General features: G+C 33.5%; 4 protein-coding genes and 1 pseudogene across 6 annotated transcripts; 2 read left to right on the forward strand and 3 right to left on the reverse strand.

Moving 5' to 3' along the window:
• Window positions 1-6,803: 6,803 nt before the first annotated feature.
• On the reverse strand, window positions 6,804-11,047 carry LOC122600398 (protein usf). Its single transcript, XM_043773107.1, has 5 exons — window positions 10,876-11,047; window positions 9,665-9,801; window positions 9,435-9,564; window positions 8,423-8,614; window positions 6,804-7,192 (listed from the first exon to the last, which is right to left on the reverse strand). Exons 1-5 carry the CDS (start codon window positions 10,924-10,926, stop codon window positions 6,983-6,985), a joined length of 720 nt encoding a protein of 239 aa, XP_043629042.1. The 5' UTR covers window positions 10,927-11,047; the 3' UTR covers window positions 6,804-6,982.
• Window positions 11,048-28,551: 17,504 nt separating this feature from the next.
• On the forward strand, window positions 28,552-35,260 carry LOC122601505 (cell differentiation protein rcd1-like). Its single transcript, XM_043774261.1, has 9 exons — window positions 28,552-28,719; window positions 29,219-29,287; window positions 33,369-33,458; window positions 33,742-33,784; window positions 33,875-33,984; window positions 34,081-34,185; window positions 34,472-34,662; window positions 34,769-34,838; window positions 35,046-35,260. The coding sequence occupies exons 1-9, from the start codon at window positions 28,552-28,554 to the stop codon at window positions 35,115-35,117; spliced, it is 918 nt and encodes a 305-aa protein (XP_043630196.1). The 3' UTR covers window positions 35,118-35,260.
• Window positions 35,261-36,027: 767 nt separating this feature from the next.
• On the forward strand, window positions 36,028-40,203 carry LOC122601506 (annotated as a pseudogene).
• A 1,556-nt stretch (window positions 40,204-41,759) lies between these two features.
• LOC122601507 (flocculation protein FLO11-like) lies at window positions 41,760-45,869 on the reverse strand. Its single transcript, XM_043774262.1, has one exon. It carries the CDS (start codon window positions 45,867-45,869, stop codon window positions 41,760-41,762), a length of 4,110 nt encoding a protein of 1,369 aa, XP_043630197.1.
• An 8,611-nt stretch (window positions 45,870-54,480) lies between these two features.
• Window positions 54,481-57,940, reverse strand: LOC122600569 (cold-responsive protein kinase 1-like). 3 transcript variants are annotated; one of them, XM_043773308.1, is made up of 9 exons: window positions 57,538-57,940; window positions 56,583-56,767; window positions 56,376-56,480; window positions 56,064-56,186; window positions 55,819-55,937; window positions 55,495-55,705; window positions 55,171-55,402; window positions 54,937-55,090; window positions 54,481-54,850 (listed from the first exon to the last, which is right to left on the reverse strand). In XM_043773308.1, exons 1-9 carry the CDS (start codon window positions 57,924-57,926, stop codon window positions 54,596-54,598), a joined length of 1,773 nt encoding a protein of 590 aa, XP_043629243.1. In that variant the 5' UTR covers window positions 57,927-57,940; the 3' UTR covers window positions 54,481-54,595. The 3 variants fall into 3 exon arrangements, with proteins under 3 accessions (XP_043629243.1, XP_043629242.1, XP_043629241.1); XM_043773307.1 differs by having other exon boundaries at window positions 56,064-56,183; window positions 56,376-56,767; XM_043773306.1 differs by having other exon boundaries at window positions 56,376-56,767.
• Between the last annotated feature and the right edge of the window lie 3,008 nt (window positions 57,941-60,948).

A 60,948-nucleotide genomic window follows, 5' to 3' on the forward strand; every position in this document is an offset into this window, starting at 1 on the left:
GGGTTTACGATATTATAAAGATTAGATTATCATCAAAGTTTAAGTATATGCAAGCAAAAAAGTCTTATAAATTCAAATAAAAAATTTTAGCCGAAAAACAATCTTGGAAGTTTAGATAGTAAGAAGTTAATTCAAAATAAAGTCATTTAACAGTTTGAACATTAGAAGCATGTATCCTCCTTCACATTTTACGATACTTCTTTGTAGACGATATTTGTTATAGTGTTCTTTTTCTTCCTATCTTTGTCGCATATCAGCTCCTTTATATCCTTTCTCATGTTGGAATAGGATCGAATATGTAATTCTTTTAGAACTTTTGTTAAGATTTTTAATTAATATTAATTATGACATCATCTATGTTTAAAATTGAGCGTTTTGATTCATTAATTAATAAGCTATTAGGTCAGTTTTCTTTTAATATATATTAAGATCATCATAGAACAAGTGATTGAAAATAAACCTATTCGTGTTATGGGCCCGCATCACGATCAAATACATATACTTGAATGTGAAGTACACGATCATAAGTATGCTTATATTTTAATTTCTTAATTATCTTTCATAATAATATCATATAATGAGTACAATTGGTTTCAAAAAATTATATAATAGAGAAATTATTGTATCATGTGCCTTGTGAAATGACTACGGCAAACAATTACATCAATATGTCTCAGCTAATAATGACAGTGACGAACATGTAATTATTGTACTATAACTTGCAATTTATAACACTTAGAACCGTATATCTTTAAAATTATAAGCTTTAATGAGTTAAGTGTATGAATATCTAATATTGATCGTATTGTAAACCCCGTGTCCAGTATTGGACACGGATCTAAAATCTAGTACAATCTACTAAAAACAAATACCAAATAATTACACTCCAATGAAATAAACTTTAAACTTCACAAGCTTTAAACTTCGATCGTTGCATATGTATAGAGTTTGTAAAATCATATTTATTTCATGTGGGTCGCAAAAAGCATTCTAGCAAGTTAGGTGTTTCATGGTTTTTGCGTTTCATCAAACTATATAATTCAAGGCTATATAAAGATCGGGTAGGTATACATATAATCGTTATCATTTTGTATGTTAAATCTACATACATCTCACTTTCAATCATTTTCAGTTTCAAATTCAATTTCAATTTACGATAGATAGAACTCAGATAATATACCCAGTGCATGAGCCTGGTATATTATTTCAAGTCGAAATTAATTTGCATGCCTCAGCTTCAATTGGGCTCAAGACATAATTTCCTTTTTTCTTTCGATTATATCTCATCTCTTTTGTGTTTTTAGGTACCGTAAAATAATATCAAGATCATCATTACATTAAAACGGGAACTTTGTTGGAAAGTGATAATATCAAAAACAAAGTCAAAAGCTAGTCAGTTTAATTTCATAGCTGGATCAAAACCATTAATTTAGTTTAAACTAGAACCTTTTTTTTTTTTTTTTGAATCATAAACCTTAAGGCGAACAAACAGTCGTGAATTAATAGAGACTCTTGTAAATAGGCATATATTTTGATGGTAGGTATCTTACATGGTAGGATAATTTATAAATGAGCCATACATTTATATGGTAGGCATATATATAAAAGCCGTCAACCCGTTTTATATATATGCCTACCATATCTACACGATTACCTGCTAAATCGTGTAGGATAATAAAAGCCGTCCATATTGCCACAACATTATATATATAATCCATATAGCTAGCTAGGTATCTTACAGTTATTATTGCATTTGTTGTGTTCTGAATTCTGATTGATATTTCTCATTGGCAAGCTAGGCTCTCTCTTCTTTGGAAGCTTAAGGCCGGCATTTTACACCTGGAGGGTACGTGTAGATGTTACTTCTCGTAATCGTATATATACTTATCATTTATCAAAGGCGGGTGATTGTTGTGATAATGACTCATCTGATGGCGACTCATTTGATACCATTTCATCTGATAGTGCCTCACTTCAAAGCGTAGTTTGAGAGGAACCAGTGCTTGACGAGGTCAATTGATTCCAAATAGTTGTTATTAAGAATTTGGTTCCTTCTAATCTTCATGCATGGTTGGGATCATGAGACCATCTTCGATCTGAAATTCCAAATAGTTGTTATTAAGAATTGACACCCCTAATTCTAGGACGACCATTATTCCAAATGCATGTTGCGGATGCTATCATCCATATATGTCCTTGAACGAGAGATTTCTGTAGCTAATGGTCAAAGAAAACATACCTTGTATTGACCAATTACCACCTGTGATGATATGTTCCAAATTCGTTAGATGAATTAATATGAGAATGGTCACTGATGCTTACGAAGATCATCAGATATCAGAAGATGCAAAACCTGCAACCATACCAGCCGTTTCCAGAAGTCGGAGATATTTGCAGCAGAACCTGTGCATTTTGGCCACAGAAGAGGATGAATCAGTAAACACGCTAGCAAATTTCAATTGTACATTCCCCCTCAAGTTTATAGAACCCAAGTATGTTCAAATCTCAAAACTTACACTGCGGAAGCTCCAATCTTGATTTTGCTTTATATATACTATCTCTAGTCCGACCGGCCTTTGTAATGTTTTTGGATATCTACAAAGCTATTGAAGGCTACTTTATTTGGATTTGTGGCATATTTTTGTAAAGATTTTTACTTGCTTTCACTTTTTATGGCAAGTCCATATTGTTCTAATGAAAATGAAACACTTAAAAGAGGTTAACTATGCAGATCGATGAGATCAGTTTAGTTCATATTATAGAAGGTTCTTTGTTAAATTACATTGCAGAAAACTCATAAAAGGCACTATGAAAAAGTTCAAATAATTGAGGTACATTCTTTTGATATCACTTATCTAATAAAGGCAAATTATTGATCTTTAGGGTTAAAATCTGAATCTGCAGCATGTCAGTATGTATTTTGAGTGATCAGTAGATTGTTTCTTTACAGAAGGAAAAAAAAACAATAATCTGGCTTAACTAACTCACAAGTAATTAGATCAAAATTGCCGCCTCTATAATCAATTAAAAAGCAACTATCTTTCCATAATATTACAAGCTCTGAGAGTCAAAACCCACTGTTCACAGGGGTCTACTTCCAACACGGATTATTGAACAAATTTGGAAAGCTGATTAAGGGCGACTACAAGATTGCTAAGGCAATCAATAAGCCTATCACCATCACGTCTAGTTGAGTCATGAGTAGACTCATTGTTCATCGAATCCTGTTTCACAATAGCTTCAATTAGTTCTGCATTTTCTCTTAGTTTCTCAGCCAGTATTTGTTCTTGCATATCTCTGCTAATTTCTTCAGGTGTCATGCTTCCATTTGAAGTGTCGCGTTTTGGTTTTGAACTGCATTCCTCTACTGCAATATCTTCAGTTTTGTTGTGTCTTTTTGGCTTTGTAATGTTTTCTTTGCTTTTTTTTTTAGTTTTATCTTTGACCTTCTTTTCTTTGAACCTGCTGATACTTGAAAGGACCAAAGTAAGATCGTTAAGTGGTTTCTACTTTCTTTTGAAGCTTGAAAGAATATTAAGTACATTTCTACAAATCACAAATGTCTGAAGGGTTACTTGGGTCACAGCAAAATAAATTAGCAAAAAAGGAAATCGCGCTCAAATGTGTTGAATGGGTCAAAATTTATCAGGTGAAGTTATGGATAAGGATCCTCTAAAGTTGTATCAACTTTATAGGTGAAATTGGAAGAATCTCAACCTTTAGATTAAGATCAAAGGTCAAGATCTAAATTTGAGTTTTAAATTTTGACCTTTGATTTCAATCCAAAGGTCAAGAGTTGTCCAACTTCACCTATGAAGTTGGTACAACTTTAGAGAATCCTTATCCGTATTTATAAGACTTGCATCCTTACGAATAGGTTTTTGAGAATCCATATAATCATAAGTTATGCATCAACTATTTATAACCAATTACATGTTTTGACAACTTATATGACCCACCCACCCAGTACGCCACATCTACTACTTCCAGTGGAAGTTGGAACGTATTGATTATTGTAAGGAAATTTTTTAGTTAAATGACCAAGTAATCTAAATGGGTAATCTAAAGATTCTTATAGGAAGCCATCATCACCAGAAGTGATATTTTCAGAGATTTGAGGAGCTTCAAATCAGGCAGGTCTAGTGTAAGGAAAACAATACACAAAAGAAAGAAAATCTATAGTAAGGCTAACCACAAACTTCTACATCATGAAAATCTATATACAACTGGAACTATTTATATCCCGACAATAGATTCAGAGTGGATCAGTGGAATATTGTTGACATAAACAACAAACTGATGACGTTCGGTCACTTCTTAAATTAGAAAGAAACTTTTCCGGAGTATCAGTTCTATAAAGTTACAAAATTATTTGTTATCGTGAGTTCCACAACAAAAAAAAATATCATGGTCCCAAGTCACAACTATCATTTTCAAATATAATATATAACCGGAATGGCGGAATACACAAACATAATAGGCTATTTTATATTTTCTCTTGGTAAACAATAATCTGAGAATGGAATATACACACATATTATCCCTTTTATCTTTTCTCTGTTTATATTCATCTCTCACTTCTAAACATATGTTTGTTACAAACAAGAATATATATTGATTCCAAACGTATGCTATACAAACAAAGCTGGAAAATGTAGTATACTGTTACATGATTTATGAGTGTGAAGGATTTGAAGAACAAGTGAAAGTAGAACACATAGTCACATACCACCAACCATAAAAAACAAACAAATAAGTTTATTAGGATTATTTAAGATTGTTGAATCACTTGGAGGCTATTACATCCTATTTGGTAAGATTTGGGAGAAGCTTGTGCAAGAATTGGCTTATCGGAAGTGTATGGGAATGATTTAAATTTCCTCGATGTGATACTTTGTTATTACTAAACCACCGAAAGAACTGGCAAGGGAAGTGCAATCTTAGAAGCCAAGGCTTACAGTAGTAGCTAGTGAACCTACGATTAAAGATTCTGTTGGAACCGAGGAAAATTGTATTTTAGAAAGCACATCGGGTGCAAGTTGTGAGATTGGAAGAACAAATACAGCAACCCGAATGGAAAGTTTCAAGTTAGGACAGAATTCAAGCAAGGCAATCCTCAACAGAAGTTTTATCATTGTTATGAGTTTGGACATTATGCCTTGTGGATGTCGAAGAAAGCGAACAGATGAAAATGGGTTGATGAAAGACAAAAAGGAAGAAGGTGAATGCTATGTACGTTGCTGTGAAAAACAAAAGTGAAATAGCTCAAGACCGTAGGCAACGAAAGCATTCATTTGGACAAGAAACTGAGTATACCGAGTTTGACAAGATTTTGACCTGAGTCCGATTTTGTAGTCCGAATTGAGCCAATTCAACTCGCTATACCTCCGGGTGGCGAGTACTCCCTGAGAAATTGGTTGTCAATAGACTGTCATGACCTTGATATACATCAATCAATCGTCTAATATGTTTGGGAGAATAATCTCTTCTGTGTCATCCATGTATTCGTCATGTAAATCGCTACAATATCAAGAGTACAAGAGATGGGCCATGGGCCTATGTTACTATGGGCCTGACACATATAACAAACCCATGATATTTGTATCATTTTTCTTTTAATATATGTATCACAATGCACAAGTATTATTCTTTACAAGTATTAAATGCAAAGATGTGGTAAAATAATCAAAAATTGTTGTACTAATACAAGTAGGTATACAAAATCATATACACCATCATATATTCATATATAAGTAGTGTTATCAGAATGAAAAATCCATTCATTGTATGGAAGCAGGTATAAGGGGTAGATGGGCTCTTCATGAGAATATCAGCATATACTAAAAGATAAGATGTTGCTCACTCCAGGACCTCTAACAGACAATTCATTTTAAAACTTTGAAGAAGAAAACATTGATGATTGCGGAGACTAAATTCAAAACCTAGATAATCCACCACCCTAATTTAGAAAGTCGCATTACAATGTACAAACTCCCTTGGACGAAAAATGAAGAGAAGCGAAACAACACTTAACACGTAAAATATGTCTTGGAAACTTGTTCGTCATAACATGGTATGCAAACATATTCGTCCGAGAGCGGTAATCTATAGACTAAAAAAAATCCATCACATGAATTTGACATGTGGATGTGCACTTTAAAAGTGATTATGACACTGATATAATAATCACAACATCATTTACAAAATTTATGGGTTGCGGAAATTAATGTACACCAATGCTTGAATTTAAACTTGTAATATGGAGACATGTGTTTTGACAGTTTCTGATAAATTTAAGAAAATGAAAAAAAAAAAAAAAAGAAGCTAAAATGAATGTTCCTGAGAAACAAAAAGAATTGAAAGCTGTTGGTAAATGTAGATAAAATTCTATCAAACTAGGTTAAAAAAGGTAAATGAGTAATTATAATTTATTTTAAATAAAAAGGTGAAAGTCATAAGAATATGATTATCTGACGAAGGTAACCCCTAAATAATCAGATAATCACAACTCTTAAAGAAAAATTTTCAACTAAACATTAAAACTAATAATTGTGATTTCAACTCGTGATAATCAAGTAACTAGCTCTGGAAAGCACATTCAAAGACACTCTAAGATACATATAACTTACCATAGTTCCTAATCAAAACCATATCGACAGGTCCATAGACGATTTCTGACTAAAATTTTCAGACGTTAGAACCCTACCTGTGAATGACTTAAAAAACAGGAGCCACAAACAGACTAGTAAACTCTCACACATTAGAGAGATCAAACAAGAACTCAAATCAAATGGATCATATCCTTAGATTTTAAAACCAACTTAGCCATAGAACGATTAACATTTTTATACAAACAAGACCCACACCATTATAACATCAAATTTCACAAATCTTTGAGCATCTCTCAAGATTGTGATTCAGTTTATTATTACCTGGAAACTGGTAATTGTTTGATAGCTCATACATTGTTTATGCTTCAACTTCAGGCTGATAAATATTTATTCATCCAGGACTGGAAACGAGACCATGCCAACTGAGAAGCAGGTTCACAGTCTTCCGACTGTCCCGCGGCCTTTCTCCTCGCAATGCCTTCAGGAGAAGTGTTCATAAATGCATGTCCTACACCAGGGTACACATGTACTTCGCATGGTTTCCCTGCGGCCTTCAGTTTCTCTTCTAGAGCTTTAGCAGCCTGCAAAATAACCCCTAAACTTCAATCTCAGAAAGATATTGATCTTAACTAACTTACATTAAGCGGTGGCTATTTCGAGTCGATTTCTTATGAATTGGTCGAACCAGGTTATGTACTTATGTTTCTCTATTTGTGTTGGGCAAATGCCATGCTTCAAGCATTTTTTATTTTTTATTTTTTTAGAACGGCTGCTACTCCTAAATTACACGCATGTCTTGAATGAAATACAGGATTCTCGAAAAACCCCTATTAATCCATCCCCACAAATATGGGAAGCAAGACTCGAACCCAGGTGATTCTCTCAAGGTCAAAAACCTTACATATGGGCCACCAACCCCATTGGCGCTTCAAATATTTTTAATATGCATCATTGCATCAAGGATACTTATTATCCGAGAAAAAGTAAGATTCTGGCCTAGTCTTCTAATTTACTATCACAGACGAAGTCATGAATGGGTTTCGTAATTCACTCTTTTATATGGTGGTGTAACCATGTAAAACATGAAATAATTTGTATAAACTTTAGATATATGTCAAAAATATAGCAATTGATACATCTCAAGCTAAAAAATCAAGAAAGAGGCCTCATCCACAACCACGCAGAAGCCCAGTTTAGGTTATGAAATAAGGTATTTGATGGCATATGAGTATTGCTCTTCCTTAGGATTCATACGGGATATGCCTCGGAAGCAAATACTATATGCGTAAATTTTGCAATGCAATATTGTTAAATTTGATATATGTGTCAATGTGTCATACCTATGAGGCCCTGATCAGAGATGGTGATAATCTCATATTCTCAGTTGCTAAATAGATGGGTTGACCAGGATTATGTTTTTTTCATTAATGGGTTAAATGGATACATTATATGAAAAGTGCCTAAAATGGAAATTGGTAAAATGTTGTTTACAGCGTATTTTGATGCCTATAGCTTCCGAAAGGTTCTTCCAGAAACAAAATTAAAACTTTAAGTTAAATGCTTACATGTAGAGATACGTTTAGATGAAAATAAATCCAATTTAGGAGTAAACCAGTTCAGCCAAGCCAATAAGCATGAATCTGAGCTGGCTTGAAACAATCTGTGACCTATGGTTGGGCACTCAAATTTCAGCCTAAATACCTATTTTTGGTGTCATCTTGCTCATCAGTTTGAACTACACTATGCCCTAATGCAATAGAATGAATCAAAGAGCCAATAATTTCATATTTTTGATAACATGTTAGTCATACCTTGATATCTGAAAATCCAACAACATCATCAGCATCCCCAAAATGAGCTTGTATAGGTACTTTTGTGTTGGCTGGATCTGCAAGCACTGGAGGAGGTACTCCATAAAATGCTACAGCAGCCTCAATCCCGGGGACTAGAACAGCACTTGCAATAGTTAGCGCACCACCCATGCAATACCCAGTCACACCAACCTATATCAACACGTTAACATCAACTTAACACGCGGTGAGAAGTAGAAAGTCATGTCTAATACATCTTCTACTTTAAAGTTACATATAGAGCATTATTCATACTGTATACCGGCACACTTGTTTCATGATAAAAAAAAAAAAGGTGATAGTTAAAAACATATTACTCTTTTATCCATTTCCTACGTTAAAACTTTTCTTAAAATGGTAACATGGTTTTTCTCATACATTAATTTTTCTGATCAAGATCCTAGCAGACCACCATGAATTTAGTATCCTGTTTTTACTGTTGTGCGCACATGATTATTGATCCTAACTATTAGACCGTTCATCTTACACTAACACATGAGATAATAGCAGAAGATGATCCAAATTAGCAAAATGTGAGAGACCCAATTTAACACTCCATTCTTCATGTATAATCCTACTTTTCATTTTCTTCAGATCTAACATGAAGATACAACGTACTCAAACAACTGGGCAAAACGTCCTAGGTTAAACCGTTGCAGGTGGAGATAACTTCAACTCGGCTAGAGCACTTCTCAATAAAACTGTCAACAAGAGAAACAACAATTGCTTTTTCTTACATCTAGGAGTAGCTGTTCATTATGTAAAATGGGGGTATTACTTACATCACTTAGGCCCTTCAGTTTTCAAGTTGACCTGACAAGTTTTACAACCAAGTGGTTTTGGACACTATTCGCATCCAGGAATAAATGTTTGAATATGTGGTGATGTGTGTTAATTTTTGTCATTCAATGGAAATAAAAAATATTATAGTAGAATCCTGCCATTACAATGATTTTAGAAAACAATGTCTGACCTTCTGTGAGCCATTGGCCTTGAGCCAGTTAACTGAAGCCTCAATATCCTTCACTGCACCTTGCCAGTCAAGACCACTCATCAGATGATGTGCTTCTTCTGCATCAAGACCAACCTTTCCACGGTACAAACTACAATCACAACAGAAGATCACTAAAAAACAAAGACGAAATGGGGCACAGATAAGTTCTGATCATTCACGATATGCTTGAACAGAGCTAAATAGATTACTCTGGTATAAGTGCTTTGTAGCCAAGTTTTGCTATTTTAACAGCATTGTTCTTAATCTCAAAATCAACTCCCCACCACTCCTGAATCACAACAATTCCAGGAGCATCTTCTTTTCCAACCAAATAAGCATCAAAAGTCTGCAATGATAGATACATAACTTAAAGTCAGAATTAACGGAAACTGGTTTAAGCATTTATTAACCCCAATATAACAATTTTTAGTTATAATAATAAACCATATTGCACAAAAACCCCAAATAACATATCATCTCCTGATCTCCATCAACTCAAAAGTTGATAACTAAGGTTGTAAAGCAGTCAAGCTTTAGCGAGGCGAGCTTGACAAGCCTTCAAAATGCAGGCTCAGAGAAGATTAATCACATGGATCTAAAATTTATAAGAAAATGGTCTAGTTTTCAAAACCAAACTCTAAAGTATAACCTCGTCTCTATATGCAAACGCAAATAATCACTTTTTCAGACTGGGCTCTCAAAGCAAGTCAACTATGGGGATTCTGCTTACAAAGCAAGTAAGACTGACACCCATGATTACCCAAAAAATAAAATAAAAAACATTTTCAGCCAAAAACCTTTTTTTTTTTTGATAATTTGTGTCTTGCAAACGCAATAATCTAATAATCTTTCCAAAACGCAACTCCAAACACCCTTAAGTTAATAAGCTAAACCAATCACTACTCTTATACAGTGTTATAATAATAATAATAATAATAATAATAATAATAATAATAATAATAATAATAATAATAATAAAGGATAAGCTAAAAAAGCTAATAAACTAATAATCATAAGCACTTATAAAAAAACTAGGCCAACCACCAACTTGATCACATCCTAATTGACACCTAACTATCTTTTTTTGAAAGGTGTATTTCGACTCAGACGTGGCTGGAGGCAATTTTAACCAACTACTGTTGGACCTCGCGAGCTGCAGTCTCTCAGCCCCATCCTTGTGGAAAATTCCTAGATGGGAAACCCAAGGTGTCAGCCGAGACTCGAACCCAAAAACCCACCGGGGCCCCACATAGTGGGAAGGGTATCTTAAGTAAAAAATATATATAATCCATAAAATATATATCTACACATAACACACACACATATTGTATATATACCTTCTAAAAAACAAGAAATATATACATGGAAACATAGATAGTAAGTAAGAATTAGTAGTAATAAAAAGAATAGATAGTATTACAGTATCGTCTCTTTGAATCTGAATCTTTTTGAACTCATAATCAGTAGCCATGGATCCGACTTGAAACCCAGAAATATAACAAAAAAAAAAAACAAATATATAAGTGTGTGGTTTTTGTTTGTTTGTTTAAAGATTTTATTGAGGGGGTTTTATAGAAGACACTCGAACGAGTCACAGAATTGTAGTGAGTTGAGGGGGGTTTTATAGAATTAAGACGCTCAGCGAGTTACATAATAATTGTGTCGTAGGTAGTGACATTTGTTTTATGTTTTATTTTTTATTTTTTATTATTCTATAAAGCAAGACATTCACAAACCACTATTTTTTATTTTAACGGAATAATAATAGCGTAACGGATGGAGACTAATTTTTATTTATTTTAATAGCCATGTTGTGACTTTTATACATATTTATTGGTAGATGATATATATCTTATTATCTTTTCAAACGATATATATCTTTTCAAACGATATATATTTTTTCAAAATCTATATCTATATCTATATATATAATATAAAAGTTGAGTTTTGAAATCAATGTTAAATCAACACCATCTTTCTTAATAAATTCTATACTTAAAAGCTACTTATATTAAATTACTAGCAAAAGCTTATTATGTGTGTAAGAAATTAAATAACTTGCAAAAGCTAACTATGTGTGAGTTTTTATATATAAAAGTTGGGTTATATGAACCAAACTTGATGAATTTACTATGATGAATTAATGGTAGTTCATTGTGTTTGTATAATATGCATATATTTACTACATATATATGCATGATTCTTTTATATGATCAAAGTGGACCTTTCACATATCCATTTCGGTTGATAATTCAAAGGGTTACGCATGGAAATTAATTCAAAGGGAAAATTCTGTTTTGGAAAACCAAAAGTAAGAATCTTTCTTCCTAAGTTGTAAAAGTCAATTATGTGTAGAGAACTTAATTATCTACATGCATCGAAGTTAATTACTTACAATGCAAAGGAAAATTATGTGTGTAGGAAAGTTAATGACTTGCAAAAATGTTTTAGAAAACCATGAGTATTAATCTTTATTACTAAATCTTTCTTCTTAATTACACATATAAACAATTTATTTGTTAAACAAATGTCGATAATTAGTCCGTGTATAAATAGACAAATATAGAAGTTGAGTTTGAAATTAATTCTAAAATTACATCATTTCTCTTACTAAATTGTAATGTAAAAACTACTCATGTTAAAAGAGTCTTAAAACTCTAAGAAAATTAATTAGTTGCAATCTCTGATGTAACATGAGTTTCAAGAGTCAATTATGTGTGAAAGGAAGTTAACTAATTGCTATACACATGGAAGTTAATTCGAAGGGAAATTATGTGTGTAAGAAAGTTAATGACATGCAAAAGATGTTTTGGAAAACCAAGAGTATTAATCTTTAGCATATTGGGAAGTATTTTCCAATAAGGTGGGCATGAGAGTTTTCTTTAGCATTTAGCTGGTTTCTTCAAGAATGGTAGTGGGACTTCCATCGTCAGTCATGCCCTCAGATTGACTATGTTGGTGATGTGGTCGATCTCTACCGATAATGAAGATGCAATTTCGCTAAGTCTAATCACCACTGTTGTTCATAAATAAATCTTTATTCCAAAATCTTTCTTCCTAATTCCACATATACACAATTTATCTGTTAAACAAATTTTGTTAATTAGTCCATGTATAATGGGACTATAAATACCAAAAAATTAAATTAAATATATTTATAGTTATTTCATATTATCATGCATTTGTATCTATATCGATATATGAATATATATAAATTGTTATATAATTCTTTTTTATTTTCTGGATTCGGTAGGTCATGTTATTCTGTACTTTATTTATTATCAGATATATTATAATGTGTGTATGCATATTATATTTTTAATTAGTTGAAAATCATTAATAGAGAAAGTGTTTAGGTTGCTTAATCATTGGAAGGAATGTGAGTGGATTATTGATGATATAAAATAACTTATTAATGAAAACTGATGATCATGGTAGTTTTGAGATGCTTTCAGTTGTACATCCTAAGGTTTGCATATTTGATGGAGTCTATAAATAGGCCAACGCACCAAATCTTTCACCACCACGACCTTGCAATTTTTATAGCATCTTACTCTTGAAAAAACTAACCTCATCAATGAGAAAGGTAACAAAATCTGAGGGAAGCATAGTGAAACTGTGTTTTTGGACGACCATCTCTTGTTAGTAGACAAACTAAACATATACTCGGTATAATTTAACTCTTTAACAAAACCAAATAATTCTATCATGAAAATAACTTTGCTTCATCCCCGCCGTCCAACGGACGGGTTTTAAGCCCTCGTTTAATGTAAAATTAGGACATGTGGCATTTATTCATTTTTTTTTGTAGTAATCTTACTTATTGATTTTGTTTACATATTTTCATCTAATAATTTAAAGAATTTTCAGAGTATTATTTTAAAAGAATTTATTTTGTCCATATTTATTATTATTTATATATATACCAAGACTCACTGCATAATATAATATAATAACATCTACTTCTAATATATATATATATATATATACCAATATATATATATAACAAGGTCCTAAATTCATTCCTAAACAAATGAGGAACCCATAGATAAGTTTCAATTTTGATTTACAACCATTAGATCAAATTTAATTATTTCATCTTTATAAAATAACAATATTAATACTTTTACTTTATATGATTAGACAAAATAACCCCTTTATGTCATTAACTGTAAATAGTTATAATAGTATACGTACACCTAAACATTCCATACTAAATCATGTACCATAAATAATAATTATAATTATAATAATATATGTACACTTAAAATTTTCAAACTAAATCGTCAATAGTGTACCATAAAAAACAATAATAATATAATAATAATTATTTAGTTACTTATTTTAATTATAATAATATGACTATAGTTCGTTCGTTTTACTTAAGCTACATTTGCTAACATTCGTATCTCAGTTAATACTCATTAATTGATTTTCTTATTTTGCATATTCCATTAATTGATGATGATATGCATTATAAAAGTTTTAGAGACATGATTTTCATAATCACATGTACACGAATATATAGATATATGTGCAGGTTGAACATATGTATGCAAAGATTTTGTTAAAGCTATCTCCAATGGGGGTGCCCTTAGGCGCCCTTAACTGCTCTTGGATATCCTTTGCCGTTGAAGCTTGTCCAAAACTAAGGATTTTTTGAAGGATGCCCTTACCAAAGGGCATGCCCTTACTTGTCCTTAGCTAATATATTTTTGTTTTTATTTGGTGGTAAGGATATGTAAGGATGTTTGTATGGTTGGAGATAAAGTTATAGGATTTGAAAGATTTATAAGGATGTATAAGGATTTGTAAGGATAAGGGCGTCCTTAGCATTGAAGATAACCTAATTAATGTTTTTCATGAGATTGATGATGATCAAATGTATATATAGATAGTTATATGAACATTTGTAAGCAATTATATAGTCATATAAACATGTGCAAACAGTTATATAATAAATAAATTTAATTTTAAAAAAGGTTCCTAAAAGTTATTGTAATTTTCGAAGGGTCTAATATAACTTTTCCCTATAGGATGCCTTATTCCGATAACCGTGAAAACTTTAAAATATGTATTGGATCGGATCACATATTTTTAAAGTTTATTCACATGTGAAATGTTATAAAAAAAATTACAATACACAAATTAGTTTTATGTCTTTATAAAATATATGATTAAAAGTTATTTTTTATAGCTAATTAAGCAACACTAATAAATATACAATTTTTATTAGAGAAGTATATTACCCTATCCATTCGAAGATAATTGTTTGATTTGTATTTTAGTTTGTTGTAAATTAAGATAATTGAGATAAACCTGAGAGAATTCCGAGAATGATTATATTTGGCAAGTTACTATTCGTCCATGTTATAAAATGATTCATGATGAGTTAAAACAATTACAAGGTCAGTCTACATACAATTAACTGATGACAAACTATACCGTACAATATATATAATACAAATATAACTTTACACAAAAAATATATTCACATTTGACAATAATATGTTAAATTAACTATGCTATCACATCTTTACATTTTCTAAACTATAATGGCCTTATACGTTTTTTCTAAGAATACAATTATATTGTGAGTTGAGAGTGTGAGTTTGATCCTTAAAAATGTCAAGTCATGTGAGTATTAAACGAATATATTTAACTGAATCAAAAAACTTACCAGGAGGTCATGTTGGGGATTTTATGTGGTTCCAAAAGAATATGATGTCTTTCTTTACCTTTTTTTGTTTTTTCAAATAAAAAGATAGTATATTTTTATTGTATAATTATATTATTCACTCTAAAATAAACCTGTTATATTTATGTTTGGTCTTATATCGTCATTATATACAGGTTTAGCAAATATATCCCACGAATCATATACAATTAAAACCCTTTTTAAATAATAGTATTATTGTTCTTTAGCAGGTAATATTTATATTTTACTTTATATTGTCATTATATAATGATATAACATACATATCCAACTAACATTTTCGATACAAAATATTTTTGAATTGTAATATCATAATATTTCAATATGTCTTATCTATACCTACAAATTATATTTTCTTAGGTAAAATTAATATAATTATCTCGCGTATTACGCGGGAAAATAATCTAGTATATATATAAAACAAGGTCCTAAATTTTTTTATGAAGAAATAAAGACTGTTAGATGAGTTCAAACTTTTAACTACAACCCTAAGATCAAAATAATCATATCATTACCAAATTTATTATTAAATAACACAATATTAGTTCTTCTAATTTATATAATCGATTAAATATAACCTTATGTATTTAAATAATATTAATGTATTGTAATAATATTTTTTTTCTCTAAACTTAAAGAAACTTGTTAACTTTGTCGAGATGTATACTAAAACGTTTTTTTAAAATTTATGTCATACCATTCGAAATCTTTATTAGTTTTTTTTAGCTTAATGATTATTATTTATGTAATTATGCACATGAAAATGGAAGCCTTAGTTGAGTTGCACCATCTTCTAAAAATTAATATTTAATTGATATTAATACTTTTACTTTTGAATGAAACAAACTATTCTTATCAACTTTCGAACTTTAAAATACCTAAATTACCATTATTTTTTATTTATTAATTTAAATATCTTCATTAAATATACCTATAAAATACTCTTAATAAAGTTATTTACGACATACATTTCCTCAACCCTTAAAAAGAACTACACTGCCCTCATTTATGAAGAGACATGTTGTTAAGCCTAAATTTGCCGTTAAAAAAATTATAATAGCATTGAACCTTTATAATAATATTTATCTATCAATAATTTAATCGGCTAAAATAAATAAATTAACTATTTATTTATTTATTTTGTAAAGTTAGTTCGATTCAGACGTGTTGGAGACAATATTTGTAACACCCGTCATTTAAAAATATGAATTTCCAAAAACTTTCGCCTAACGGTGTCAAAAGAAAGCGGAAGTAAACTTTAAAAGTTTAAACCAGCAAAATATGTTTGGTTTATTAATTAAATGGTGTTACTAGCCATATCATCAAAATAAGTTCAAATGGAAACTCATCGGTTTCCCAACATTAAACAATCGACCACATTATCAATACAAGTCATTATTATCTAAACATAAAGCAAATGTCTAAAGCGAGCAACCACTATGGGTAAACTATAGCCAGTTTCAAGATCATCTACCCATGCCTCACATCTTCTCATATCAACCTGCCCACTAATGTTGGACCTGAAGGAACAACACATTTTAAAAAAGCAAGTGTTAGCTAACAAATTAGCTAAGTAAGATAACACAAAGTTTATAAAACGTTTGTCCATTTAAAACATTATATAAAAGTCATAATTACATCGTCAAGACACATATCACATCAATGCATTACATCATCCATAACATATCATCGCATCAAACATCATCATAATAGGTTGAATCACCTAACTGTGCCTAATCATCTTTTACTTTACATATAACATATAAGCATCATCATATAGCGTGACATAAGTCACTCATCACATATATCGTATACATCTTTATAAGTGTGACATAAGTCACACCCGACTAGATGGACAAACCTTACGGTTGTACATCAATGTCGTTAAGGAATGGCAAGCCAATCCCGGAGTAATCTCTATGTTCAAGACAAGTGGGTTGGTAAGACCTCCCGTATTACTCTTCACGTTGTACCTCATTGCAAGGAGCCACCCAAGCAACCACATCAAACGTACTACCCCAGCAAAGGCATGTACGGGTTAAGCTTAACACTTCCCACATTTACGAGCTTGATTTACATCACATATAGTTTAGGTGTCCACATTACCTAAACATCATTACATATTCATCTTTTACGTTTGGGCCCTTAAATGTGCACGTGTCATGGCAACTTAATAAGTCTATTTAACTAGATGAACAAGCTATGTAGTCATGCACATTTCACATATCATCAACACATATCACATTTCATTTCATATCAAGACATTACATAGCATTTCATAGCATATCATTACATCTCATACATTGTTACATCCACGTACATCATCATATGTCAATGCATATCGTATATCATTACATATCATCTTTTATTGCATAACATAGTTCATTAGATATCGTATTTCATAACAACTCAAAGCATTTCATATTATTTAACATCATATCATAATGTCACATATCTTTGGGGTAGCATTTCAAGCTTCAATATGCACAAACATAGCCCATATCACCTCCCGTATAATCCCGAATACCCATAAGCAAACAAGATACCATTTGGAGAAGTTATTATATGAAAACTATATTTTTGTTGAACCCTCAGCGTGTCAAAGTAGTGTATCTTATCTCGTAGAAGCGTACAACAAATGATAACGTAAGTTACCGAGCTTTGCAAGTATTCCTGACTACCTATAATCAACATAGGACCGATTTATGTGTATAACGAGACTAAACTGACCTACAGTCTTGTAACACCCCAAAGATTTTAAGGTAAAAGAAATTAACCCCTTTTCATAGCTTTGACATTTAATTAATTTTCTAGTATTTTATTTTTAGATTTGGGGTTAATTTAGTTGAAACTTTAACGGATAGCGGCTAAAAATACCCACAAAAATAGAAGGGGCGTGGCACTCATAGGAAGTGCCAGCCATTTTCCCATTATATTATTCACACTTTCATTTTTGTTCTTCATCATTTCTCCATGCAATCTTCTTCCCATTTCTTTTAAAATCAAAGTTGAATTCCTTCAAGTTCAAGGATAAGAACATCCATAATAATCATCACCATCAATTAATCTTCATTCAAGAATTGAAAAGCTAGGGTTTGTGGGTTTTGTGGTGGTGGCCGAATTCAAAGAGAAAAGAAAGGAAGAAGAATTTTCAACTTAAGTCTTGCATTAACTTATTGTTTGTTGAGGTATTGAATTCCCCTAATTTAGTTTTCATCTCTCTTTTGAAATTAGGGTTCATGGAGTGAACCAATTTGGGGGTTTTTGCTAGAATATGAATTATGGTTAATTTTCCCCAATTCCTTAGTTAACCTAGTTGTCATTGAGTTATGTGATGTGCTTGATTATAAAATTGACAAGTTCATGTGAAAATTTTAGTTAATGAGAAAAGATGAATTTTACTGGTTATTGAAATATGGATGAAAATGGTAGGTTAAACTACCTAATGTTATTGTTAAAGATGAAAGTAACTCAATGACAAATGGGTTGAGTTTTGGGTTTAGAAAAGGCTAGTGATTGAGAATAGCCAGGTTGAGCTAGTCAAGTTGTGAATGTAAGCTTATGCATTTTATGATATGATCATAGGTTGAAGCTTGTTATGCATTATCGTTTTAGCTTTATTTTCCAAGTTGTGGAGGAGGTGAGTATATTTGCATACCTTTATATATATGTTGGATCAATTGACCACATCATGTTGAAGTCTTTTGTCCATGTGTGGTATTTGACCACATCATGTTGAAGTTTGTTTATCCATGTGTGGTAATTGATGCGGCATAAGCCCATGTGGGGCATTGTGATTATGAGGCCTAAGAACCTCCGGGGCCTAAAAATCCCGATAGTTGATATGATATGAGGCCTAAGAACCTCCGGGGCCTAAGAATTCCGATAGATGTGATTGAAATGATTGTTTAGCTTATATGGATCCATGTATAGCATGTTAGTGTGCAAGGTGAGCATGTAAATGTGGCATGACGGTGTCATAGGTTACATGTGAAAGTCCTTGCACTTTGCCCTCCTTCGTATTCATAAATGTATGCAAGTATATTCACTAAGCCTTTGCTTATATTTTAGTTGTTTGCCATTTTATAGGTAGTTCCGGAAAAAGGAACTAGTGTGGTTGAATTGAAAGAGTGATTTAGAGCTTGAAGTTGATTTTTGCAAGACTTGAAGGTAATAGGTCATTCTTAGATGAATGACAAACTTTTGGTTTAGAGGCCTAGAAATCCCTCTCCTCATGGCTTTTGGTACATTTTGATTTAATGGTCATACTTTTGTTAAAATTATGTAAATGATTAGGTGTAAAGCTTTCAGAAAGTTGTGAAGTTGCATTTTGGACGAAAATAGTGTCAAAATGGGTAAACGACCCATTGATGGTGTTCATGGGATTTGAAACAAGTTGATGTTGTAATTATGTTTAAAATGTGTCTATGTTGTTGTTGTCAATCTCTGGAATGTGTTTTTAAGATGTTGTTTGAAATTTGAAGGTTACAAGTTTGGTAAAGTGTTGGAATGGTTTTAGGTTTGCTGAACTGAGGCTCACTGTGGCGTAGTGGGTGGTTTTGCTCACTGCGGCGCAGTGGAATTCCACGTCTGAAGTGAACTTTTCTCCCACTGCGGCGCAGTGGGGGTGTGTCAAACCCACTGCGGCGCAGTGGGCTTCTTCTCTTTCTGTGCCGAGACTTTCCACTGCGGCGCAGTGGGGAGTGCTCAACCCACTGCGGCGCAATGGGGTATATTAAAAATAAAATAAAAAATGTGTCGTGTTTTTCGGCTATCGAATCTAGTCCTTTCAAGTCTAAATACGTGTCGCATACCCGTTAGTTACCATCATTTCAAATAATAGTCGCTTTTGACTATTACCCTAGGAATTAGTCTCTTTTGGTCTATTCTTAACTTTTGTCTATTTCTAGACTATTACACCAGGAATTAGTCTCCTTTTTGACTATTACTCCAGAAATTAGTCTACTTTTTGACTATTACTCCAGAAACGGGTTTTACATCAGAAAAGGACTCTTTTAAGACCTAATTGATGATTTGGCACCAACAATTGCCCCATGAGCGAGTTGTTAACAAAAAGGATCATTAGGTCACATTAAACAACCAATCCTAATATCGAAACTCAATCAATTTACCACAAATGATTATTAACAACCCAATCCATTCTCTAAACCTTATGAACGACTTTTGTAACTCAAAATTTATCATTTTAAGACCATAATGATGCAATGAAATTATTGATTAACCCCTATTTGATTTGCATCACAATAACAAACGTTTAATCACTCAAAACAACGTTAATTGATTATTAAACGCAATCGAATTCACCCCAATCCTTATGGCCAGGAATGTGATGATAGAATGGACCAATCAAACATCAAATCATGAAGAGAATACCTTAATTACCTAAAGGCAATGATAAGGTTATAATCTATGAACCGAATCTCACTCGAGTTACCATTGAATCGCAAGAAACACACACGAATTGCTTGAGAGGATGAGGGGGTGGCCTTAGGGTTTGAAAAGAGAGGAGAAACTGAATTATGTGTGTGATTAGGGTCTAATTACAACCTAATCTGCTGTAGCAAGTTTCCCCACTTGACACCTTGAGTCCCTCAACTTTAAGACATCACATCTAGGGCTTAAACTCACTACCGAGAATACTTACCGACACATTTAACACATCTTAATCATCTTTGAAATCTTAAACATATTAACATATACATCATTAAGGCATTGAAGCCTTCCGCATATAGCATATTAATCACATATAAGCATCAAATCTCCTTGAGACTTAACAAACACGTTGTGTTGACATAACGAATCAAGTCAACCGTTAATCAACCCCCCCCCCCCCCTTAAGAGGATTCCGTCCTCAGAATCACTTCAGCATCAAATAGGTGAGGTTAATTCCCTCGCATTACGAACTCGGTTTACCATTACAAACTTCCTCCAAGAGTATGTCTCCATTTCGCCAACACAAGGTGAATTTGTTTCATACGAAGCTTAATCACTTAAGCCAAGAATCTTTAAACGGCTCATTTCAACCACTTTCTTATCATTAATGCTCCCATCTTCCAATGGAGTCACATTGGTTTCATCATCAAAGCATATGTTCAATAACGCTCATGAAAGTACTATGGATGTCTTTTAAAGGCAATACACAAGCACATATTGTAACACCCCAACAAGGCGGAATAATGGGATATCACAAGAAAAGCACAGCACGACATGAAAATTAAGTAGAGACAAATCTAGATGCATTAAAAGGATTGGGAATCCATACAAGTTAATCAATTACAAATCCGAGACCATACAAAAATGCATAAGGAGCACGACCATCAAACGTTTACAAAAGAGAGTACAAAAGATGGTATATGATCCTAAGCATAACCCATAAGCGGGAACAATAAATCACGGATCCATGATAAAGTCCAATTTCCAATCCTAGCATGCAAACAATCAATCATCATCCAATACGTCTTTCATTAACCTGTTCACCTGAAAAGTGTACTAAAACGTGTCAACATAAAGTTGGTGAGTTCGTAGGTTTAAATAATGAAAAAAATCAAGTGTGTTGGGATATCAACCGTTAGCGATACACGAGGACTAGAATACCTAATCACTTCACACAAATCAACACAAGTCAACGTATACGTTTAATAATAGTTACAACGGCACGACTTACATATTAAATAATGCGCGATAAACCGGCACGACTTACATGATGAACAATGCGCGATATATGTTTCTGGCACGACTTACATAATAATTAATGCGCGATAAACCGGCACGACTTACATAATAAATAATGCGCGATATACGTTTCTGGCACGACTTACATAGTAAATAATGCGCGATAAACCGGCACGACTTACATAATAAATAATGCGCGATATACGTTTCTGGCACGACTTACATAGTAAATAATGCGCGATGAACACATACAATCGTGTAATCAAGCAAAACAAGTAAGCATCTAACGTCATGTTTCATATCATAACAAGTGAATCAATCGTTTAATAACGAGTACACTTTCCACCCCAAATGATATAAAAGTAGGGGCTACAAAACTGACCTTTGCGTTGAACGTCGGATTATAATTAAATTATAAGTGTTCAACGAAATATAATTGCCCCGAGTTCTTCAAAGTTCACTGCCTATCAACACGTATATACAATGCTCGCGTTAATATGATTACGTTTATTTGTATTTACTTAGATATATACATATATCGACTTGTAAGTAAATATGTGCAAATTAATTGTTTATAAAAGCTCATTTCCTTGTTAACTTAATGACTCCCAGCTGCCCCCACCTCTTTTCTTTTTAAATAGCATTTACATTATTAACTAACATGAATATCTACATATATGTTATATATAGTATTTCACCATTCCCATAAACCGTAACCATTTGCAGAGCTTTAACCGTCCCCTTTCCAAAACTAGATGACAGCTGGGTCTACAAGGAGACTGTGATGGGTCCTGATCGATGAGAAGAAGCTACAACCAAAAATGGAGAAAGAGCATGAAGTGCACCACCGTAAGCTACGGTGGTGCCACCGTAAGCTACGGCAGGAGGAGGAACAAAGGGCGTAAGGGATGGCCATAAATGGCGTAGGGTACGCTGGTACAACTCAGGAGGGGCGTAAGGTACGGTGGGGTGGGGCGTAACCTACGGTGCCATGGAAAGCTTCATTTTGGCGCCCAAAACTCATTTTCGTGGCGTAAACAGAGGGGATTGGGGCGTAAGGTGAAACACGAAGATGCAGAGAGGCGTAAGCTATGCCTCCATGGGCGTACTTACGGTGGTCTAGAAAAACAGGGACGAATCTGGGCAAAAATCTGGGCAAGAGAACAAGAACACAGTTTGACTTCTAAGTCAAACTTTGACTTCGATCAATTCAAACCAAACTCGAGTGATACCAACCGATCTGAGATAATTTCCGGCATGTTTCATTTTCTGTAATCTAGTTTCACGCTACCAAACCCAAAACTTTCTTTTAGATCGATCGAAATCATCACCATTCATAATTAAATTGTTTTTGACTAAAAATATAAGTTTATGAATATTGAAAAACCCTAATTCCTGTGTTTGATGAATTTAAATTCGAATTTTGACCAGGGATCGATGGCATTGGATTAGAAACACGATTTCAATCATAACCCACCCCTTGGATTCGATCTTCAACCTTAAATGAATGCAAATCCGGTTTTTGACCCACTTTACCCAAATAAACCCTAATTTTGGCCCATGAACGATTTTTTTGACCTAGGAATGGGTTGAAAACACTTGAATATGATTAGAACTAGTCTTACAATCATAAAGTGGTCATATTAATGCATGTTTAACTTACCAAAACCTTCAAGAAGCCTTAAATCCGAATTTGAGCTAAATTATCCAATTTCTTGCACTTTGACTTTCCAACTTTTGAGATGATGATTACTTGATGATATTAACTATTATTCTAGTATTAAATTAGCTTGAAACACAGTTAATGAGACAAGGATTTAGAGAGAGATAGGTGTAAGCATTTAGTGAGGAAGAGAAAGGGGGTTGGAGGATGAATTGAATGAGTAGAAGGGTAAGAGTAAGGTTGGGTGGAGTTTGGATAGGGTTGGGTCAATGGTGGTGATTCATAGGTCATGGGTCGACCCATGGATCACCCAATCACATTTCTAGATATCATATAAATCGTTTCATGTTCTAACCCGATCAATACGTTCACATAGCCTTTTTTAACATAAAAGCACGTCTTACATTCATATTTAAATAAATTAACTATTTAAACTATGAAAACAAATAGTTCATTCAACACGTTTAGTTCAACGGTTCAAGAATCATATAATCATGTTAAATCACGTTTAATAAAAGTCAAACGGGTCAAATTTTACAGATGTTACACATATCATATATATTCAAGAGTTTACCCTTTTATGTCATACACATTAGGTAAAAGGAACTCTATGCTTACTTCATCTATATAGTAAGTGGCAAGGTTCACTATGTGCACATACTCATGAGTAACGAGGAAAGGAAGCATTTTTATCAACTAGTCTACGACTCATATCGCATCATTGTGTTTAGGGGTTATAAACAACTTTGTCACATAATCCGTAGCCATCATATAAGTACATTTCTGCTTCGAAACCAATTGTTGCAATTTTTTCCATATAGCGTTCAGTGTTCAGGTTTGACTTGAGCACAAGTCACACATTTTTATACACACACTATCACATCACTCTTGATATTGGTCATCATAATTAAAATAGGCTTCAAACCAGCATACACCTTTGTACCACTTGGTTGAGTTCAATATTAGGACCTATGGGTCTCTTCCGCTTAGCATAGCCAAACTCATTGAACTTCTTACATAGTCTTTTCTACTTTCACTTTACCTTTCATCTGTTTCGTCCTTTCTTTGGTTCAATCTTTAAATCAAAACAAGTAATCACCTCATTCCTTCAACCTTCACAAGTAGTACATTCATTATATTCAACGAAGGCTATTCATTTGGCGGACAAGACCTTCCGACACATATCCTTATTAACTTGCTACTATGACTCACATGTTTCATTGAACAAAGGGTCGACTTGCCATAACTTTTGATGCATAACATATCTTACTAATAGTTCGCCTTTTCGACTCAAAGCATCTGCCACAACATTAGCTTTACCCGTATGGTGCTTGATTTCACATTCATATACGTCTAAGAAAACACATATTGTAAGCCCTTATGATCAGTGAATAGAGTGCACTTAGTGCCATATAAGTAGTGTCCCCACCACTTCAATGCAAATACAACTTCAGTAAACTCGTTATCATGAGTGGGTAATTCTTCTCATAAGGCTTCATCTGACGTAACACATAAGCAACGACTTTGTCTCAATGCATATAATCACAACCCAAAAACATCTATGTCATCGGGTAAGAATAAAACGAGAGCTTCATATAACTTCTTTTTCATACATCTTTTCCTTCATGTCTAATGTAACGGTGCGGTTGTTCACCAAGAATAAGCATTCATGGACAACCTTCCTACTAATGGCTCATATCATATCAATACCTTTAGCTTCCCTCGCATCTTTGTCTTTTAGTCCATGATAACGTGACTTCACACTTCCGTTAAAGGGTCTTTAACTATTTATTTTGTAGCAAAGCTTTCGGTGTTTATTCTTGGCTTTTAACCCTATCACACGTCAACATATAAAATCTACTACACCTCGTATCATAATAGGTCATATCACATTTCATGCGGCATCCAATAAAGCATATTGCCACAGTTCATAAGCCTCCTCGAGTTGAAAATCGTAATAACGCTCTTTAAGCAAACATAATGTTCTTTATCATACTCATAATAGGCAAGCTTGTCATCATTATACGTAATGACTGAGCGATCTAAGGAAAACTTTAGACTCTATCCCTTAAATACATACACAGTAAAGACATTCGTTATCATAAAGGTATTTCGTAAAACTCAATAGGATCATTATGAGGGTAGAAATAACTTTAGCAGGACTTTCATTATCAACAAATGGTAGCAAAAACGTACATCTATCTTATAGAAAGAGATACATCCCACAATCGAAAACGTTAACTCATTCCTATAAGCAAGGACAAAACGAAAGGTGCATTTGCATGAAAGTAGAACTAGTCACACATCAATTGAAGGTTCGACCTCACGATCGCAACAAAACCGAGAACATTAATAGAACATCTCAAAACTATAGGTGGCCTTGGCTTTAGAAATATAATCTTTGCCTTACATGAACAAGTCACATAGGCGAGGAACATGATCAGTTCGGAACCAGATGCTCTTGAATACTTTTACTCTAAATGCTTTAAGAAACCATAAATAACTCCATCCTCTTACCTCTTAACTTTTCTTAAGGGGAAAAACTCGTTATCTTATATATAAGATTTTGTACAAATATAGGATATTAACATCACCTTTACGTCACACCGGCGTAGGCAATAAGCGATCGAACTGCTAGAAAGGTTCACGTGTTAGTTCCCATACATTCATGTAATAGAAGGAAGAATCTCCACATGAAGATACTCGTCCCAATCGTCATATATCATCTCGTAACGAAATCTAAACTAAACGACTCGTAAATCCAAAACAGACCAAAATATGCGCCGCATGGATGATGCATGCGCCGCCTAACTCGAGCATTTCTAAACAGTAACTTCTGTGCGTGTGCACATGTCCCGCATAATCTTAAAACTCATAATATGCGCTGCATATTGCTTTTGTGCGCCGCATAGTACCTAAGATTAGGAAAGATAATTTCAAACAAAGTCTGAACGTTTTCCTTACGCCCAAGCACAAATTTAACACTTCGCAACTCGAAGGTAGCCAAACGCATCATAACATGGTGTTCATATAATAGAAGAGCTTCATGGTTAATGGGTTCAATCATCCTTAGTGTTAACTTCTTTACTTACTTCAGTTTCATCATTCTTTAATCCATAAATACATGTCTACTCTTCCCGTGGTTAAATATGCTACCAACCAGTGATTCCATCATTCCCATCTTCACTTATTATTTTTTATTTTTTTTAGAATGGAGTGTTAGTTTGTTAGTGGTTCGAACCCTAGCAGTGACATTCAAGCGGACAATATGCTAGCAGTTGGAACCCCAAGGCACCCCGGAGACCAAGGGTGCGATAACACAGCCCACACGCGGTCGAAGAGGTAAATGCCCAAGACCATGGGTAATTGAGATTCGATCCCAGGTCTCCCAGCCAACATCTCGTCCCTTAGAACCCCCAAAGAGGGCCCCGAGTGGCCACTTGATCTAAGACCAAGTGGTTTATACTTCAGTTATTAAGTTGGGTAGATATGAAATTTATTTTTTAAGAAAAATAGTTGATACAAAAATGCATTTATTATTGTATATATCATTATTATTTTGTTATATGTGTATGTTGAATAAAACAAGGACCCGAACCACTAACTTTTTTACTTTTATAACATTTTATTATTATTTATTTATTTTAAACGCTTTTTTCCATTTAATAAAAACCTATTTTAAAAAGCAAAATAATTTTCCGTATGGTTTGATGACATCCCCCTCAGATTAGAAAGGTAAAGCAAAGTCGAAAACTCATCACGGTTTTAGAATAGAACTTCACCTTAGATTAGCAATATGTAGCATTTTGGGTTTGAAGTTCCAAGGTTAGTCGTTAGTTTGACCTTGGAATTTCTAAGCCTAAACCTATATCGTTTGATGACTTTCTTTCTTTCATAAATTTTTTATTTTGAAGGCTTTTAAAAAAGATAAATATAAATGGATCTTAATATAGTGTATCTACCCATTTTAATAAATGAAATATAAATATAAATATTTTAATAACTTTTTTAGAATAAATTACACAGATGATACCTAAAGTTTACACAAAATTACAGTTTTGATACCTCACATGCATGGCACGTGACTTGACTTAACGGCCAAATAGACGACCGTCAGCGATAGATATAGTCAATGTAAATTTTTGACAACGATGGGTATGTCTCGCGTAATTTTTAAATTATAGGTGTGATCAGTGTAGTTTCGAACAAACCTCAGGTATGATTTATGTAATTTTCCCTATTAATTAATTAATGAACAGTAAAAAAGACATATAACACTTATTTATACTATTATATAAAGCATTAATTGGATAAAGATCATTTAAAGTTGGATTTACTTTATAGATAAAGTTGGTGAGATCTCAACCATTGGATAAAAATCAAATGTCAAGATTTAAATTTGATATTTGAATGTTAACCTTTGATTTCAATACAAAGGTTGAGAATTATTTAACTTCACCTATGAAGATATATCAACTTTAGAGGATCTTAATTTTTAATTTTCTTTTTTTCCTCTTAATTTACATAATTAATGTATCTAAAATGTCCCTTCATCATTCAATGCACTTATCACCTAACAACATGATCCACTTAATAATTAAATTTACAACATCTATCACTCAAACTCCTAAAATAACTAAACTACTGATAGCTTTATCTAACTAAAATTGATAATGCTATATTAATTGTTTCCTACATGTGAACCAAATTGTGCTTAACTTTTTGTCTAAAAGGTGAGTATACTTTTTGTAATATGATTTGGTAATATCCAGGGAATGTAATTTACTACACAAGAAACTTGAATGACTAACACATTAAAATTGTTAAATACAAACAATTTTCAATCCCACATCGTGTCATTTTAGCATCCTCTCCCTCACTCACCATTGATACTACTTATAAGTAGCCAGCCACTCCATTGCAGCTTGACACTCCAATATAGTATCGATCAAGTGAAGCAAAACAATCCAATTAGAGCTAGAGAAAAGAGAGTTTTTGTGTTTGCGTATATAAGTATAAGATTCATGGAGAATTTGCCAGAAACACTTTATGTCGATCCAATCAGTGTGTCGTATTGCACGACGCCAACAGACTCTACAGCCGCGGATCATGCCAAGATAGAGCAATGCATACAATTGCTTCATGAACCATTGCACAGAGAAGAAGCTCTTGCAATACTAAACAAGGTGCATGTATGTGTATATGTATGACTATATATATATACATGCATGTTGCTTAGGAATGTTTGATTTAAATTACATTGCTTTTGAAGCATAACTATTCCTTCTCTTTTATATATTGCTTTCCAACATTGAACATATTATTCAACTTGTTGATTTCTCTTTCAATTTTGTTCAAACAAATATTATTATTATTGTTATTATTTTTTCTTATTTTGTTGAAGTTTGTATTCCTTTTGCATTCATATGTTTTTATCTTGTGCTTAAAACATTTTTAGTCACTTAAAGTGTTTTTTTGTCCATTATTTTAATTTATCAACTAATGGAGCATGCATATTGATCAACCTTTTATGATGTATTTAACTTCTTCCTCTTCAATTCTTCTTCTTCTTTTTTTTTTTTAATCCAAAAATGATTCACATGGTTAGAATGCATATATAAAAATCTTACACGAAATCCATGAATCTTATAGTTTTAATATCAAAAATTAATTTACAATCTTTTGTTTTAGGAACGAAGAATTAAAGACATGCCAGTGCTACTATGGAATGCCAACAATGTATCCTACATTCTACTACAGGTACAAATGTTACTAGTTAATGCTTCGAAATCCATTACATGAAAGCATAATGAACTTAATTGGATGAACATAAGTATGGATTTTGATCCAATTATACTGTTTTTCTGTTTTGAATAAACGAGACAAAGTATTCGTGCGTGTGGGGATGATAGGTCATAAAGTATGATTGGTCATAGGAGGTGATAGGTCATAGAGTGTGATAGTCAAATGCCTTAGCCTTACGGGTTCCGCCATCGGATTTGAAAATTCGTCGAAAGTATCTCGAATGACATTTCTAATGAAAAAACATTAAATTTTAAGAACACCCATATAATTTTTATAATTTATCGATGTATGGTTTTTGAGATAAATTTTTTTAAATGAACTAGAGAAATAAAATGATTTATGGATGAAAAAAAAAATGAGGTTGAGATATGAGAAGAGAGAAAAAAATGAGTGGTTGAGATTTTTTCCAAGATTATTGGGTTTTTACTTACTTAAAGTTGAAAAGTTGAAGAAACAAATGCTTTATAATGTAGTATAGATAGAGATTATAGTATCTAAATCACCTATCAACTACTGGACTATAATTAAGGTTATTTAATCATGCTTTTCATGTGATGTGAATCACATATAAAATAACATGTATAATCGTAAGTCAAGTGGTTTTATCTATTATCAACTTTATTTAGTAGACTTTAACATAACCATAAAACTGAATTCGTTAATGCTTAATGTGAAATGTCAATGTAAACACTGTAAGAGATGATCACCATTTTAACACCTAGAAAAATATCGTCAAAAATAAAAACTAAAAATGGTCAAATCGAGTATGATTGCTTTAAATCGTCCCTAAAGTTCAATTAGATTAGGGAAAAGAAGTGTTTCAAAACTGAATTTGATGTGAACGGTTAGAGATGGTCTAAGAAACAATGTAGATAAATTCTTTCTAAAAATAATATCTTAATTTAATTTTATCACACTTTTTTCATTTTATTTTATCTGAATTTAGGAAAATGACTAATCCTCCTAACAAAATAGCATAAAAATCCTCCTAACGCTTTAAGAAGATAACATGTGGTATCCACTAACTCTTTTTCCTAAACTTGCCTCTTGATTTTTCCACATGTCATAATTCAATAGTTAGGGAGATTTTTAGGCTATTTTGTTAGGAGGCTTAATCATTTTCCCTGAATTTAATACTTTCGATATTTTGTAATTGAATAACTAGAAAACAAGTTAGGATTATTAATTACTAGGTAATTATGTAATGTTTAGCATTTTTCTAAAAGAAAATATATATGAGAACATGAGATTGCAAATTTGGCAAACTATAATATGTACATAAAATGTTAGTTCTTTTGGCATCTTGTCTAAAACTTATTACTACAATTTGCTCTTAAAAAAATTGAGATCGTAAATTTGTAAAGAGATGCTAAAGTACAAACAAACTTTTATATATTATATTATAGGGTAAGGTTCATATAAAAATCATGTACATATGAACTTATGTATTACTCGTATTAAGTATAATTTGACTTGTTCGTATGTGAACGAATAAGTTCACATATATCATTTACATATGAACATCAAGTTATAATTTGGAAGTTCTCATGGTTCATTCAATTCAAGTAGTTTTCACATGAACCTTTACCTTATACTATATATAAAGATAAAGATAAAAATTACAACCCATGTCGATATAATGATTTTATCCTTAATAAATTAATTTATATCACCGGTTTTTATCATTTAAAACATCTTCACTATCTTTTTACATCAATTACCTAAACCATTCAACTCCGCCACCACCACCACCATTTACTATCGCCCCCATCACCACTAGTCGTTTTTACCACCATATTGCCATCGTTGTTACCCTTCTTAATATTATATATATATATATATATATATATCACACTTCAATCATCAAAAATTAACTTTTAAATTCATGTATCCATACATACATTTTTTAACTGAATTTTGTTAAAAAAAGTTAAGATGAATTAAAAAATTATACATTTATTATAAATTTTAGAAAGTAAACTTTTAATTATAATTTTTTTTTATGCAAGTTAAGTATGATCTTTCTTAAAATTTATATTTATAATCATAAAGGCTATATATAATATAAATATAAATAATAAAAATACATTGAATATATGTTTGACTTTCAAAAGTAGTTAATAGTTAATTCAAATATAAATTTGTTACGTTCCAAAGACCAAACTTTAAATCGCTATGCTTTTATATGTAAGACTGATTGTATTTATGTACTTAACTTCACTCATATATTATCATTTAATTATCAAACATTTATATCCTGAGTTTTAATTATAAATATTTCTCCTTATTCATAAACACGATAAGGCCTCCAGATTTTCATGTGATAATAACCTAATTCATAAATATTTAACCTTTTCTTGCTACGCCAATACACTTTTATAAAGTCAAAGTGAAAATTAAAAATATTTAGCAAATAAAACTGAATAAATAAAAGAGAACATTGAGGCAGTAGCAAAAGCAACCAAAATTAATAAAGAGAATTGAAATACTCAAAAATGATTGAAACAAATGATAATTCTCAACTTTTCTTAAGTTTTCAAAAAAATCTATCAAAAATCGCTAACCATGACCTACAATTTCAAAAGTTGCACACTATGACTTTCATTTTTGGAAAATCTAAACCATAGCTTGTATTTCTGCAAAATCTCAAACCACATCAGCTTGCGATCATGACTCGTATTTTTGGAAAATCACACACCAAAGCTTGGGATATATCCTCGCTTGTATTGTTGGAATATGGCCAATAATAGCTTGCGATTCATTCGACAAATTAAATTAGACATTAGACGTATTTTGTCAATTTGCGGATTAATATCCATGGAGTAAAAGTAACAACAATAATAATAATTATAATTAATTACTCCGTATTTTAAAATATATTTGGTTATCCAAAGAAACCTTTTACATTAACTATTCTAAATTCCTAATTTGATCTTGATATAAAATTTCCACATTATTTTTTTTTTTTTACACATTTGTAAAATTCTACTAGACTTATGTTTACGCAATGCGGCGGCGGTGGGGTAGTGATGGCGGAGGTGGTGGTGGGGGCGGTAGTGGGGACAGTGATGGGGCGACGCTGGTGTTGAATGTAAAAGTAATTTATGTTAAAGGTGATATTGTAGTTATTTTAAGTGTTGGGGGATCTATAATGTAAATTACTAAATTATTTCATTAAATAGTATTATAGTTATATTAGATGGAGATGTTTAAATTAGTGAATAAAGGAGAAAGATATTTTTGATTTTTCGAAGACATAAAGTTTAAGGAAAAAAAGGGATGTTTGTTTTATTAGATAGTATAGATAATATTCAATTAGTTTTTGTTAAATCAAGTTAAATTTTAAATTTTGCCAATATAAATGTATAACGTATGTGAAAATCAAGAACCTCATGTCCATATCTAATGTGCCTTAGTATTTTTTTTAGACAAATTTGGACCACTAGAATATCATCGTGTCACGAGGATAACACCCGATTATATCTTCACTAGTTAACAATGCCTTAATTTACGCAACTAGAAACTAAATAATAATATAAAAAAACCTCCTTTGTGAGATTTGAACTTATGACCTTATAGTCAGTCTTATCCTACCATCAAAATGCCACTTAGTAGTTAACATCTTAACCTGATGCCAAAAAAAGTTCTAAAATCATGGGACAATCTCAGTTAGACCGCATTCATTGATTAATTAGGTTAATTATTTATATTCTAGTTTGAATGTCAGTTTTTCTATGGCTCCAATTGCAAGTCATATTAGAAGTACTAGAATTTTGGCAGCAAAATAGATATTTTGTTTATTGGTGACGAAGTTTCCAAAATTCTGCTGGCCTGGGAAGATAAAGAAACAGCAAATCCAGTATCAAAGACTTAAGTATTCAACATTAAGTACTGCTGTATCATAATATCGAAATTCGAATACTCTTCAGCTGTTTGATCATGTTATTTCAACATATATATATATACACACACACATATATACAGGGAGCTTCTTATTTATTTTTGCTTGAAAATCTACATTATTCAACTGTTGCAGGAGATTTTATCGGCTTACAAGCTATTGTCACCTCCTACGCTTACTCGGAAAGAAGCCACGAGAGTTTGCAATGCATTGGCCTTGATTCAGGTCATATATATATATATAGTCACTTACATTCAGCCGCACTTATATCATATATGTGACTGTTTAGAAAATAAATCATCTGATAATAAAGTTACGCTTAAAAATATGTAGACAATAATAATACGCAGAACTGAAAAGTTCATATTTACATGTGTCGAGACTAAAAGTAATGAGACTAAAAATAGTGATTGTTTCTTCTAGCCGTATTCCAAGTTCCACCGATGGTCAATGTCATGTTAAATACTATACTGAACCTCAAATTTTATGTAATTTGTTGGTGTTGCAGGCAATGGCAACGCATCCTGAAACAAGGATGAAGATTGTGAAAGGTATTTTCTGCAATATGTTCCTAGCAAACTATTTCTTAATTTCTAATTGATTGTAATACTGACCCAATTTTTTCAAATGAGATATTGCAGCAAAGCTGCCTGTTTACATCTACCCATTCATGAACACTACTGAGAGTCACGTCAAGCATTTTGACTATTTGCGCCTCACCAGCTTAGGTATTATTGGGGCGCTGGTTAAGGTACCAATTATTCATTCATTTTACTAACCATTCTATTTAGTATATTTTCATATATACGCGTCATCTCCAAATTAAACTTTTTTCACTCTATGACAGTCAGAAGATACAAACTCCCCAGATATCATTCATTTTCTTCTTGAAACGGAACTATTTCCATTGTGCCTTCGGTGCATGGAAGTGGGAGGTGAACTGGCAAAAACGGTATGCGTTGATCTTAGCTAGATATAGCAAAATGGATGGGTGGGTAAATGTTGAAGCCAAACAAAGTTAATAAGGCATTTTGACTTTTTAGAGGTCAATGTAATACAATTGCTTTTTTAGTGTCTTTTACTTGTTTGACCTGTCCCTGTAAGGCTTTAAGCCAATTCTTTTACTTGAGATTAAAATAACTCAAATCAAACAAATCAGAAGTAAAAGAGTGAAAATGACCGCACCTTTAGTCTCAGCCTTTTACTAGTTATTAATCTTGAAAGAAGTTATTATGCAGGTTGCAGCCTTTATAATTAGTAAGATTCTGATGTATGAAGAGGGGCAGCGATACTGTGGGACATTCCCAGAACGGTTTTATGCAGTGTCTAATGTTTTGGCCAATACCATAGACCAGTTTCCTGGAAAACCACCATCACAGTTGCTGAAACATATATTAACCTGCTTTATGCGTTTGACTGATGTGTCTAGGTCAGTCGGGTAAATTTTGACTCCCGGAAACTTGAAATTTCTTTATACATACGAAGTATATCAATATCAAATATCATATTGTAACTCATGGTGGTCAAATGCACAGGGCACGTGATGCGTTGAGCAAATGTTACCCTGCCAAATTGAGAGATCCTGCATACATCAACTTTGCTTGTGTAAGTTTTCTATATGAAAACAAACATACATATATGCATACATACATCTAAACGTACATAGATATATGGGAGTGTGATTTGACATTAAACATATAGAAGTAGATGCCATAAAGAATTGTAACCATTGTGTAAAAGATTAACACAATATGAAGTAAATAGTCTAGGCCAGTTAGCGTAAACATACGATTGATTGATTATTTTTTGTAGGAGGACATGGCTGTTCGAAGACTTGCTGATCAAGTGCTCCACAATGTGACTGTTCACAGGACATTTGGTTGATCCAACAGCTACTAATAGGATGTTTCTGTAGTCTCTAAACATCTTTTACAAAGGAAACCTATGCATTTTCTAAGAAGTTTTTAGATTCAATAAAAACCAGTCTTATATGTTAACTTAATGACCGTTAATTTTGGTTGAGTATGTATGTGGGTTATTAAAGTTGTTTAACTTGAAAGTATTGTACTCTGCATTACAATATATGGTTTCTGAATGTTTTTCTTAACATGAAAATGGATGATTTTTACAAAAGCAAAATATGGATATAAATTATTTTTATCAACTACAACAACTTATTACCATGAATCTCTATTTTAGCAAAGCGGAAGCTTTCTGAAGCACAACAATATGGCTGGTCCATCCTACAATCCGCAATGGACCCGGTGCACAAACAAACATTGTATGTGCTCTGTCATAAGCCATTGGTGGGATTGCCATGTACCTACTCTACATATGTCCGCATGTCCAAAAATGATGACGCTTACATCCGATGTCTTGTCGTAGTGGACAAAGTGTCGTGTATGGGCTACTTTGGGGAGGTACAGACCTAACATGACTAAAGAAAGTAACCATAACAGGCATGTCGAAAATGAACTCTTTAGATTGATTTCTGGGATCTCTTTGGCATGTTTGACTAAGACGGTCCAAACCGTTAATCCACTCCTACAAATATATTAAATGGGTTAGCGGATAGTCAAATACCTTATCAGTGGGCCACCAACCCATTGTTACACAAGGCCCGATATATGCAAGTAACGTAGAGAGAAGGAAAGGATTTTCCTAAAAATCAGGGATCTCCATTTTGCTTCAAGAATGGTAATTATATATATACGCTCGAAACCTATAATTAATATACGCTCAATTTTTATTTTATTTTTTAGGGTTTTAGCTGCGGCAGTTTCCAATGGGGAAATCCAGGAAGCGGTCGTCAGTAAGATCATCGACCACTTCCCCGCGTTGACCAGCTCGTTGACCGGTTACGCGCCAGATACCCGCAATACAGCCGCCAAAAACTTCAACCCTTTGCAAGACTGGTCAAACAAACATTAGATTCTGACTACGACCCAACCACCACCAACAACCATGAACGGAATCTAAAACCGCCTGTGTTTGAATAAACTGACGACGATGATGATGACGTCATGCCGGCGAGGAAGAAAAGCAAGAAAGTTGACGGGAGAGAAAGGAAGGAATCGGGTTCTGGTGAAGAAGACGGAGAAGAAAGTGCGGTTTCGATGACTACTGGGGATGAGGATGATGGATTGAAAATTAATGGAGGCAGAGTTTGATTTAATGAAAGATATGTTACGGAACAAGTATTCGAAAATGGATGCGAAAAAGCCGGGTGATGAGAATGTGGTAGAGTTGGAGGTTGTTACTAGTAATAAAAAAGAAGTTAATAGGATGATCAAGGAAGCCGGAGGAGGTGTGGTTAAAGGTAGAGAGTGGAAATCGAATAAAGGAGGGTCGGGTGATAACGATCGGGGGCCGAGAATGAAGGATTTGGGTGGAATGAAAAAGTTGTTGAAAAAGTTAATGAGGGAAGTGATTGTGCAATTTTTTCATCCCCAGTTGGCAAGGAGGCTTGGAGTGACACCAACGACTGGGATATTGTTGCACGGACCGCCAGGGTGTGGCAAGACTATACTGGCTCAAGCTATTGCTAACGAGGCACGGGTTCCTTTTTACAACGTTTCCGCTACTGAGTTGGTTTCTGGTATTTCAGGGTTCAATTCATTGCGAATTTTGGTTAATTAAATATGTGTTGTGAAAGTTATTTGTTTTATTCCATCAGTTTAAACTATTGAAGCTTTGTATATATAAAGCCAACAGATTATAAAGATGTTCATTCAAATTAACATTCCTCAATATAATTTCGAATTATGATTCTGACCAATTATTTCCTTATTAGACTGAGTAAAATTTACCCATACGTAAATGGTCTTGTCCAAATTTACGATATTGTGAAGCATTTTGAAAAAAAATACATAGTAAGCACTTCATGGGAAGCATTTTGTAATTTACCATTCTCAGATTACCATGCATGCAGGCTTGTTTATTTTTAACTTAATAAACTTAATAGTTAACAACTTAATCATTCAGTCAAATTTTATGTTTCTTTTTTTTGACTTAATACCCAAAAATAACCGTCAATTACTTATATTTTACTTAATACAGACATTCGTAATGCATTCTTAATACGTTCAGCTACTTAATACACTCAGCACTAAATGACTAAAAAAAGAAACGGGCAGACATAAATTTACTCCTTATATGACATAGCCTTAGATGATATATGCTTTAATTTGCTCTGTCCCCAAGTTCATACTTAGCTCAACCGTTTAAACAAGGACTCGTTCCATTTAATAATCATCAGGTGCATCAGAAGAGAACATACGAGAGCTGTTTTCAAAAGCACATAGAACTGCGCCATCTATAATTTTCATTGATGAGATCGATGCAATTGCTTCAAAAAGAGAACACCTTCAGAGAGGGATGGAACAGCGCATTGTGACACAGTTGATGACTTGCATAAATGAATCTTACACGTCCGATGGACAAACAGGACATGTCTTGGTAATTGGTGCTACAAATAGACCCGATGCTCTTGATTCAGCATTAAGAAGGCCGGGACGGTTTGACAGAGAGATTTGTTTAGGTGTCCCTGATGAAAATGCTAGAGTGCATATTCTTTCTGTGCTTACAAATAATCGGAAACTTGAAGGTGATTTTGATCTGGTAAAACTTTCTAGGGCAACTCCAGGATTTGTTGGAGCTGATTTATCAGCATTGATGAATGAAGCTGGTAATCTAGCTATCAACAGAATTCTTGATGGAAGGGAGTTGGAACTTATTAAAGAAGGTGCTGACACTGAAGACAATTTTGAGTGGTTGAGGAAGGCAATATGGAAGGACGAAGAGATGGAAAAACTCAGAATCACAAGGTCTGATTCTGAGGTAATAAGAATCATCTGCTGTTGGATAATTGACAACTTTGTTTTATTGTTGCTTTTAATTTTAATGCATGATCTATGTTTTAATAAATTGCAGGCAGCCGCTAAACTGGTTCAACCCTCTTCGAAAAGAGAAGGATTCTCTAGCATACCAGATGTCAAATGGGAAGACGGTGGTCTTGATTCATTGAGAGAAGTGTTTGAATTTCACATAGTTAGGCCTATAAAAGATCCCGAAGAGTATGAGGTTAATTTTGCCCCTAATGCAATGTGAAACTGTTGTGATACTTTTAAAGGGATTAGTTGATCTTTGTTTTTAAATATGTTTCTTTTAGGAATATGGAATGGATTCAGAGACTGGGTTTTTGCTTTGGGGACCTCCTGGTTGCGGAAAAACATTAATTGCTAAAGCTATTGCTAATGAAGCAGGAGCAAATTTCATACATATTAGGGTCTGTTACCGGCTGATTTCTTCAATGATTTATTGACTTGATGATTTCTATCAACAAATTGGTAATTTTCTTTTACTGTAAAGGGACCTGAGCTCCTGAACAAATACGCGAGAGTGAATTGGCAGTTCGGACAATATTCAGCAATGCAAGGACATGTTCTCCATGTATTCTATTCTTTGATGAGGTTTTTGTCTGCTCATTCTTAGAATTCAGTTACTTGTATTACACCAATCCTTAGTTATAAATTGAACCGCAGTTCAAAATTGTAATGGCATTTATGCTTGATAGAGAACTTTTTTGGAATTACTATTGATGCTTTGATGTATGTTTATATCAGGTTGATGCTCTGACAACAAAGCGTGGAAAGGAAGGAGGGGTTGCTGAGCGAGTTTCAAAGCAGGTTAGCAAGTCATACCTTAAAAGTGACTCATTGTGCATTAAAAGTAGCATGATGGGTGGGTTGGGTGATGTGTCAAAATAGGATTAACTTAAAACTTTTTTTTTTTTTATCTTTCTAGATTACTGTGTTACTTATGATTAAAAAGACAATTTTGTTACTATAATCTAATCTTTGGATATACATTCTTAGGGTTGTATGCACGATAAATCGACTTTCACGATGTTTTACCCGTTCTCTTTTTGCCTAAGAATTTCTAATTCACTCAATTGACCTTTTTGAAATCAATCAACCCAGTCCAACTCATTCATAAGTAGATGAGTCGAAATTGCCACCTCTAACCAGTGTGGTTTCCGCTGAAAAATTTGCTCACCCCTGATTTTAATGTATCCAAGAGATGACTTTTTTTTATTTATTTTTGCAGCTATTGATAGAGTTAGACGGTCGTGATCAACGCAAAGGAGTTTACGTAATTGGTGCCACCAACAGGTGCAACATATAATATTTTTCTTCTAAATAATGTATTCATGACAAACGATTGGAGTTACTGATGCTAAAATTCTCATAGGCCAGACGTGATGGACCCAGCAGTCCTACGACCTGGAAGATTTGGGAAACATATATATGTCCCTCTGCCAAATGGAGATGAGCGTGCATTGATCTTAAAAGCTCTTTGTAAGAATAAGCCACTAGATGACGATGTGGACTTGGTTGCTATTGCCCATAGTGAGGCTTGTGCAGGTTTAAGTGGAGCCGATCTGAAAGCGTTGGTTCGTATAACTGTTCTGTTAATAGTGCATGCATGAAGTACAAGTTTATTTACGCTTTTTGTGACGCCATTTCAGTGTCATTGTTTCTAAGCTACGTTTTAGGGCCTATAAATGATGCAAGTGATTAACATATTCAACCTTTCTTTGACTTGTTTTCCAAATATTCAGGTAAATGAAGCTACCATAGCTTCGATTATGGAAAGAGATAGAAAAATTAAAGCTGCAAAGGCTGCTGCTGCTGCTCGTGAAGGGACATCAGTCTCATCATCCCAATCGCCAAGCGGCTGGGGTAGCATACCACGTATTATTAAAGCTGTACATTTTGAGCAAGTGTGTAGAAAAATCTCACCTTCTGTATCCAAAAAGGTATAAGTTAGCTCTATATGTTTTGTCATAATCAAATACTACAGCTGGAGTATAACATTTATAAACCCATTTTCTAATATCATGCTAATGCAACTTGTTTTGTTGCAGCAAAAAAGACTTTATGATCGACTGGAAAAGCGCTTTAAATGATCTTATGAGCTGTAGATGTGGATTATGGAGTATGGAATTGTTTTTTTTTTGTTTAATCTCAAAAGGTAAACTATTATCGGTACTTCGGAATTTGGATATCACACTCGTTTTGTTTCAAAACGAGCTACAGCCCCAACCACATCAAGAGTGGGTATCAATTTAGTTGGTCAGTTATTTTGCATCTCATTGCATGTTATGCTAACTATAGATTGTCTTAATTTTAGTTATCAGTTTTTTTTTTTTTAAACCAGTTTGTGCTATAATTTTTTTTTCCATGTCACAAATGAGGATATGTTTCTCTTTTTATATTTCTCCCTTGTAACAAAAATGGGCATGACACGTGATTGCACTGTTCTGAAACCGGACTGGTCTGCTGGTCCGGTTCAACTTTATGAAAATAAAGCAAAATCATTGATCATAAAGGGACTTGAACCCGCGGCTGTTACAACAATGGATGGGTGCTGGGCCAACACACTGTTTTGTATTTTGATTATAATTTCATCACCTGTTATTAGGCCTGGCAAAATGGGCTGGTTTGGATCATGGGTCAAATCAAGTGATAAACAAATTAAATTGGGCTGATGATTTAGCAAATGTGCATAGTGTAAAAATATGGGTAAAAGGGGTTAATTTCTCCGAGTGAAACTTAGTTTAACATGGTAAAACTAAAAAAAGACTTACATATATCGTGTCTCATGTTTTAAATCTCTGCCAACTTTCTAGTCTGGTCCAGTCAAGTTTCTGTTCTGGATATTTTGTACTCAGATCGATTTGTGGGATTTCTTGGCATGTTTGACTAAAGGTATTTTGGGCATTTTCTTACTCTTTCATCAACAGCTCATCCAACCAATGCTCGACTAGTTAAACAAGTGAACTGCACCAGTGCTCCATGTTCACTAGCTCCAATGGTCACCTTTTTTAATATATACTTGGATCGTTACTTGATGCCCATGAGTTTGTTGCTCTCCAACTTCCATATCAAGTGTACAATATGATCTATGACTAGCACGGGATTTAGATAACCCATGTAAACACAATTGGATAGAAAGAAACATAACGAATGGTCATATATATATATATATATATATATGTATCGTCATATACCTACATACCTTTAGTTGGATAAAATTTTGACTTGCGAACTTTAAGGTTATCTGTAATTAAAAAAGATGATCATATTGAGCACATGAAAGGATTATACATTTTAATAAAAACTGGTACCTGATTTATGTGGGTACTAATCAGAACATGTTATTCACTATTTGAGTAACATATGATCGAAGAAAAAAAAAGAATCAGATTTCTATGCAGTAAATTCTAACATCGATCTAGCTTTTTCAATTCAATCTACATCACTAATTTCTGAAGATGAACTATGTACATTATCCGTAAATGCTAAGCCCCGAGAGACAGCAGTGTTGCTGGCACTGCTTTTCCTTTAGATAGCATCTTGGTTGATTCTCTGTCAACATCAACCAAAGATGCGTCATTCAGAATTTCAGATCACCTGGTGAGGCCTTTTCTTGCAATAACCACCAAATCAAACTACCCCACGTTTAATCTTTGTGAGTGGGGTTATCTTTAATACTGTCATCATCTTGAACGGGGTCTAGATTGTTACTCAGACTTTCGTTATCCAAGTCTTCCATGTAACGAGGAATCGGATCCCTGTGGTCAGAGAGATTGACTTCAGAACCTTCAAAAGAGTCAGCTGATTTAAAATCCTCATTCTGCAAACTGGATTTGATAGGCCAAGTTTCTGTATCGTCTCCAGGAGGAGACTCACTCCTTAATTGTGAAGACACAACCTGAGATTGAATATCCTCATTTTGCATGCGGAATTTAGATTGAACTTTTGTGTCATCTGCAAATGAAGACTCACTGCTCAAATGAGAGGACATGGGAGCAGTTTTAGAATCCTCATTCTTTGTCCCGGATTTTACAGGCTGAATATCTGCATCATCTCTGAATGAAGAACTGCCACTTAAACTAGTAGGTTTAGAATGGCCTACTTCAATATCTTCAATCGGACTTTTGGGATTAGCAAACTGAATTTCTGCATCATCTCTAGACGATGATACCCTGCTTAAAACAGCTTCTGAATCATCATTCTGAGTCCTGGAATTCGTAGGCTCAATTCCTGCATCATGTCTGGAAGTATCATCACTACTAAAACCGGAAGATACAACAGCAGTTTTTGAATCAACGTTCGGAGTTTTGATATTCACAAATTGAATTTCCGTGTCATCTCCAGACAAAGGTTCCCTTCTCAGATCAAGGGACACATCATCAGTGGTATTAGAATTCACAAACTGAATTTGTTCATTATGGCTAGGCGAACCATCACCCTTGAAATCAGAAGATACAGCATCTTTAGGATCATCATTTTGAGTACTGATATTTACCAAATCAGTTTCCATGTCACCGTCAGAAGTAGATTTGGAAACCTTGTTTTGTGTCGTGGAATCCACGTAACGAATTTCTTCGTCAAGTCTAGGTGAACTATCGCCTCTCAAATTTGATGATACAGAAGCACTTGTAGAATCCACATTACGAGTAACAGAATTCACAACCGGGACTTCTGTATCATCCCCAAATGAAGAATTCCTGCTCACATCCGTTTTAGAATCCTCGTCATTGGTCTTGGCATTCAGATACTGAATTTCCTTGTCATCTGGAGACGGAGAATCCCCTCTAATATCTGAGGACACAGAAGCAGTAGCTTTAGATGCCTCATTAAGGGTCGTGTAACTTGCAGAACGGATTTCTTCATCATTTCTTGGTGCGCCGTCACCCCTTAAATCAGATGATAAAGAAGTACTATTAGAGTTCACATTATGAGCTATAGAATTCGCTAACCGAACTTGTATGTCATCTCCAGGCAAAGAATCCCTACTAAGATCTGGCTTTGAACTCTCATTCGATTTCCTAGAATTCATATTAGTTTCTTCACCACGCCAAGATGGAGAATCATCCCTCAAATCAGAGGGTGCGGTATTAGTTTCAGATTCATCATTTTGAGTCTCGGTATTCACAAACTGAATTTTTGCGTCATCTCCAGAAAAAGAATCTCTTCTCAAATCAGCGTGTGAGGTGGTATGAAGAATTTCTGCATCATCTCCAGATGAAGAATCCCTTTTCAAATCAGATGATATTGCAGCATTAGTTTTAGACTCCTTACTTTGAGTACTTGAATATATTGATTGAAGCATTGTATCGTCGTCAGATGAAGCATTGTTCTGAGTGATAGAATTCAGTGACTGGATGCTGTCTTCATCTCCAGATGGAGAGTCCTGTCTCAAATCCGAGGATATGGCAGTAGTAGTTATATGATTCTTATTCTGTTTCTTGGAATTTAGAGATTGTATTCCTGCATCACTTTCAGATGATGAATCGCCCCTCGAATTGAAGAAAGCAGCTGGAGTTTCAGAATCCTTATTAAGAGGCATAACATTCACGGGATGCTGTTTTGATTCATCTCCAGACGAAGAATCCTCTTTCTGTTTTCTGGAATTGAGAGAGTGATTTTCTGCATCACTTCCAGAGGAAGAACCGCCTCTTGAATCAGAGAAAAGACCAGGAATTTTAGAATCCTCGTTATGAGTCATAACATTCACCGACTTAACTTCTGTTTCATCTTCAGACGAAGAATCCCTTCTCAAATTAGGGAATATGGCAGCAGTACTTTTAGAGTCATTGTTCTGAGTCATAACATTTACTGAATGAATTGTGGCTTCATCTTCAGACGAAGAATTCCTGTGTGAATCAGGTAACATGGAGGCAGTAGACTTAGAATCCTCATTATGAGTCGTTAGATTCAATGATTTAATTTTTGCTTCATCTTCAGAGGAAGAATCATTTCTCAAATCAGGGATTATAAAGGCAGTAGATTTAGAATCCACATTATGAGTCGTTACATCCAATAACTTAACTTTTGCTTCATCTTCAAACGACGAATCCCTTCTTGAATCAGGGAATATGAGGGCAGTAGATTTTGAATCCTCATCATGAGCCGTTACATTCAATGACTTGACTTTGTCTTCATCTTCAGACGAAGAATCCCTTTGTGGATCAGGGAATATGGCTGCAGTAGATATAGAATTCTCATTATCATTCGTTACCTTCAACGATTTAACTTTCGCTTCATCTTCGGAGGAAGAATCACTTCTCAAATTTGGGATTATGGAGGCAGTAGATTTAGAATCATTATCAGTCGTTACATCCAACGACTTAACTTTTGCTTCATCTTCAGACGAAGAATCCCTTCTTGAGTCGGGTTTAGAATCCTGATTTTGGTTCGTTACATTCGACGACTTGATTTTCGCTTCATCTTCAGAGGAAGAATCGTTTCTCAAATCACGAATTATTGCTGCAGTAGATTTAGAATCCTCACTATGTGTCATAACATTCAACGACTTAACTTTTGCTTCATCTTCAGACGAAGAATCCTTTTTCAAAAGAGGCAATATGGTGGCAGTAGTGTTAGAATGGTCATTTGGTTTTCGGTTACCTACAGATCGAGTTTCTGCATCACTTCCAGATGAAGAATCACCTCTCATATCAGAGGATACATTAGCAATTTTAGAATCCCCGATCTGTGTGAATAAATTTGGAGACTGAACTTCTTCATTACATTCAGACGGAGATTCCTGGTTCAAATCAGTTTTAGAATCATGCTTTCGTCTCCCAGACTTAGCGATTTGAATGTCTGTATCATGTCCGGGTGAAGAATCGCCTCTCAAATCAGAGGATATATCTGAATCCTCATTCCGCGTCCTAAAACTCACAGATGGAATTTCCGAGTCATCTCCAGAGGAAGATTTTCTGTTTAAGACAGTTTTGGAATCCTCTACTTGTTTCCTGGTCCTCCTGGATTTAACAACTTGAGGTCCTGTCCTGTTTCCAGATAAAGAATCGCCTCCAAAATCAATGGATGCATCAGAATCCTCATTTTCTATTTTAGGATCCCCAACATCAACTTCTGCATTATCTCCAACTGAAGAATCCCTGCTTACAGTAGCTTTCGAATCATCAGTTTGTATCCTAGACTCAGCCAATTGATTTGCTACATTGTGTGCAGGTGAAGAATCTCCTCTGAAATCAAAATATGCATTAGAAACCCCTGTATGAAGTTCTGTATCATCTCCAGATGAAGAATTCCTGCTCACAGTTGCTTTAGATTCCTCATCTTGTGTCCTGGAGCTTACATACTGAACTTCTGAATTATGTTCAGATGAGGCACTGGATATGGCATCAGTCTCACGAGGAGAATCATTTTGAAATAGGCTGATAGTTTCATCATCTCTAAAGGCATCATTTTGATCATTTTTGCTACCAGCCGACTGTTCTTCAGATACATCAGAGCCACTATCTCTTTGTGAACTTGTAGCAAAATTTTCCCATCCAATTTTATCAAAACTCAAAGAATCGCAACGCTCTAAGATCTTATTTACACGACCAGACTCAGGCATATCATGCTCATCCTGCCATGTTATCTGCACATCAAAGAGCTCAGCCAAAGGTATTCCTTCTTCCGCAGGAGTTCCCCCTTTATTTCTTCTATTTTCTTCGAAAAAGGTATCAATTCTTTCCTGATATATATAGTCAAAGCATAAGACTAAATCAGTTAATGAAAATAACTCTATATTCAACATGAAGTCACACATTTCAAAACAAAGCCCGTCCCCAAATTTGCATACATGATAAGTATATTACATTTACTAACTTTATCCCCATCCCGTCAAAATGAAAAAATAGGCATTAAAACAGAAAACCCAGGATTTTTATAAATGAGATTCATATCAAATTCAGTTATTCACTAACATTGGGACGAAAAGTACTGAACTTAAACTCCCCAAAATGACAATAGTTAACAAGCAATCATACACTTCATAAAAAAAAACTAAACCCAAGCTAGTCCCTCAAATCCGCATTGATGAGACTCGTAAAGATCAGTAATTACTGTTCTTATAACGCGTCTAAACCCAAGTACTGTTCTTAAATGACCATTTATTCCAGGGATAACATGTCTACTAACAACCTATATTCACATACTTAAGGGTAATGCCATCTATAGCTGTTCCTTCACAAATGTACCATTTTAAGCAATAAATTTTTTTGGACAAAGTCATGTAACTCGTAAACTTGCTCCACCCTGGTAACCGAACTTACAAAATGTTGTCACCTTAACGAATTGAAATTTCAAAAATATGGAATATATTTGCAAGTCTAGTGACTTAAATGAAAGACAAAAAAGTGTTTTGCATATGTACAGTAGTACATTTGCCAACGTAGCTGTCCACATGATGCCATAAACTTCAAAAAATTAAACAGAAACCTAAGCCCCCAAATTTGCATATACATGACTTGTATAAAAATCAGTAAGAGCCTAATTGGTAGAGGAAAGATACGGAATTCACCCCCTTTCAAAATGATCATAGCTATAGTTGAACGGCCGGATGTTAGGGGCAAGGGTGTAGTGCCAATTTTTGGCAAATTGGCAAGTTTTGGCAAGAAAATGGACTAATAGAAACATGCCATGTGGCCTCCCAATCAAAGTGCCAAAAAAAAAACAAATGTTTGCCAATATGAAGGGTGTAGGGAACCGATTGAGCCAAATTGTGCCAAAAATCTATTACACAAAAGACAAAAAAAAAAAAAAAAAAAGGTATGCTCCCAACATTAACTATGCAAGCTACCAACGTTCATTACAATAGGCCAAAGGGAGCCGATGCTAGCCTTGCCAAAAAGTGCTAATACATGTGGGGCAAGGGAACCGATTTGCCAATTTTAGCCGATGGAAGGAACCGATGTAATTTGCCGACTGCACCCTTGCCCCTTACTCTACTTTCCTACACTACCCCAAATATTACTGGTTAGTGCCTAGGATTAAACCCGGTACCTTTAATTAAAAGAAGAAAAGTGTCTTACCTCACCCTAACCAAATGGGCTTATAACAGGCCTAAACTAAACAATGAGTGATGATCCGTACACCATCAACTTTTAACCATATAACAACAGTTATGTTTTAGGATGTTGTACAGTACAACAACTAAAGTATGTTAAGTGGTGTACGGACCGTTGCCCCTAAACAATAGTCCCCTTAAATCTACATACATACATGATACTCATATCACATTACCTTACAATCATTAACACAGAGACAAACAAAATTTAGACCATTTCATGACATAATTTAAAAAAGCCAACTAACCGAATCATTTAATTCCAACGAACGAAGTAACCAACGATACCCAACGGTGGACTTAAACTCGATAGATTCGGGACGTAAATTATTAGCCTGACATTGTCCACAGTATATACAAATAAGTGAGTGTGATCCTCTCAAAAGCTTATAGTTACAATTCTTACAACTTATAGATTCACCATCTGACAATGACGATGATGATGTCTTTTCTAAGGCTAAAAATGATGTCTGTATGTTTGGAATATTTAAGGTTTGTTGTTTGTTATATGATGATGAAATTTTAGCGTCTTTTCGGAATGTGATTTTGGATTTTTTTATAAGATCCGATGGTGGGTCTAATGACATTTTTGTTGGGATGTTTCCGGCACCGGTTTTTGGGTTCCGGTGGTGGGTGTGTGTCGCCGGCCGGTGGTTGTTAGTTATGGTTGATGGGTTGGTTAGTGATGGTGATTAACTGTTTTGTATTTATTTTTGTTAAAATTAATAAGGGTTATTTTTTTTTTATTTAGTTTAGTGGAATTTGTCTATAAGCATGTTTTGGTTTATTTTATTCAAAAAGTATCATTATAATTGAGATATAAAACCATGATTTTGATAAAATTAACTAACTTCAAATATTGTTTTTCACGTATTATAAATCTCAATATCATCATTTTTAATAGTGTATAAAGATTAAAATGTAAAATATGTTATCTTTATTAAAGTAAAAAATTGATATATGAACAATATTACCTCTATTAAAGTAAAAACTAGAAAAACTAATTCTAGGTTCTAATTTATATCCTATTTAAAAAGTTTTTGTGTTAACAGTAAAATACAAGTAAATTAAGCATAGAATGTACAAGTATTTCACTCCATCAATGTATCAATCACCACTCCCAAAATTAGTCGTGGGCCTGATCATCTAATTGCCACGTTAATAGAAATAAAAATACTAAATACAACAAACTATCAATAACATTGAAGCACCCTAAAAAATTTGAGTTCTTCAATATACATATTCAACATTTAATTTACACTCTTTCTAAATTTTTTTTGCTTTCAAACGTTTATATATTAATCTAATATAACTATCACTTAACATTTAATAATCTTATACGAGCATGGTACCCACGCAAAGCGGCTGCGATCCGGCGATGACAGTGACAGATGGTGACGGCATCAATTGGTGAGGTAAAGATATTTGATTTAAAGGAGTTAGTATAGATATTTTATAATATAATGGACTAATAGTGTAATTTAATATTAAGAGTTTTGGTGATGTAATTCATTAAGGGTATTTTAGTGAATTCACATGTCCTATTTTATTTAAATTTTCAACATGAGATTATAATTTTTATATAGTAGTATAGATTGGGTTTAACACTTAAACACAAACTTAAACATTTCTTATTTAGGTAGGTTCCACATGTATCAGTCTACCCTTAATCTATCATTAGCTTACATGACTTCTTCAAGATTATCTGTTGTCTTTGTCCTTGGCAGAGAACATTTTTGTTGCTTCAATTGATTCCCGTTACAACTTAATCTACAATTGTTATTCCTATTTCTTTTTACTTTTACTAGCTAAACACCTTTATCATTTGCGAGTCAAAAGCTATAAGTTGGTTACAACTTTTGTTTTCGAAGTACCTAACCTACTCGTGTACTAAATACACATTACACTATAATGTAATTATAGAACTTTGCTAATCAGTAGCCATTAACCTGTTTTAAAGCATAGTATTACCAGAAACATTAACAACATATAGCCATGTTGCATCCTAAAACTCAAACCCAAAGAATAGGTGTTATCCCCGGCCATCGGCCGGGCATAACACTAGTTAAGGTAAAAAAAATAAAAATAAAAAAGACCTCGATCCTATCTTTGCGAGAAATAAAGATTGATTACTCAATTAATAACCCTGTCTAAAAAAAAATATGTTAAACACTTCATTCAATATTTAGAAAAGTAAAGAACTAGATATTGATATTTTATATATTTTTAAAAATATTTAAACCGGAAATTAGTCTTATTCACCAATTACAACTTTAATTTCATTAAATTCAATATTGATTAGGAGTTGTGATCAGAAGAAACCACAATAAGTGGTGAAACCCAAGTGTTGCATCTCAGCCCTTGGATCAAAAGCAATCCACGACTCAGAATTAAAAAAAAAAACAACATAGAGGGGTAGTTTCATCATTTGACATATTATTCCATTCCCTACTCTTCTCAGCTCCAAAAAAACACACACACAGAGATCTCTTTCTCTTCCCCCTCTTGGGAACTCATCAGTAGCAGCAACATCATTACCACCACCACGTGTTCAATCAAAATGGCACAACCATCGTTGTCTCTGTCGTCGTCATCATCTCCATCAATCATCATCAATTGATCTTGAATATGTTAATAAACAATGGAAGGTCTATTAAATATAAATAGATGACTTTTTTTTATGTAAATTCGAAATTTGTCATGTGATAATCCAATGTAATTAAATAACATGTGATTAGATCTATTCTAACATCTTGAATTTTTTAAATTTTATCAGTTATTTGATTAATTTTGTTGTTTGGTACAATATTGCCTACCAGGTGTTTGATAAGATGTCTAAACCAAAGTTTCTTATATATGATTTAGAATCAAATCATATTTGATTAATTATTGCATACAAGGTGTTTGATGAAATGTCTAAACCAAAGTTTGATAATATGATTTAATCACCTTTATAATTCTGAATAAAATCAAATTTGATTATGTAAGTTATTTGTTATTGTTTACTTAATGTTTAGAATCATATTTGATTATGTTTGACATTTTATTGATTTCTGTTTTTGTAACTGTATGAGTAAAATCATATTTGATTTTGTATATAGATTCTATAGATTTGTGTTTTATAACTTTGTTTCTACAATCAAATTTGATTTTGTATTGAAGTTTTAGTTACCGGTGTTCTTCTGCCTAGAATCAAAAATGATTTTACGCATAAACTGGGAAAAACATATACAAAATCAACTATTCAAAATCAAAAATGATTTTATGCATACAAAATCAACTATTCAAAAATGATTTTGAATCAAATATGATTCAAAATCAAAAACTATACAAAATCAAATGAGTTTCATACAAAAAAAACCATTCAAAATCAAAATTGATTTTAAGAATAAAGCGTGAAAAAGCTATAAAAAATCATATATGATTTTGTTCAAGTATGTACGTTTTAAGGTATAAGTGTCTTTTTAAGACTATATGTGTAAAATCAAAATTGATTTCACATATATAATGTTAAAAATTAATGCAAAATCAATTTTGATTTTATGCATACATTTTAGAAAAGTTGCATTCTAAAATCTAAACCCTTGGGGGCTAAAAGCTAATCCGCGGGGGAAGTGTGATTACGGGGGCCTGCGGCCCGCGCTTTAGTTTTGGGTTTGAAGTCATAAGGTTAGCCTAGCTAACCCTACGACTTCAAACCCTAAACTAAAGCTTAATTGCTATTCAATTTTGATTTTACGCATACATTTTAGAAAAGTTGTATTCTAAAACCCTAAAATCTAAACCCTTGGGGGCTAAAAGCTAATCCGAGAGGGAAGTGTGTGTGTCTTTTTGTTTTTTGATTTGTTTTTTTTTTGTTTTTAAACATTTTTGTGTATATCATTTTTGTTGTTCTCTCAAAAGATAAAATAGGTTTATTTTTAGACAATGTATGCGTAAAATCATATATGATTTTCTATAAGTTTTTCACACTGTATGCGTAAAATCAAAATTGATTTTAAATAGGTTTATTTGTATAAGTTCATTTGCTTTGTCTCAATTTTATACGTAAAGTCATATATGATTTTGAATAAATTTTTCACAGTGTATTCTTAAAATCAATTTTGATTTTGAATAAGTTTATTTGTATGGAAGCCTTTACAAAATCATATATGAATAGGCTTAATGATACTGAACTCACTTTTTTTTTTGTCTAGATGTAAGAATAAAATCATATATGATTTTATATAGTTTTTTCTCATTATATTCTTAAAATCATTTTTGATTTTAAATGGTTTTCTTTGTATGAAACTCATTTGATTTTGTCTCAATGTGCTATAAAAAGTCATGTATGATTTTGTATAGTTTTTCCCCAATGTATGCGTAAAATCATTTTTGATTTTGAATAGTTGATTCTGAATAGGTTTTCATACTTTATGAGTAAAATCAAAAATGATTTTGAATAAATTTCTTTATATGGAAGCCATTTGGTTGACTCAATGTGCTACGAAAAATCATAAATGATTTTATACATATTATAGACAATGTATGCATAAAATCATATATGATTTTCTATAAGTTTTTCACACTGTATGCGTAAAATCAAAATTGATTTTAAATAGGTTTATTTGTATAGAACTCATTTGCCTTGTCTCAATTTTATACGTAAAATCATATATGATTTTTAATAAATTTTTACAGTTGCCGGAAACAAAATTACACTTGTCGGAATTATCATCAACACTTTTCCGTTTTCTATTTGATGATTCGACTTGTAAGCCATGATAATAAAAAAAAACCTAATCGCCGATGGAAATGATTGGCTGTACACAGTAAATGCGTATATAATCATATTTGATTTAGTACATACACTTTGGTTTAGACATTTCATCAAACACTTTGTGGGCAAAAACTCTATAAAAATTTTAAACAACAACAACCAAAAATACAACTTTTTATCATATGAAAAAACAAAAATAAAAGAAAAAAACTACAAATCATGGATAAAAATGGTTTGTTTATCCATTTTTTTATATAAAAAACATAAACTACATAAAATATCACTATAGTAATATCTAAAACATCATCATGTACAATCAAGTATGATTGGCTGTATAATTTGTAAATACGTATATAATCAAATTTGATTTAGTACATAAACTTTGGTTTAGAAATTTCATCAAACGTACACTTTGTGAGCAAAACTCTTGAAAGAAACTTTAAACAACAACAATCAAGGATACAACTTCTTATCATATGAAAAAATATAAATCATATAAAAAAAACTAACAATCATGGGTAAAAAATGTTTTGCTTATCCATTTTTTTATATATAAACAAAAACTAACTCCATAAAATCTTACTCTAATAATATCTAAAACATCATCATCCATTTGTTGTTGTTGCTAGTGGTTTGAAGTGAAGATCCAGAAGATGGTGGTGGTTGTTGTAGCCGGAGGAGGAGGAGAAAGAGAGCTGAGTCACTGAACGTACGAGAGAGAAAGAGAGCAATTGTGTGTGTGTGTGTGTGTGTGTGTGTGTGTGTGTGTGTGTGTGTGTGTGTGTGGTGATGGTCGGAGATGGTGGTGGTGGTCGTCGTCATCATCTATAGAGGAGGAGGAGGAGGGGAGAAGAAGGAGAGAGGGAGAGAGTGTGTATTTGTATGTGTGTGTTTTGGTTAGGGGAAGGAGAAGAAAAGTGGTTGGAGTATGGTAGAAGTTTTTTTTTTAAGTGCAAATTACTATTATATCCTTGCGTGTTTTTCTTAAAATTAGGAGATAAGTTTTGATCCTAGCCATTGATGGAAATGATCCAAGGGCTAAGATTAAGCCCCTTAGATCTATGGAAAATTATGGATGTAAATGAACAAACCACTATTGATTAGTGATATCAAATAATAGTAATGATTGGCCAAATATAAAACAAAAATACATATAAATAAACTTTTTTTTGTATAATATTTACTAAATCTTGTTAATTTATTAAACATATAGTAGAAGAGAGCTTGCGTAGTACAACAATGGTGAAGGTGACAGCGACTGGTGGTGATTGTCTGGGTTCTGGACCCTTTTTCGTTGTTAATAACACTATAGCTTATGGGCGCTTTTTCTTAACTCGTACTTAAAAACAGGGCCTTGATTGTAATACCATGTGTTAAATGATGCCTTGTAAAGTACAGATTGTTTGTGAGCAAGTGCGATGTACGTGAAATTTTAATATAGAGAGTATAATAGAGGCGAATGTCAAATTAGGTCATGCGGTTGCATATGTTTTTGTGAACCCGTTATAATTAAATTTTCATATTATCGCACACAATAAACATTTCAGCTTCTATTTCAACGTCCGGGTGAGAAAAACTAGTTACTGATAATTTAATGAATACGGACATTCTTGTGTTATATTAGCACAAATCTTATAAAACTAGTGTATATAAATTTCTTATACAATTCTTTGTTGACATTGTTTGAAAATAATGATTCCAAAGCATATAATGATTCTTTTACCACATTGTAAATACTCAAGAAATATAGAGGTAAAAGTGATGTTTACATGGACATTTTCATGTTATATTAACATAAATTTTATCTTATTTTATTATATTATAAAGTAGTATAAAAACCTTTTGGTTAAATTTTATTAAATCATAAATAAAAACAAAACTTTTCATCTTTGAAATGAATATTTTTTCTATTAATTTTGGTCTCATAACTTTTTTCTTTTATTGGTTGATAATCTCTTGTCCCCATAGAAACACCACCACACTTTCATCTCTTGCCCCTAAGACACGAAGCCACGACGCAAGGCACGACGAGTGCACCTTAAGGCCTTTGCCAACGGCATGTTCGTGGCTCGTTCATGGCCTCTGTCGACGACGAAGCCATTGGCAGCACCTTGTTCGTCGAGTCCGTCGATGGAGGGGCTTTGATGGGTGGAAGGGGGACGACGGGGGAGAGTGGGTCCAACAACTAATTTCCTTTTGGTTTTTTTTTTGTATAGTGTAAGTATATGTATATTATATATATTTAGGAGAGAGAAAAGGAGAGAAATGTTGAGGAAGAGGTAAGGAAGAGGTGAGGAAGAGGTGGGGTTGATAGTGATTGAGGAAGAGGTGTTTTAGGAGAGAGAAATGCTGATGTGGCAGTGAGGAAGAGCATGAAGGACTTCGTCGGTTGGCTGAGGCCTAAGTATCGCATTAAGGTGAAATCCATGGTACTTTTCCACAAATGTATAGCATGAGTACTTAAAGGGCTTATCAAAGGAGAGGCCTACCACCCACCCTATGTGTCAATTTTATTAAGGTGAAGCCCAAAGCCAAAATAAATGATACACGATATTGAGATCTTAACTTGCAAAACATATACTTGGACATCTCTGGCCTTTTTCACAATGTATAGTACCAATAGTTGATATCTCAAAAACATTACTTATCAATGTCAATATATAGAATCCTATAAAGATCTTATATGAACCTTCCTATTGTGATCAATGAAGTTAGGCCTTATTAGCTGTCTGTCCCCGAATGATGGATGATTTGAAAGCATCCAAACTACTTCAGCCATGTTTGGTCTCTTAGAAACCGCCGCCTGTGTGCATAACAATGCAATCTCAGTTATCTCCATTACCTTTTTATCTTCATATTGATTTGAATCCATTGTCTCATCAACCAAGTTCATATATTCTTTATTTTCATACAACTTCCATGCCTGCCACCAATTGTAAAATAAAAAATTAATTAGATCAAAGTGATTATTCCTTGAAATAAAAAAATGAGAAGGAAAACATATCTTACATGGTCTAAAAGGCCATTGGTAGACATCCCATTAAATTCCACGTCAGTACACCGTCGACCACTAATAATTTCAAGAACCACGATACCAAAGCTGAAAGTGTCGACTTTATCTGATAAAGCGCCACGAAGTGCATATTCTGGCGCTGTGTAACCCCTTGTATAGAATAATATCTAAGTAACTTGATGCACGAGGAATAATAAAAGTCACATATATTTTGTAAAATTTCAACTTACAATGTCCCAGCAAACTTTGTGGTAATATGACTTTGATCCGCCGCTTGAAACCTTGCCAGCCCAAAATCTGCAATTTTGGGTTGAAAATCGTCATCAAGGAGAATGTTGCTCGACTTTATATCTCTATGAATGATCTTCACATGGAATTCTCCATGTAGATGAGCGAGACCCTTAGCTATCCCTAAGATAATGTCATATCGCTGGTTCCAGTTCAGGGTACCCTTTTTGGAACCTATAATGATCAAACATGTTTGCAAGTTAAGTTTTTTTATGTGAGAAACGATACATATGATTAACACTTTAAGTTGTTATGAAGCAACATACCCCATAGGAACGTGTCAAGGCTTCCATTTGGCATAAATTCCAGGACAAGTAAAAGATTAGACTCTTCACTGGACCATCCTAGTAGACGGAGAAGATTTCGATGGTGAATGTTACTTATAAGTAAGATTTCATTTTCAAATTCTACTTTTGCTCCAGCAAATCCAACATTAAGCTTCTTCACTGCCACAACTTTCTGATCATCAAAAGTTGCCTAAAATGACAACAATTTGTATCAGTCAGACTCATTTTACTTCCAAAGCAGTTACTTGAGTTACTGCACTATACCTTGACATCTACGTGCTACAAAAGATCAATTTTTATTACCTTGAATACCTCCCCATAACCACCTTTCCCTAAAATATTTTCTTCACTGAAGTTATTGGTAGCCAACTGCAGATGTTTGTAATTGTAATTAACTGCCGCCCCAACTTGCTCTGGTGTGTCTAGGTTATCACCATGTCCGCAAAGACAAATTAGATGTCATAAAAATCATGATAATAAATTAGAATAGCAAATTAGAACTAAAACTCTTTAAGAGGATGGTAAATCTATTTATATTTTGTAATTACCTTGTTGGCTTCTATTTGCCATTCTCAACCTAAAACGCCATAGCAAAAATGCAATTACAAGCAACAAAAAGCTTAAACCTCCAACGACTCCCCAAATTATGGATCTCTTATTGATTGAATCTTCTACAAAGCATAGAAAGGCAAAACACTCATGGATATATAAATATACATAATAATATCTGAATTAGTGCATAATTTTATAGTCTCGGCCTTTATATTCAAGAGGCTGGTAATTCAGCATTAGAGATACGATCACTAAGAATAAAAAGTAAAGATGGAAAAAGATCATTTCTAAAAGAGCAGATGTCTCACCATTCCAAAGAAGAGATGTAAGATCCATTGTCTGGTTTTGTTGAAAAAATGGAGTGCTGGAATATCTCATGAAGCATCCGTTGTCCATTCCCCGGCCAGAAATACCTGGAAGACAATCATGTAGAGCACTAGATGTCGACTTTAAGCATTCTGAACACACAGTCTGGTTTTGAAAACATTGGGCAAATGCATAGACGGTTGCATTACCATCAGCTATTTGCCTGGTAGAAGCTGCATAGAAATTCGGCGTTCTAGGTGCAGCAATTTGTAGGTCCAGTAATAACTTATCTGCTGCTGTTCGAAACTCTGTTGGCTGGAGGGATGTTACATTGTCACATAATGCCCTGCTAGCCCGATTACTATAACCAGGGATGAAGTTATAGCTCTCATACCTATACCAATTTGAAACAATCCTAATTAGGATGAACATTTCCTATTAAACCAAGATGTTAGTCTAGCAAGATTCTTCCTAAAATGACCCGGGAACCACCTAACAAGTTAAAAGTTTTGCACACACCCATTAACAACATATTTTTGGTCAATACGCGTTCCACAATAACCATTAACCAAGTCAATCCAATCCTCAAAAGGAGAAGGGTAGGTCCGTATCCCGGGACTTAACTTCAGGATTCAGAGATCTCTCTAAAGGACTAGGTTCAGGCTCAACCAAGTCTTCGTCCTTCCTTTCTCTCGACAAGATAAATAGTGAAGAGTTTCTTTTGAAAAAGTATCTTACATAAACTGCATCAAGTCCAACTATGTTTTAAAGATATTATTTAATTAGTCAACTAAATCATTACTTAATGTGCACCTTGTTACATTCATATTAACTTCTTCTCTTCTTTACCTAAGCCCACTTCATTTTATAAGAATATATAATAGCTTACAAGAATATATGGAACCGGTTCAATCATCTCATCAGAATGATTGAACCAATGAAACAGCAAAGTGGCCCGATTCTCAGAATATCAAAGTTCAAATAGGAAGTAACTTTATCAACCAAGCTAATTAAGGTTATATGTAAAACAAGAAGAAATAACTAAGCTACACTATATATATATTTGCCTTAGCTGGCGATGGTCTTTTGCCATTGGGTCACCATCATGCCTGGACATTTTCAATTTGTTGGCCGTTGAAAAAAAGACTATAGATAGATATGCACCTGACATTGCAGTCGTTGTAAATAACATGCGCAACATTGCCAGATCCACATGTTTTTAACTGACCAACAGCATAGTCGAAACAATCTAGACATTCTGGAACAGAAAGATACCCCCTGCACCAAGCGATTCCCCACACGGCATCACCATCTGTGATGTGTGCTTCAGCGTTACTGCTTGTGGTTAATTGCGAACGCAATTTAGTAAGGGTGGCATTAAGGTTGGTTATGTAAGACTCTTCATTCAGATAGTAATTCCTAGTACATTGAAAAAACATCAGAGTGCTATTTCTTTCAGCTGTAGGTTGTGATTCCGCATTATTGGTTACGAGCACCATTACGACAAGGGTGGTCGTTAGCCACGACAATCGAAGATTTTCGACTTGCTTCATGCTTTTCTGTTTCTTTGCTTTGCTAAGCAAGAAGAATAAAAGCAGTATGTACATATACAGGGGCAGGAATGGACTATTGGACTTTTTAAAAGTCTTCTTAGATGATGTGGCATTTTTTTGGAACTACATGCTACGTTACTTCTAAATTATAGGAATGGTTAGAATGCAACTCGGAACTTTCTAAAAACATCTTAATAATTCAGACACACAGATGTGACTCGAATTCAATTCAAATGGATTGTATCAGACGTCTTATGAATCAGCCACCAACCCTATTATTAATATAACATTTTTTTTAAATTTTAACATATATATAAAAGTAGTCAAATCTGACCTTTTAACAACTTTGAAGATATAAATTTGTCATATCTGTTTGTTTTGCTTGGTTGCAGACTCCCCAATTTTCAGTATCTGACTATCTGTTCTTTCACCTTTTTAATGAAATTCTCTATATATGCGAATGATGAATTGATGATGCTAATTAACATATTAAAATGTAAAGAAAACAAAGTAAGAATGGAAAATAAAACTGAGTATACGATATTAGCATCTTCATCGTAAGAATAATAAGGGATATATATGATTATCGATCAATTAGTATTTCTAGAAGGATGTATGCCTTCATAATCGTAGTTCAAAACTTCAAATTATACTTGGAATTAATTAAGATAGAAACTGATCGAATGCCTTCTGATTATGGAAAGCAACATGTCCATTTTCAGTTTTTCACCAATTATTGTTGCAAAGTTATTAAATTATTATGAATCTACATTCTACACCATTTTATCATCACTATTTATTTTATTTTATTTTTATTTTTCCTTCTTGAAATAGCCAGATACACCGTTGCAAAGCCAAACAAAGTTTTGACCGTAAAAAGTGAATGTTTTTGGCCGGCGACGACCGAAAACCCCAAAAAGGGGTTTCGAATCTCACCGGAAAGGGTGATATATCACGTTAGGAGCATCGGCAAGTTTTATCGGCACATATTCCGGCAATAGAAGCCAAGAAAAACGTAGATCAAGCCTCAAAATTGAAAACCCCCAAATATTTTTTTGGTTTCCGGCGAGCACAAGAACAAAAAAAAAACGGTCACAAAGTACACGCTCCCAACGTTCACAAGGATCGGCCAAAACTAGCCGATATATATAGCCAATACTAACCGATTAAACTTGCCGATACAAGCCGATGGAGATGCTATAGCGTAGCCGATTAGCCGATGCTTGCCGATGGTTTTTGCCGATAAAACTAGTCAACTACACCCTTGCTCCTAAGTTTCCTTGGTAAGGCAAAAATAAGCCGAGGCGCCTGCAAGGGCCCAAAAACGCCTCCATTCCGTGTTACACCCTTCATTCTAATCGTCTTGGTTTACTAACTCTTCAAAAAGCACCTTTTAATCAGCCATGTTTATGCTAATAATCAAACAGTACTTAACAACCTTTGAAACCAACTTTTATGTCCTTAATACTTGATTAAAAATCTGATTTACATTAGATTATATACGACATAAAAGACTTAGAATTTTATCATCATCAAACAATATATACCAAGAATCAAGTATTCTCTTCTTTCCCTTGATACAAATCGACAAAAACAAAAGGAGGAAAGAAAATGGATTATTAACAATAAACTACGTTGACAAGTGGACTAATAACGACAACATTCTTAATACCAATCTTATAAAGTTATAGACAAATAAATGATTACCACTTTGTCACCTCCATCTTGCACCACAGCTTCTTTAGAAACTTACAAGAAGGTGACAATATTGTTACTAGTCATTGTTTTAAAAATGGATTATTAACAATAAACTACGTTGACAAGTGGACTAATAATGACAACATTCTTAATACCAATCTTATAAAATTATGGCCGTTAAACAAACTTTAAATATATATATATAGTCAAAAGATAAAATAAGAACCATCAAATTGTCGAGAACTGCGAGAACTAATAGTTAGTTAAATGATTAAGGATAACATCGTAATTTTATAAATACAATTAAAAATTAATTATCAAAGGAACATAAAAGCACCTTGAATATCGCATGGATTTCGTAACCACCCATTTGGTGGTATTCTAAATGCGCACTAAAGTATAAATCATATTATTTTTTGCTTAACCGAATTCTATCTGTAATCATCAGTTAGTATTATGCTTTTCGAATGGCTTTTTTATTGTTAACTTCTATTATTATATTAGTATCTTATTATATTAGCATTAATATGTTACAAGTTTTTAATATGTATTTTTTTTTATTAAAATAGACCATCAACCTTATAGAAATTATACTTACTAAAAAATGTTACATTATATATGAAAATAAATTTAGGAAAAATGATATGTTTACATGTTTAGTGATTTATTCATTTGAGTCCACTATTTTCCATGGAAACTAAGGGACACATCCCAACCTTTCATTTTTTGTAATCAATGGTTCAGATTAAATTGATGTATATAATGAAAAAACACACGGAAGGTTATATCCGTAAATTCACACGTCCCCCTCTCGTTCCTTCTTCCTTTCCCCCCTCTCGTTCATTTCCCCGACCTTCTTCCTCTCCCCCCTCTCGTTCATTTCCCCGACTTTCTTCCTTTCCCCCAAATCAACACACACATTCATTCTAGGGTTTCTCTCCCCCAAATCACTTCACCGGCCTACGATTTTCCTAACCTTCGTTTTTTCCGGCGATTAAGTATGTCATCTTCACCGAAATTAATGAAGAAGTATCAAAAAAAAAACGTAAATCTATCGTTCCGAGTGGTAATCAAGTAGTCGTTCCGAGTGATAATAAGTAGTTCCGAATATTTCTACACAGGCGTTGTCTGGTACGTGTATTATGTTCTTCATTTTGTTCATTTTTATCCTTTATTTATGCGTTTTATTTATTTTTAGTGTTTTATTAATTTCTAGGGTTTTTATTTTTAGTAAATTTTAATTGTAGATTATTAGAAATTTTTGTTTGTAGATGTACTGTTTAATTTTTACATCTAAGCATGTATGATTGTTTGCTACAAGTAT

The sequence above is a fragment of the Erigeron canadensis genome, chromosome 5 (genome assembly GCF_010389155.1).
Source record: "Erigeron canadensis isolate Cc75 chromosome 5, C_canadensis_v1, whole genome shotgun sequence".
Lineage (NCBI taxonomy): Eukaryota > Viridiplantae > Streptophyta > Magnoliopsida > Asterales > Asteraceae > Erigeron > Erigeron canadensis.

What these genes read in the sequence shown, in the direction of transcription:
- LOC122600398 (XM_043773107.1), bottom strand. Translation starts at nt 10,926, where the DNA reads ATGGCTACTGATTATGAGTTCAAAAAGATTCAGATTCAAAGAGACGAT. An exon ending in TACAAAGCACTTATACCAGA is followed by an intron (nt 9,565 to 9,664) that starts GTAATCTATTTA and finishes TTGTGATTGTAG; the next exon opens with TTTGTACCGTGGAAAGGTTG. An exon ending in AGGCCAATGGCTCACAGAAG is followed by an intron (nt 8,615 to 9,434) that starts GTCAGACATTGT and finishes GTGTTGATATAG; the next exon opens with GTTGGTGTGACTGGGTATTG.
- LOC122601505 (XM_043774261.1), top strand. Translation starts at nt 28,552, where the DNA reads ATGGAGAATTTGCCAGAAACACTTTATGTCGATCCAATCAGTGTGTCG. An exon ending in TTATTGGGGCGCTGGTTAAG is followed by an intron (nt 33,985 to 34,080) that starts GTACCAATTATT and finishes ACTCTATGACAG; the next exon opens with TCAGAAGATACAAACTCCCC. An exon ending in CGTTTGACTGATGTGTCTAG is followed by an intron (nt 34,663 to 34,768) that starts GTCAGTCGGGTA and finishes TCAAATGCACAG; the next exon opens with GGCACGTGATGCGTTGAGCA.
- LOC122601507 (XM_043774262.1), bottom strand. Translation starts at nt 45,869, where the DNA reads ATGTGTGACTTCATGTTGAATATAGAGTTATTTTCATTAACTGATTTA.
- LOC122600569 (XM_043773306.1), bottom strand. Translation starts at nt 57,926, where the DNA reads ATGAAGCAAGTCGAAAATCTTCGATTGTCGTGGCTAACGACCACCCTT. An exon ending in TACAACGACTGCAATGTCAG is followed by an intron (nt 56,768 to 57,537) that starts GTGCATATCTAT and finishes AAATTGGTATAG; the next exon opens with GTATGAGAGCTATAACTTCA. An exon ending in TACATCTCTTCTTTGGAATG is followed by an intron (nt 56,187 to 56,375) that starts GTGAGACATCTG and finishes TATGCTTTGTAG; the next exon opens with AAGATTCAATCAATAAGAGA.